Consider the following 71,840-nt stretch of genomic DNA (forward strand, 5'->3'; position numbering starts at 1 on the left):
GACTCTGCCTCAAAGGAAGCTTGTGACAATAAATTCCACAAGCAGTTGTGGTTGTGTTGTAACCCTTATCACCAAAACACCCCTTGTGCTGTCCCCTGTTCTGTCACCGGCACCTATTCGTCCTTTAACCACCTTATTCTACCCCTCTCATGTCTCTTTAAAGTCCTCATTCTCTACTGCCTACTTAGTAACCACAACAAGTTTCTCACTGGGATTTCTTCACTGCTTTCTTTCCTCAGTCTTTGTCCAGAGCAACTTCTAATCCAATTCAACTTATATCTCAACGCTTCTTGTTCTCTCTCCCCTGAGTTCATTGCCCTGCTATCCTCTGATGATCTCACCCTCCATAAAACTCAACAAACCCTATTCACAACCATCCCATGGAATTTTCCAGCTCACAGAGCCTATCTACTTCCATTGTGTCAATCACAGATAAGACCATCTCTCTTGTATTACTTGCTACCTACATTCCGCTTCCCCTACCCAAACCTACATCTTTGTGTCTGCCCGGGAAAAAATTCTCACACAATCCATATACATTGGTACTTTCAAATTCCAAACTGTCCAGCCATTGACCCTCTATGCACCACAATATTTCTACAACTACCGATCTGCTAAATCACACCCTCACATCCACCTTTGATGCCCTTGTCCTTATTAAAACGATTCCTCTGTCTCAAAATGGCCATTCCCCCTGGTACAGCCTCCATTTCTATTCCCTTAAGTCCATAAGACCATAAGACATAGGAGCAGAAATTAGGCCATTCGACCCATCGAGTCTGCTCCGCCATTCAATCATGGCTGATAAGTTTCTCAACCCCATTCTCTTGCCTTCTCCCCGTAATCTTTGATCCCCTTACCAATCAAGAACCTATCTATCTCGGTCTTAAATACAATCAATGATCTGGCCTCCACAGCTTTCTTTGGCAATGAATTCCATAGATTCACCACTCCCTGGCGAAAGAAGTTTCTCCTCATCTCTGTTCTAAAAGGTCTTCCCTTTACTCTGAGGCTGTGCCCTCGGGTCCTAGTCTCTCCTACTAATGGAAACATCTTCCCCACGTCCACTCTATTCAGGCCTTTCAGTATTCTGTAAGTTTCAATCAGATTCCCCCCTCATCCTTCTAAACTCCATCGAGTATAGACCCAAGGGATGATGACTTGAATATTTATGGCAGACAAATGGTTTAGTCATTCTTTGCCAGGACCACATAAGTCGCGATCGAGTCCTGCTTTCTTCTACCAAAGTTGTTAACTATTCCAGGATCATCCTGGCATGCAGAAAGAAAACTTTGATCTCTTCTCCCCAATACAAACCATCTTATTAAACCTCTTTCCCTGCCCCTTACAACAATATGCACAAGGAGTTCATGGACATCTTTGTCACTAAGATTGAGACTATCCTTTCAGCAGCCTCTGCCACTTCCCACCCTTCCCCTCACCCAACAACCCAAACTTTCTCTTTTTTTTATATATACTTATCAATAACAAATATTAGAATACAGAGTAAATTTTCAAATTTTGCCAATGATACCAAACTTGGAGATGTGGCAAATAGTGAGGATGATACCAATCGACACAAAACATATACTATCAGAATGGACAGACAAGTAGCAGATGGAATTTAACGGTGATGGATTTTGGCAGAAGGGATAAGGAGAGACAATGCATATTGAATAGCATAGTTCTAAAGAGGGGCAGAGGTAGTTCATGTGCATAGATCTTCGAAGGTGGCAGGACATATTGAGATAGTGGGTAGCAAAGCATAGCATATGGGATCATGGGCTTCATAAATGGATGTATTGGGTGCAGTGAAGTTATACTGACCCCTTATTTGGTTAGGTCACAACTAGAGTATTGTTTCCAGTTTTGGTCACCACAATTTAGAAAACATGTGAGGATCCTTGAGAGGGTGCAGAGAAGATTAACCAAAATGTATTTTTTTATTAATTTACGGGATGTCAGTGTCATTGACTGGGCTAGCATTTATTGCCCATTCCTAATTATCCTTGAGAAGGTGGTGGTGAGCTGCCTTCTTGAACCGCTGCAGTCCATGTAGGTGTAGGTTGGGTTGGAAAAGCTAGGGTTGTTCTCCCTGGAGCAAAGAAGGTTGACAGAGGTGTGCAGAACAATAACAGGTTTAGGTAAAGAAGACAAAGAAAACCTGCTCCCATTAGTTGATGGCACAAGGACTAGGGGCCACAGATTGAAGGTTTTGGGAAAAAGATACACCTGCCAAAGCACTGAAAATGCACAGTCCATATCAAAGTAATAAGTGACACCCTATATGACTATGACTGTGGTAACAAATCCTTCCTCATCCCCTCAAGTTTTCTACAGCATGGCTGACCTACTCTGCCATTTTCCAGGTAAGACAAGGACTTGCCTTGTCTGGTTCCATTCCTATCTATCCAGTCATAGTCAGTGATCCACCACCTCTCTCAATTCTGCCACTATTTCCGACTTGTCATGCTGTTTGTCAGACATCTAATCCTGAATGAACAGGAATTTCCTGAAATTATATATTGAAAGAACAAAGCTATTGTCTTTGGTCCCTGCCACAAACTTCTTTCTTTAGCCTTTGATTCCATTCCTCTCCGTGTCCACTGTCTAGGCTGAACAAGATCAGTCATAGCTTTGACTTCATATTTGATCCTGAGCTGAGGTTCTGACTCCATAAAATTTTTATTATTACCTATTTTCACCTCTGTAGCATAGCTTGACCATCCCTTCCTCAGCTCCTCTGCTGCTGGAAGCCTCATTTATGCCTTTGTTACATTACTCCTGACTTGGCTGTTCCTGGCCATCCTCTCATTTTGCACCCTCTGGAAACCTGACCTCATGTAAAGCTCTGCTGCCTGTATTCTATTTCACACCAAGTGCAATTCATCCTTATGCTCACTGACTTACATAGGCTCCTGGTTCAATAATGCTGGATTTTAAAATTCTCATCCTTATTTACTGCCTTTTAAGTAGACATTCAATTCTCCAGAAATCAGTCCAAAGCGATTCTTAGCTCCCAAGGGTTTACTTCTATTCTTTTCCTTTCCCAGCCTGATAACTTCTAACCCCAGAGCTATCCTTCATGGTGAGAGCATTACTAGAGATCCTCCCTCTAGCACAAGCTAGGCAAATCTTCCAGCTTCAATTTTTAGTTCAATGTGAGAGCGAGCTTCCACCCGTATTTTGACTCAGTGAATCATAGGCTTTTGGCCTCTGGTCTCTCTCTCTCTCTTCACATTGTCTGCAAGTGTGAATACCTTGCACCTTTTTTCCAATAAAAGGATCTAAGGCTTCCTTTAATCTTTAGCAGACCCATCACTCAGACCTGTTGTCAGGCAGATTCCAACACGGTTCACATGACGCTTTTCATTTTGTTCCAAATTTAAAGACACAGTCCCAAAACGTAATAATCTTATAACTTCATAATTGTAACAATTTTCATTGAAAGTCAATAAATCATCTCACAATGCAGCAGATAACTTTGTTCGTTGAAAGCAAAATGCTACAGGTGTTGGATATCTGAACTAAAAAGAAAAAATGCTGGAAAAACTCAGCAGGTCTGGCAGCATCTGGAAAGAGGAAAACAGAGTTAACATTTCGAGTCCGTATGGCTCTTCTTCAGAGCTAAAGAGCAGAAATGTGATGGATTTTATACTGTTTTGAGAGGGTTTGGAGCATGTGGAGCAAGATAGAAGGTCAGGGACAGGTGGGAGCTAAGGAAAGATTGACAAAGGTGCATGGACGCAAGACAATGGGATTGTTAACGGTTGTCCCGTTAACATCCCATTGTCTTGTGTCCAACTTTGTTGGTTGTCAGGTTGTGCTAATCTGATGTGTAATATACCTTTAAGAAGAATGTTATAATAGAAGGTCACATGATCTTATTACCCAATGACAGAGTAGCACAGGCTACTATAGTCTGTAGTCAGCAGTGAGTAGTCTAGAGTAAGAGTCTGTAACATAGAGACAGGGTTTGAGTTGTAAGCACACAAATGTAGCTGCTGAGTTCCTTTGTAAATAAATAGAATGTGTTCTACATAAGAACTGTCTGCTGATCTGCACTGTCTAAATCGGCCATCCTGAAACAAGCGTGCAACCCAGATCCATTAGTCCATCTAACCTAGTAACAAGGATCCAGCACGATGTGAAAAAAGCAAGAAAAAGCAAGAAAGGAAATCAAGTGAACCAAAATCGGGCTGTACTTCGCACGATAATAGTAAGTAGGATTTCCATCCTAATTTTCGAAGCAGCCCCCTCGAAGCATGCAGCAGTTTGGAAGAGTTAATCCTTTTGATCCAATGGTTGATGATTGGTCTCATTATGTTGAACAACTCACATTCTTTTTCCAAGGTAATGACATTGTGGGGAAGGAGAAGAGGTGCATGATCCTCTCATTCACGTGTGGGAGTAAGGCTTATGAATTGATCCAAAGTTTAATGGCACCCAGTTCCCCAGATTCGAAAATTTTTGATGATTTAGTGAATCTTGTGAAGAATTATTACCAGCCCAAGCCCTCGGTAACAATGCAACAGTTCAAATGTAACTCAAGAAATAGAGCCCCAGGGGAGACATTCACTTGTCATGTGGCAAGTCTAAAATTATTAACAGAATATTGTGAGTTTGGTACATCTATAAATGAAATGTTTAGAAATCATGCTGTATTAATGAAGATGCAATTCAGAAGACGTTATTGTCTGAAACGAATTTGGATTTTCAGAAGGCGCAGGAAATAGCACTGACTAAGGAAGGTGCAGTGAGGGACTCAAGAAGTTATACAGGGAGCGCAAAATGGTGCTGTCATCCACTTTGGGCGGGGAACACCAGCCAAAAAGGGTGTGAAAATGTACAGCTCTGATGAGAAACAGGAAGCAGCCACAACTTTCAGACAAATAAAGAGAAATGACTTAGCAGCAAAACCATGGAATAATGGTAACAGAGTTGGAAGCAAACAACCTTGTAATGAATCGAAGTTTATAAAAAATTGAATGTTTTTACTGTCGTCAAAATGGATACCTCATGAGATATTGCAAGGATAGAATCAGTCAGACTTTCAATCAAAAGAAAAAAACCCATGAAATTCATCACCAGAAGAGCCTGAAGTAACAGATTCAGATATTTATTCATTATATAATTTAAAGCTAGGAAGAACAGAATCAATCTATGTAACAGTGAGGGTGAATAATAGGCCTGTCAGAATGGAGGTGGATAAAGGGGTTTCCTCCACGGTGATAAGTGAGCATACTTTTAAATACCTGAATCATGGGGAATGTAAATTAAATTTGGAAGAAACAGATGCCAAATTCAAAATCAAAGGCATAAGCAGGGTGACTGTGCAGTATGGAAGTCATTCAGTGAAATTAACCTTGATGGTGATAGCAGGTGAGGGGCCAAGTCTCCTTGGATGAAGCTGGCTGAAATAAATTAAATTGGATTGGACTGAGATCTTCCAACTGAGAACCACTGGGTTATTTGAGCTACTACAAAAATATGCCTCAATTTTCCAAGATGAACTCAGGAAGATCCAAGGGCTACAAGCAAAACTTCATGTTGATCCAGACTCTACCCCCAAATTTATGAAGGCAAGACCAGTAACTTATGCAATGTGGGAAAAGGAAGACACCGAATTGAATAGATTAGAGAATCTGTGAGGGATACAACCTGTGCAGTTCTCGGAATGGGCAGCACCAATAGTCCCCATACTTAAGTCTGACCAAAGTGTTCAAATTTATGGAGACTGCAAATTGACTGTCAATTAAGTGGCTAAGTTGGACAGGCAACCTATACCAAAAATTAAAGACTTGTATGCTAAGTAGGCAGGTGAAATCGCCTACATGAAGCTTGAAATGAGCCATGTTTATCAACAATTGGAATTAGATAAGGCCACCCAGAAGTTTGTCACAACTAATACACACAAACGGTTGTACCAATATACCCATTTGTCTTTTGGGGTATCCTCTGCATGCACCATATTCCAGAGGACAATGGAAAATTTACTGCAGGGATCCCTCATATTGTAGTTTACTTAGATGACATTTTAGTGACAGGACTCACTGAAAAGGAGCATTTGGCAAACCTGGAAGAAGTTTTAAAGCGTTTTTCACAGGTAGGAGTGCGTTTAAAAAAAGAAAAATTCATGTTCCAAGCAAAGGAGCTAGTCTATTTAGATCACAGGGTGCATGCACAGGGCCTCCCCACCTGGTTGAAGAAAAAGTGAGAGCCATTAGAAAGGCACCAACACCAAGGAACACTCTGAGCTCAAATCATTCTTGGGGATGATCAATTACTATGGACACTTTTTGCCTAATTTGCCAACAGAACTGGCACCCCTGTATTACCTACTCAAGAAAAGCCAATGTTAGTCTTGGCAATCACCACAGAAAGAAGTTTTCACAAAAGTGAAACAGGTGTTGCATTCATCCATCCTATTCGTAGATTTTGACGAAAGAAAAGAGTTAATTCAGACATGTGACACATCTCCTTATGGAGTGGGAGCAGTACTTTCTTGTTGACCTATTGGGTATGTATAAAAAATGCTCTACACAGTGGAAAAGGGATACTCACAGATAGAAAAAGAAGGTCTGTCAATCATCTTTGGTGTCAAGAAATTTCACCAGTATATACATGGTCGCCGTCTTACTATCGTTTCGGACCATTAGCCTTTGCTAGGATTGTTCAGTGAGGACAAGGCTATACCACTCATAGCCTCAGCAAGAATACAGAGATGGGCTTTGATCCTGGCAGCGTATGAGTATACTTTCATCCATAGGCCTGGAAATCAGATTGCAAACGCTGATGCACTTAGTCATTTGCCTTTGAAAGAAAACAATGAGGATGTTCCAGTTCCTCAAGAACTTGTTTTGTTATTGAACTTTTTAGATTCATCACCAGTATGTGCTAGGCAGATCAGAGATTGGGTAAGTTGAGACCCTGTCTTATCCAAAGTACAAGAACAAGTTCTTCACAGTTGGTCACAAGAACAGGAATCTGACGAAATGAAACTATGTTTTCACAGAAGATATGAGATAACCAGCCAGGATGGTATCTTTTTATGGGGAACTCGAGTTATTGAACCTTCAAAAGGACAAAAGTCTTTGTTAACTGATTAAATAGTGCGCATCCAGGTATTTTCCGAATGAAGACCATAGCACGTAGCATTCTATGGTGGTCTGGAATGGATGGAGAAATAGAGAGTTTAGTGAAAAGTGGTATGCAGTGTCAACAAATGCAAAAGTTACCTCCAGTAGTTCCATTACACCTGTGGGAGTGGCCAAGAAGGCCATGGGTGCGATTGCATATTGACTATGTGCAACCCTTTATGGGAACATTGTTTCTCCTTATTGTTGATGCTCAATCAAAATTGATGGACCGATATGAGGTAAAGTCACCAACATCTTCTGCTACAATTGACAAGCTATGACAAAGTTTCGCCATCAACAGACTACCAGAAGTGGTTGTTTCAGATAACAACATGGCATTTACGAGTGCTGAGTTTCAACGGTTTATCAGCCCCAACGGTATTGCTCATGTAAAAACTTCACCATACCACCCTCCTTCGAATGGACTGGCCAAGTGAGCAGCTCAAACATTCAAAAATGGTATGAAGAAATTAACTGGAGACTGCATAGCGACCAAATTAGCACGTTTTCTTTTCCATTATAGAACCACCCCTCACACGACAACATGTGTCACACCTGTGGAATTGTTGATGAATCGCTGTCTCAGGTTGAGATTGAGCTTAGTAACGCCAAGTTTAGCGGGGGAAGGTGGGAAGATTTGTAAATTGCTTATCTGTGTAAATAATTTGATATTTTGAGAAGAATTGTAAATGTAACAAAATATATTTCTGAGTCATGGGGGAGGAATGTGCTGTGTAATATACCTTTAAGAAGAATGTTATAATAGAAGATAACATGATCTTATTATCCAATGACAGAGTAGTGCAGGCTACCTTAATAGTCAGTAGTCAGTAGTGAGTAGTCTAGACTAGGAGTCTGTAATGTAGAGGCAGAATTTTAGTTGTAAGTACACAAGTGTAGCTGCTGAGTTCTTTTGTAAATAAATAGAATGTGTTCTACATAAGAACCAACCACTGATCTGCTATGTTTATGATACCTATTCCCGAAACAAGCGTGCAACCCGGATCCGTTAGTCCAATTAAGCTTGTGACCAGGATCCAACACAGCTGTAATTGGAAATGCTCCAAATATGAAATTAAAAGCATTCTAGGAAAGTCGAGAAATCCCACACAAGTGCTCTAGATTGCAAATTATGAGCTCTCCAGGAAGGTTTAGCAATCATGGGCAAGCTTTAAAAGGGTTAAGATTTGTGATGGCTGATGATGACATACAATTTATTTCTATATTCTAAAACTACATAAGAGGATCACTCACCTGCTTATTAAAACTATTCTGCATGATGAATTATACATTCATTATGTTTACATTAAACATTCAAAATGCTGTTGGCAGCTCTTAATACTTAGATGAATTATTGTACTGTTTAATGTGTTGCCACATGGTTGGGAAAATTATTATTTAGCATACTATAAGTATCAGTTAGATTCAGAGTCATTTGAAAGGTTTTAGTATCAGTCAGAAAACCAAGATATTAGCTCAGTGATTAAATACACCACCTGGTGTGAAACTGAGGATGATAAAGTTTCATTTAGATTCATTCCACAGTCTGTGCTGGAATGGCTATTCTCATCCAGCACAAGAGTCAGAGCGTTACAAGCTACCTAAGTATTTCCTGACTGAGAGAAATGAAAGTGCACCCTAGGTCCCACTCTTAACCTCTATCCAATGTCTTCTGCTGGAAAATGTACGTATGTAGCTAATGGAGTCATTGATAGGGATATATTTTTTCAACTTAAAAATTGATTTAATGATTAAAGAAATTCTGGAGTGTAGGTTTTGCACAGTTTATGAAGAAAATATTTCTTACTGAACTGTAAAGAATCCATGAAATAAACATGAAAGAATACTTAGAAGCAATGTTAAAATTATGATTTATTCTATCTGCAATTTAATCGTTTGCTTTACTGAGTCGCCTTGACACCAAAAATGGGAGAAAATGTTAAAATTGTCATTCTTATTTAACTTTTGTACTGAACCTAGAATCGAAACACCATAGTTTCTTAAATACTAATAATTGTGCAGTTATTCCATAACAAGTGCCCCAAATGCATAATATTTATGGGAATGATAAACATCACGTGAGAAAGAATTATTTCACTTGTTATTTTCATTTGCAGTAAACTTTTGTTTTGTTTCAAGGAGAAACTGGAGCAGAGACAGTGCCTCTTCTTTCAAAATGTACTGCTTATTGAGTCTGCTGGATAAGAGAAGACTCAGGATGCCACTTGCCCAGTTGATCATTTCCTACTTTGAACTGACAAAGCTGCTTAGGTTTGAGCCCACCCACATAGATGGAAAGCTCAGAGGAGGTTTCAATGCTACAAAAATTGTTTTAATATGATCATTACAAAAGTTGTGCTTAAATATCAGTTTTAGGACGAAATTTTACGATGCCTCCCGCCGGTGGGATTTTCCAGTCCTGCCGAAGTCAATGGATTTTTGAATGGCTCGCAGCATTTTATGGCCCCAGCCCTGCCGCGATGGGGCTGTAAAATTCGATCCTTTCTGCTTTTCATTTCTGGTTAAATTAATGGACGACTGGATAACCTGTAGTGACAGGCAGCATTTTGCTTGAGTGTAAGGGAGAAAGACATTCTCTTTCCATTGCTAGATGCTGCATGTAAATTTTAGATCCTTGTTCTCCCGGCTGGTTCCATCTGCCTCTGTTAACTAAGGCTGCTACCTCCCGGCTTCTCCTGTCATCATGAGAGAAAGAATCAGGGAATGCTATTGGGAATGAGAGATATCCCAGCCCCATAATACTCACTATAAGAGACTCACTGGTTTCAAAGTACAATGAAGACTGGGATATTCATGTTTAACCACATTTCCTCAGCCTCTCTGTAAAAGAGAAGTAGAAATTGATAATATTTTACAAAGTCACTTATTAGAACGAACTAGAGAGCTATGAAACTAGAGGGAAATTAATAGGAAAACCTTGAGGCATAGGAGAATAAGAGACAGCAGAAGTATGATTTATCTAGTTTAAAAAAGGACACATTAGGGAGCAACAATAGCTTTAACCTACTCTGATATTTATTTTGTAAATGTAATGCCATAAAACTGAATTAAATTGGATATTAAATAAGTATTTAATTGAAACATTCACAACACTTTTCATAAATGAAGAGGCAAATACAAGACAAAAGGAGAACTTTGCGCTGGTAGCACGGGGAAAAAATCAGAGGAAAGAAATGGGAAATAAGAATGGGGCTAAAGGGTTAAATTATGAAGACAGTTGTATAGGGTAGGTTTTTATTCCCTTAAATACAAAAGATTAAGGGGTTATCTAACTGATGTGCTTAAAATGATATCAATGGTTTGATATTGAGTGATATTGAGTGGGCGGAAAAGTGGCAAATGGAATTCAATCTGGAAAAGCTTCAGGTAATGCATTTGGGGAGGACAAACAAAGGAAGGGAATACTCAATAAATAGGTGGAAATTGACAGGGGTTGAGGAAGTGAGAAATCTTGGAGTGCATGTCCACACATCTTTGATGGTGGCAGGACGAATGGATAAGATGTTAAAGAAAGCATATGGAATGTTTTCCTTTATTGGGTGAGGTTTGAATACAAAAGCAGGGATGTAATGATGGAACTGTGTAAAACACTAGTTAGGCCACAGCTGGAATTCTGTGTACAGTTCTGATCACCACATTACAGGAAGGACATCATTTCTCTGGAGAGAGTACAGAGGAGATTTACAAGAATGTTGCCAGGGCTTGAAAATTGTTTTTCTTAGAATAGAGGAGGCTTAGGGGGGACCTAATTGAGGTGTATAAAATTATGAGGGGCCTAAATAGGGTGGACAGGAATGACTTGTTTCTCCTAGCTGAGGGACTAATTACATAGATTTAAGGTGATTGGTAGAAGGATTAGAGGGAACTTTTTGACCCAGAGGATAGTGGATGTTTGGAATTCACTGCCTAAATTAGTGGCTGAGGCTGAAGCGCTCAACTCATTTAAAAGGTACCTGAGTCTGCACCTGAAGTGCTGTAGCCTGCAAAGCTATGCACCAGGTGCTGGAAAGTGGGATTAAAAATGAGCAGCTAGTTTCTTTTATCTCTTTTTTGGCTGGCACAGACATGATGGGCTGAATGGCCTCTTTCAGCATTGTAACTTTTCTATAGCTCTAAAATGATCAAGGAGGTTAATAGGATAAATAGGGAGAACCTATTTCCTCTAGTGGGGGAGTCCAGAACAAAGGGTCATACCCTTAAAATTGGAGTTAGGCCATTCAATGGAGCTGTCAGAAAGCACTGCTTCAAACAAAGGGTAGTGGAAATCTGGAACTTTCTCCCCAGAAAACTATTGAGGTTAGGTCAATTGAAAATTTCAAAACTGAAACAGGTAAATTTTTGTTAAGAAAGGGTATAAAAATGTTACAGAACCAAGACAGATAGGAGGGGTTAAGATACACCTAATTCATAATCTAGTTGAATGGCAGAACAGGCTCGAAGGGCTGAATGGCCTACTCCTGTTCTGACCTTCTTATACCAATAGCTATTATTTTTCTCAATTAACATTGCAACCACTTTTATTTACAACCTGCATTTATGTAGCACTTCTAACATAACAAAACATTCCAAGTTGTGTTAAAGTTAAAACTGCCATTGTACCAGCTGGACTTTTAAATCCAATATTCAGGGTTACATTAGAAATTGAAATTGATGTCCACATCAGGTTGCCCAGACAGCTATTATACTTTGTAAGGCTACTGAATGCATATTCCTAGATATTGCCGTAAAGGAAGGTTGCATTTAAATTATGGATACATTTGCTGTTTATGCATCCCTGCCTGATAGCCTCTCACCTGCTGTCAATTCATGTCAGGAAATTATGTATGTGTAGCATTTGAGAACAATTAAAAGTAACAAAGTCAATGGGATAGAAAATGAAGCATGATGTAAAACAGGATGCCAATTTGCTTTGAGCCCTTTTCATGTTACTGGTGAAGACCAATACAACTCCTGGGCAGGAATTTTTCACTCAGCGTGTGGGTGTGCACTCGACATGCTCAAGCATAAAATGATGCACAATGACAGCAGGCAAGTGCCATCATGCACCCACACGATATTTCGATCGGCGGGCATGCGTGGGAGTTGGCAGCATGCCGCTGACAATTAAGCAGCCTATCAAGGCCCTTAATCAATTAATGGAGTACAATTTTTCGCTGCCCATCTAACCGTTCACTTGGCGGGCGGCATTTGCATTTTTGGCGAAACCTCATCCATGGTCGGAATGAGGTTTCCACCAGTGATTTTAAAAAAATAACTTTTTGCACTCCTATTTAGCATGTCCCTGCTCGTGTGACATGGGGGGGCATGTTTTCATTATTTTTCATTTCCTTGAGTGCTGAAAATCTGCAGCTCCCTGAGACAGCTCTGGACCTCAGGGAGCTTTTACTGTGTGCACCTGCACGCATGCACAAACTTCAGCGCTCACACTCCTCCCACCCCAACCCTGGCAGTGCTGCAGCGCATGTTTCACGCTGGTAACCGTTAACTGGCCAGCCTGAGTGAAATCGTGCTTGGATCCTGATCACGGGCAGCGGTCAGCTTCCCTACCACTCCAAGGCCGATCCGTCATGCCGGCCTGCCCGATGAGGGCAAAATTCTGCCCCTGGCATTTTTCAGAAAATGTAATTTTCAGGCTTCTCAATTTTTAACGTAACTCATTCTGAGGCCATAAAAATCTATTCATAGCTACAGGTCCCAGTGAAGAGGAAAATAAATTGTTTCAAATAATCACCATCTGACACGGAGCCCTGCTCTGCCTAAAACTTTATACGTAGATTTACAGCCCATCTAGAACTGACATAATACAGAAAGCTAAAATAAAAATACCTGGAAAAACTCAGCAGGTCTGGCAGCATCTGCGGAGAGGAACACAGTTAACATTTCGAGTCTGCATGACTCTTCAACAGTAGTTCTGTTGAAGAGTCATACAGACTCAAAACGTTAACTGTGTTCCTCTCCGCAGATGCTGCCAGACCTGCTGAGTTTTTTCAGGTATTTTTATTTTTTTTTTTGTTTTAGATTTCCAGCATCTGCAGTTTTTTGCTTTTATAATATAGAAAGCTCCTGTTTCTGGTCTTTTCCAGGGCATGCAGGGTTATGTTTGATTTCACTGAATTGATACAAAAAGTTAAGGAAACAAAAGTGTGTTATAAAGACCAGTGTAACTTACATGCAAATTTTCTCAACCTACTGCATTGGAAGTCAGCATAATGTTATTGTTTCAGCACAAATTGGCTGTAAATTCCAAGACATAGTGTGAATGTAACTGAAAGCTTATTCAGCACAACTCCAATTTATCTGGCCTCAAACGAAAAACTTCAGCACTGCAGCAATGCAGCCCATTGCAACATCAACTCAGTGGCAAAACAGCAAAAGGTGCCAGTTAAAGATCTTACCTCATTGAATTGCTGATATCATTTGCATTGTTGTGGAGACATGTGCCAAGTGCATCCCAATGGAGAAAAGTTACTATAGAGACTGGGGATTGTCTTCCATAATTCTGGCATGTTTTACCTGTTGCTAATGTCAGTGATGGTGATAACAGAACCATTATTGTTGAAGGTGAATAGGAAGATATTAGCTCCCATTGTGATTGTTTCCATTTGGTGCTAAATATAGGTCATGTAGTTAATTTCTTGATGTAATCTCCCACACACACACACCACTGAAAATGCACTGGCTGCCAAATAGACAGTCAGCAAATGCAGAGTGCCAGGATACTCATTCAAAACAGACATTAGACCTCTTGAATACGCTAATCAAGGGTGCCTTCACCCCCAAGCTGAATGTTGAAATGCCTCATTGGTAAGCTGCAGTGGTACACCACATTGGCATCTGCAGTTCACTGATATTATGGAGGCAAGACCCAAGGTTCAATCTGGGGCAAGCCTGGGCCTCTGTCTGTGGTCATGCATTTGAAGCATGGCCCCCTTGCTCTGAAAATCAATTCCTTTCCCAACAGAAGCAATCACCATTTTTCACTGCTCTGCCGGACTGGCTGCTCCGAGCAATACATCATGCTGTGCGTTGCATAAACAGGCTCATCTGCAAGCAAGAGATTTAAGAATGGCACACCCCATTTTCACTGGAACAACTTGATAAATATTGCGAAAAGTTAAAATCCATATATCCATCAATTATAATTCTAATAAAGTGAAGAAGATGCATTTTAAGTTACAGCTTCATTTCCCTGGAGCGTGAACAAACCCATACTCACTGCTCTGCCAGACTGGCTGCTCTGAAACATTGAAATTCAGTTTCTCAGCTAATTGTTTTAATTAAAATAAAGGGCAGGATCATCCCAGATTTGCACTAAGTACAGTAGCGGGCAGGAAAATGGATGTTTTACCCACTGGTCGCAATAGCGAGTTTTCGCACCATATGGCCCCATTCCTGTCTCATTAATAATGCATTCCCAGGAAACACGCCGGGTCGCTAGCGGGGCAGCCTCTGATTTGCCTGCTCCACTGTCACCTCAGGCTTTCAGTAAACTGGGCACGATATTTAAAAGCCACCCCTGCACAGAGCTCGCACTCTTCAAGGAACAGGAAGCTGCTGGGAACTGATGGCTTCCGAAGGTGGGAAACATGCTAGCCCAGATTTAGCCACATTTCCCTGAAACGCCTGCTGGACGCATTGGAGGCCCACTGCAATGTCTTCTAACCCCGCTCTGGGCGAAGGCCAGTGAGCAAGGACACCAATCCAGCATGGGAGGTGGTGGCAGCAGTGGTAAAAGAGAACAGTCACCCAGTGCAGCTACAGGATGAATGGTTTCATCCATTCCACCAGGATAAGTCATTCTTCTCATCATTCTCACACACTCACAAGCCAATCACACATCCACTGGGATCTCACACCTCAAGGGACAACACCACTAACTCTCACACACACCCTCACACCTCCATCAGGTTCATATCCTCTAAAGCTCACATCCTCATCCTGTCTATGTCTCCGCTCACCACACAAACATTCCACACGGTGCCATGCTTCCTGCTCACACTCTCTCGATCTGTTTTCATGCAGGAGAAGCTGGCTCACATCAGCATGGAGAGGCCGCAGGCCTAATGTGGCCCACATTAGGCCCCTCACTCACTTTAAGGAGTGTGACATTGCACTGACTGGTGAGGATGTGGACTGTGCCTGCAGCAACGGTGAGGTCAGCAGCGCACGCCCATCCACATGAGGATCCTGCACCACAGCATCCTTCTCTCAATGCAGCTGTGAGTGCTCTCTCTCCTGCTTTTGACTCTGCTGCCATGTACTAATTATCTTTACTTTGGTTCACAGGGAGCTCTGTCAAGCAACCGACACCCTCAGCCAGCTATGCCATCAGCTCCATCCACACCTCCAGCCAAGAGGGCACCGCCTCCATTGAAGGGCTGGATATAAACAGCCTGGAAGATCTGTCACAGCGCTTACCCATACCCTCCACCAGCACAGAGACAAACACCTCTGTGGGACCTAGATCTATAGCAGGGTCAGGTTCACAATCTGGTGGTCACACACAGACCCATGTCCGCAGTTGGCGGAGGCAGGTTCAGCCGAGCTCCCCGACACTCGGAGGACTGCTGGGGAAGAGGCATCTGTGAGTTCTGAGTCAGATGATGAGCCTCTGGGTTCGGCCTTCAATCGCATTGTGGAAAGTCAGTGGAAGGTGGGGGATTATCATGCAGAGCTGTTGGAAGCCCTGACAGAGTGGCAAGCAAGTCAAAGGAGTGCATCTGCCTGCTTGCTGATGAAGTTATGCCCACATATGTGCATATGGAGGTCTCCATGGGAAAGATAGCAGACACCATGGTGACCCTGGTCCAGTAGATCGTGGAGATGTGCGCAGACCTGAATTCCATCGTGGTAGCCATGGGTGAGTTCCTGCAGCGGCAACATGAGAGGGAAACGGGGCACCTTAACATCCCTCCAGGTGCTCCTTCCCTTCAAGGAGTCAGGCCGGGGTCCCTTGGGCACCCGAAGGAAGGACAAGTGGCAGCTGGACACCCCGAGTCATCCACTCAGGAACATCAGAAGCTGGATGCTCTCTCCAAGCGCGCTTTGCCTGTGACCCCCTGAACCTTATCACTGTCACTGCAGAGGGAACAGCTGGCCCACAGGAGATCAGTCAAAAAAAGCCAGAGCCCTCAAGGCTTTGACACTCCAAAGGACCCAAGCCGAACTCATCAGAGGCAACAGAGTTGACCATTGCACAGGCTGTCTCCACCCCTGCTGTGGATGTCAGGGCAGCACCTAGAAGAAGTGGTAAGTCTAGAAAAGTTAAGAGTTTCTGATTACAAGTGGCTGCACGGGTGAACACATTTTGTCACTTTATAATCTGAAAATATATTCCTTTTCACTGAATAATGTGTTTTTCAGCTTCATTTACAGGCTTCGCAAGTCCTCCCCCTGCATCATCCCCCCACCCCCACTCGCAATTCAGTTGCACACAGCTGGCCCACGAGTGATTCTGGAGGGAGAAGTGTGTGTGTGTGTGTGTGTGGCAGGGCATTTGGGAGCCTCATGCAAACACTCTCCCATTCAGAGCCTTGCTCCATCACACTCACTTCAATGTCCCGAGCAATTTCAATGCTGCCTGCTGGGGTTCTCTTTTGTTTGTCCATCTGAGCTGAGCTGCCTCTTCACCCATCCACTGATCACACTCCCATGCAGCACCTGTGCCCATCCAACCTGAGGTTGTAAAATATGTTTTCAGCCTCCCTGTCCTCTCCCCTCCCCCAGTCACCCATGTCCATTCACCCATCACTGTTGACCCCCTTGGCATGTCCTTTCACATCCCCACCATCACCTACCAGCCAGAATCCTTTTCTTTCTGGGATGTCCAGATGAAAGCCCACATTCCCTATGTGCAATGTGGTTGACTCTTAAATGACTTCTGAAATGGCCTAGTAAGCCACTCAGTTGTAACAAACTGCTACAAATTCACAAAAAAGGGATGAAACCGAACGGACTACCTGTCATCAACCTAGGCACCGGAAACGACAATGGCAATCTCAGCCCTGTCGACCCTGCAAAGTCCTCCTTACTAACATCCGGGGACTAGTGCCAAAATTGGGAGAGTTGTCTCACAGACTAGTTAAGCAACAGCCTGACATAGTCATCCTTATGGAATCATAACTTACAGATAATGTCCTAGACATCACCATCACCATCCCTGCGTACGTCCTGTCCCACCAGCAGGACAGACCCAGCAGAAGTAGCGGCACAGTGATATACAATCAGGAGGGAGTTGCCCTGGGAGTCCTCAACATCAACTCCAAACCCCATGAAGTCTCATGGCAGCAGGTCAAACATGGGCAAGGAAACCTCCTGCTGATTACCACATACCACCCTCCCTGACCTGATGAATCACTGCTCCTCCATGTTGAACACCACTTGAAAGGAGCATGTAAAGAATGTACTCTGGGTGGGGAACTTCAATGTCCATCACCAAGAGTGGCTTGGTAGCACCATTACTGACCGAGCTGGCCAAGCCCTAAAGGACATAGCTACTAGACTGGGTCTGCAGCAGGTGGTGAGGGCAGCAACAAGAGGGAAAAACATAATTGACCTCTTCCCCACCAACCTGCCTGCTGCAGATGCATCTGTCCATGACAGTTTTGGTAGGAATGACCACCGCGCAGTCATTGTGGAGACAAAGTCCCGCCTTCACATTGAGGATAGCCTCCATCATGTTGTTTGGCATGACCACTGTGCTAAATGGAATAGATTTCGAACAGATCTAGCAATTCAAGGTTGGGTATCCATGAGGCGCTGTGGGCCATCAGCAGCAGCAGAATTGTACTCGGGCACAATCTGTAACCTCATGGCCCGGCATATCCCCCACTCTGCCATTACCGTCAAGCCAGGGGATCAATCCTGGTTCAATGAAGAGTGCAGGAGGGCATGCCAGGAGCAGCACTAGGCATATCTAAAAGTGAGGTGTCAACCTGGTGAAGCTATAACACAGGAATACTTGCGTACCAAACAGCATAAGCAGCAAGTGAGAGACAGAGTTAAGCGATCCCACAACCAACGGGTCAGATCTAAGCTCTGCAGTCCTGCCACGTCCAGTCGTGAATGGTGGTGGACAATTAAACAACTCACTGGAGGAGGAGGCTCCACAAATATCCCCATTTGCAATGATGGAGGAGCACAGCACATCAGTGCAAAAGATAAGACTGAAGCATTTGCTACAATCTTCAGCCAGAAGTGCTGAGTGGATGATCCATCTCAGCCTCCTCCAGAGGTCCCCAGCATCACTGATGTCAGTCTTCAGCCAATTCAATTCACTCCACATGATATCAAGAAATAGCTGAAGGCACTGGAGACTTCAAAGGTACTGACAATATTCCGGCAATAGTACTGAAGACTTATGCCAGTCAATCTGTTCCAGCACAGCTACAACACTGGCATCTACCCAGCTGTGTGGAAAATTGCCCAGGTTGGTCCTGTACACAAAAAGCAGGAGAATCCCAACCCAGCCAATTACTGCACCATCAGTCTACTTTCCATCATCAGTAAAGTACTGAAAGGGACCATCAACAATGCTATCATGTGGCACTTGCTTAACAATAACCTGCTCACTGATGCCCAGTTTAGGGCTCGCCAGGGCCGCTCAGCTCCTGACCTTATTACAGCCTTCGTTCAAACATGGACAAAAGAGCTGAACTCCCGAGATGAGGTGAAAGTGACTGCCCTTGACACCAAGGCAGCATTTGACTGAGTGTGACACAAGGAGCCGCAGCAAAACTGGAGTCAATGGGAATCATACCTAGCACAAAGGAAGATGGTTGTGGTTGTTGGAGGTCAATCATCTCATCTCCACGACAACACGGTAGGAGTTCCTCAGGGTAGTGTCCTCAACCCAACCATCTTCAGCTGCTTCATCAATGACCTTCCTTCCATCATAAGGTCAGAAGTGGGAATGTTCGCTGATGATTGCACAATGTTCAGCACCATTTGTGACTTCTCAGATACTGAAGCAGTCCACTTACTAATGCAGCAAGACCTGGACAATACTCAGGCTTCGGCTGACAAGTGGCAAGTAACATTCATGCCACACAAGTGTCAGGCAATGATCATCTCCAACAAGAGAGAATCCAACCATCGCCCCTTGATGTTCAATGGCATTACCATCACTGAATCCCCCACTATTAACATCCTGGGAGTAACCATTGACCAGAAACTGAACTGGACTAGCCATATCAATACAATGGCTACAATACCAGGTCATAGGCTGGGAATAGTGCGACGAGTAACTCACCTCCTGACTCCTCAAAGCGCCTGTCCACCATCTACAAGGCACAAGTCAGGAGTGTGATGGAATGCTCTCCAATGGCCTGGATGAGTGCAGCTCCCACAACACTCAAGAAGCTTGACACCGTCCAGGACAAAGCAGATTCATTGGCACCACATCCACAAACATTCACTCCCTCCACCACTGATGCACAGTAGCAGCAGTGTGTACTATCTACAAGATGCACTGCAGGGATTCACCAAGGCTCCTTTGACAGCACCTTCCAACCCATGACCATTACCACCTAGAAGGACAAGGGCAGCAAGGACATGGGAACACCACCACCTGGAAGTTCCCCTCCAAGTCACTCACCATCCTGACTTGGAAATATATCACCGTTCCTTCACTGGGTCGCTGGTTCAAAATCCTGGAACTCCCTTCCTAACAGCACTGTGGGTGTACCTACCCCACATGGACTGCAGCAGTTCAAGAAGGCAGCTCACCACCAGCTCTCAAGGGCAAATAGGGATGGGCAATAAATGGCCCAGCCAGCAAAGCCCACATCCCATGAATGAATAATAAAAAAAAACCTCTTACCCGTTCCACCCCCCAACTCCCTTCTCTGCCTAAATGCCTTCCCCCCACCCCCACCCCCCAAACCCCTTCCTCCCCCTGGACTCCTTTCCCCCTCCGAATTCCTTCCCCCTCTGAACTCCTTCCTCCTCCTAGATTCTTATCCCCTTCTGAACTCCTCCCTCTCCCTGGACTCCTTCCCCCCTCTGAACTCCCCTTATACCTTCCTCCCCCTTTACGCTTACCTCCTCAGTTGTCACATTCTTCCCCATTGCACATTCCTCCACTCCCAACCTCACCCCACCAGTACACCTTCCTCACCCAGTCAAACCTAGACCTTCCTCTCCACCCTCTTGTTGATCATCCATAGCAGACTATGGCCAAGACACTGATGTCTCGAAGCAGACTCCAGACATCAATGGTGACCTTCCACCTTCCATGAGCTGCTTCGCGGCGGAGCCATGTCTATCAGAATCCACCCAGCATGCAATGCATACATTCCTCCAGGCTCTGGTAGCTGTAGAGCTCCAGCACCTTCGGATCCTCGGATGTCCACGCTGTAAGCAAGACCCTAACCGTAAGTCCCAAATTCTGCATGTCACACTTGTCAAGGCGTGTTTTGGGCCAGCGTGTTTTCCCTCCGACCTGGGTGGTAAATTTGATGTGGGGGACAAGACTTATAATGAGATGCAGACATTCCAGACATGCGGCAGCAAAAAATGCGGCCCGCCATTGACAGGTGGAGCTGACGGTTGCAAACTGGTTTCACGACGGTGTGCAACTGAATTTTGGCCTTCTGCCATATTGTCTGTTCACGCCCAATGCCAATGCAGACGGAAAATTCCGGCCAAACTATTTCATATGTCAGTTCAAACATCCCCTGGCTTGTGACTGTATGCCTGACCAGGACATTAGCTGGTTAATTATAAAATGATAGCACTTATATCCTAAAACTTACATATAAATTGTTAGGAAATACTTTCAGTTTAGTTATTTTGTTCTAGTTTTAAGTTACATAGCTGATGCATATCATGAAGGTTGGTTTTCTCTCAACTCTCCAACATTTAAATCTCTCCTTATTTTTGTACATAAAATTGTTCTAAATGACAAAATATTGTTTGAGTGATGAGTGATTTTGGAATCCATATACAAATATTTTTAACTTTTGATTGCTTCACCTTAAATATGTTCCATCATTAAAATAAACTGTAATTCCAAAGTAGCAGTTACTTTTTCTCTCTACCTTGTAGCCTGTATAGAGGGAGTCTGCAGTTACATGAAAAAATTAGATTTAAAAAATTAGATTAAAAAAAGTTCTGGAAACTGTGTAATGGCTGTTAGAGCCAAGAAGACACATAAAGGAGCTGATAAATATGAAAGTCAGACATTGGGGAGTTTTTTTTATTATTTCAAGGGATGTGCGTGTTTCTGGCTAGGCCAGCATTTATTGCCTATCCAAATGTCACAGGAATAAAGATGTGCAATGGTTAAGTTGCTAGTCCATCATTATCTCTTTTTTCCAGAAAACAAATAATTTTAATGAAAATCTAAGTTTTTTTTGCTTATTATAGAATGGCATAGAGTGTTTTTTTTTGTAACTGTCAGTTCACATGTACTTCTGGCTTCAAATCTTCAAAAATTTGCCTGGTACCCTCTGAGGTTGGATTCACAGGTGCACAACCATGGCCTCCTATTGAATTCTGAGCTGAGTATTTTACTCCAGGTAAGTTCTGGGGTCAACAAGAACAACTTCCTTCCAGGTCCAGCATATTGCTCAGCCTTGAACCTACCTCCATCCCATTAACAAAATCTTAACCTGCACTTTCCTCACATCAAGGATAGATTTCTTAAATGTTATCATTGGTTTCTCATCTTCTTTATAAAAATCTACCACCCCAGAGGTCTGTGACATGTAGCACTCTCACATGAATGGTGGAATTTTATTGCGAGAGAACTGCTCGCAGTGGGGGGAGTTGGCAGTGAGTCAGGAACCCAATCATTAAAGCAGCCGAGATTTGCCTTGGTTGTTTAACCCAATAACGACATTAGCATCCTGCTTCCAGGTTTCCTGAGTACGGTGCGATGATGGCTTGCAACTGACAATGAAAGGCTTTCTATTTGTCAGGATTCAGAATGGCTGCACCCTATATTCTTCTTGAAGGCAAAAGACAGGCTGCCCCACCCACCACCATTCTCTGGCTCTTCTCTGGAGGCGATGCTGGAGCTGGTGAGGGACAGAAAGGAAACGTTATTGCTGAAAAGAGACATGCTGTCGAAGCTTTTTGTCTCGCACTCATCAGGACAGGTGCAAGAATGCCAAATTTCAAAGGGAGCAAAAATTTATTTTGCATGAGAACAGGGTGCTGATTGGTTGGTAAATCAGCTCTCTTAGGTCGAGGAACTGCCATGGTGAATGCACCAGGGAGATATTGCACTCCAGGCTCCATGCTTCTGTTTCATTCAAAGTAGGTGTAATGTCTGGATATATTCCTTTTGCCTGCAGAGGACATGTCCCTGTGTATGAATATATGTAGCTTCTAGCAAGCATAAGTGAGCCAAGTTTCAAGCCCAAATGATAACCTTAAATTGGTTGTTAGCATAATTTCTAGCACACTCGAGGTTTTTCAGAAAGTGCTGCCCAATCGCAGAATCATATCGAACTTTAGACAATGTTTTGAGTTTTACAAGCACAGGATGGTTGAGTACAGTCAGTACTCTGCTTATCACGAACAGCCAAAGGGACATGCTGTTTGGTATGATCCGCCAGTCATTAGGACTACATACCTGGCATCTCACCAGCACTGAAATTCATATATGATATCATTCATTTGTGTGGTAGGCCGATCGTCTTTTAGCCTTGACAGCAGAATCCTCTTAGTGGAAATACCACTCAGTTTGCTACTACATCGTAGCAGCACTAAATGGCTAGCTTCATCTGTTGTTCAAATTTTTGAGACGCTTTACTTTTCCAGTATTATTTGAGGTAGACTGGGAACTTTTCAGGTCCGAAAGTGGCAACCTGAGGCCCATTCATGAATATGTATGATACACAGCGAGCAATGATCTGATCTGATACGTAGATGACATATTTGCTGTACTTGAATGTGCAATGTGATGGGAGTAATTAATGATCTCATAGTGAAGGCTCCCCTAGGTAGCAGCAACCATAATATGATTGAATTCAGTTTGAGGGAGAGAGGAATGGGTCTGCGGCTATGTTTTTAAACTTAAATAAGAGCAATTATGAGGGCATGAAAGCTGAGCTGGCTAAAGTGAATTGGCAAATTAGGTTAAGGGATAGGTCAATAGAGATGCAGTGGCTAATACTTAAGGGGATATTTCAGAATGCACAGAATAGATACATCCCAATGAATAAGAAAAAGTCCAGGGGACAGACACGCCACCCGTGGTTAACTAGGAATGTGAAAGATACTATCAAGCTTAAGGAAAAAGCATCTAATTCTGCAAAGACAGATGGTAGGTCAGAAGACTGGACAGAAAATAAGGAACAGCAAAGAATGGCTAAAAGACTAATAAGGAGGAAAAAATTACAGTATGAGAGAAGGCTAGCCAGAAATATAAAAACAGATAGTAAGAATTTTTATAAATATTTAAAAAAGGAAAGAGTTATCATAGTGAGCATTAGTCCTAAAGAAAGCAAGTCTGGAGAATTGATAATGGAAAACAAGGAGATGTCAGATGAATTGAACAGGTATTTTGCATCAGTTTTCACTACAGAGGATACAAGTAACATCCCAGAAGCAGCTATAAATCAGGAAATAGAAGTGGGGAAGGAAGTCAGGAAATGACAGCCACCAGAGAAGTGGTACTGAGTAAATTGTTGGAGCTGCAGGCTGACAAGAGCCCGGGTCCTGATGGATTTCATCCTAGTGTCTTAAAAGAAGTGGCTAGTGAGCTGGTTGATGCATTGGTTTTAATTTTCCAAAACTCCCTAGATTTGGGGAAGTTCCCATTAGATTGGAAGATAGCAAATGTAACTCCATTATTCAAAAAGGGAGGTAGACAGAAAGCAGGAAACTACAGGCCAATTAGTTTAACATCTGTCATAGGGAAAATGTTAGAAGCTATTATTAAAGAAGTTAGAGCAGGGCACTTGCATAAGCTCAATTTCATCAGGCAGAGTCAACATGGTTTTGTGAAAGGGAAATCATGTTTAACCAACTTATTAGAGTTCTTTGAAGAAGTAAAATGTGCTGTGGATAAAGGTAATGTACTGTACTTAGATTTCCAGAAGACATTTGATAAAATGCCACATCAAAGGTTATTGCGGAAAATAAAAGCTCATGCTATAGGGGAGTAACATATTGGCATGGATAGAAGATTGGCTGGCTGACAGGAAACAGAGAGTAGGCATAAATGAGACTTTTTCAGGTTGGCAGGATCTTACGAGTGGTGTGCCACAGGGAGCGCTGCTGGGACTGCAACTGTTTACAATCTGTACAAATGACTTGGGATAAAGGGATTGAAAGGATGATTGCCAAATTTACTGATCACACAAAGATAGGTAGGAAAGTAAGTTGTGAAGGAGACATAAGGAGGCTACAAAAAGATATAAATAGGCTAAGTGAGTAGGCAAAGATCTGGCAAATGGCGTATAATGTGGGAAAATTTGAAATTGTCCATTTTGGCAGGAGGAATAAAAGAGAAGCATATTATACAAATGGTGAGAGATTGCAGAGCTCTGAGGTGCAGAAGGATCTGGGTGTCACAAATGCAAGTACAGCAAGTAATTAGGGAAGCTAATAGAATGTTATCATTTATTCTGTGGGTAATTAAATACAAAATTTGGGAGGTTGTTTCAGTTGTACAGGGCACTAGTGAGACCACATTTGGAGTACTATGTACAGTATAGGTCACTTTATTTAAGGAAGGATGTAACTGTGTCAGAAGCTGTTCAGAGAAGGTTTACCAGACTAATACCTGGAATGGGTAGGTTGTCTTATGAGGAAAGGTTGGACAGACTAGGTCTTTATCCACTGGAGTTTAGAAGAGTAAGAGGCAACTTGATTGAAACATATAAGATCCTGAGGGGTCTTGACAGGGTAGATGTGGAGAGGATGTTTCCTCTTGTTGAAGAATCTAGAACTAGGGGTCACTGTTTAAAAATTAGGGGTTGCCATTTAAAACAGAGATAAGGCTATTTTTTTTCATTCAGATGGTCATGAGTCTTTGGAACTCTCTTCCTGAAAAGGCGGTGGAAGCAGAGTTTTTGAATATATTTAAGGGTGAGGTGAATAAGCAAGATAAGCACAAGGGTGATAGGATATCAGGGGTATGTGGGATGCAGATTTCAGGTTATTATCAGATCAGCCATGATCTTATTAAATGGCGGAGCAGGCTCTAAGGGCTGAGTGGCCTACTCCTGTTCGTATGTTTTTTTTAATCTGACGCTGTATGTAAGAATATACTTACACAACTTACTGCACTCTATCCTGCTCTCAAATTCACTTTTTCAATGAAGCAGCTAATGAGCTCCCTTTCTTCAAGGTGCTTGTTGAGAAATCCACTAATGAGTTCTGTACTACAAGCCTACCTTCAATGGTCAAAAGATGCATTGAGATTCTTACAGCTCCACACACTATGAGATTGGCCTTATTGGCAATCTCATCAATAGGGCCTGAGCCATTTGCTCACCATGCAAGCTTGAATCTGAAATAGGACGCATCAAAGGTATCCTGCATAATAATGGCTACCCTATCGGATCATCACATGTCTCTTTTTTCAAAAATACTCAAGTCCTATACTACAAAGGAAGCTTTGTTGCTACAGACAAATGGAAGAGACTAGCCACCCAAACCAAACAGGCATGGTTGGAGGTCACAGAAATATTCAGCAGCAGGAGTGTTGGTCCCTCGCAGGTGAAAACAGTGCTACAAGAGGTTAATGATCTAATAAGAGCAGGGAAGGTGTGTGGTTTAATACCTTCTGGTACCAAATGTAGCGCTCTGACTTATCCAGCATTCTCCTGCACAACATTCCTCAGACCAACATATCTTGCAGCTCTTCACATCCCCTGATAAAATTGACAACCCACATCAATTCTTCACAGCCATACCCCAGAAACGTTGCCAGTTCATCCTCTCCACACATTGCAATTTTCCATTTCTCACTCTCAAAAGCTTCCTCTTCCTGCTGCTTCATTTCCTTCTGCAGTGCAATGTTTTGCATGGCACAGCAGATCACAATCATTCACAACACTCTCATTGGTGCACATTGAAGGGTATACCCAGATCTATCCAGGCACCTGAATTGTATCATTAGCATCCTAATAGCTTGCTCAATTATTGCCCTTGTCATCATGTGGCTCTTATTGAAGCTCTCCTCTGCATAAGCGGTAGGGCCCCTCACAGGTGTCATCTGCCAAGTCCTCAGAGGTTAGCCCTTGTCTTCAAGCCACCCGCTCACACTATGTGGAGAAGCGAAAACCTATGGGAAGTGTCCCTGTTGCAGGAGGAACTGTAAGCCAATGTATTATTTACCTTTTTAATGTACAATCACTTATTAACTATGTAACTGTTTCTTGGTTTTTTATTTCTTTTAAATTAATTAATGTAGACTGGTTGTGGTGTAACCCTGTGTGTATGGAATCTGCCTCATAGTGGTAACATGGAACATCAAGGTATAAGAAGAACTCAGACTGAAGATATGTAAAGAACTGTACTGAACTGCACTGTGGGCTCAAAGCACAAAGCATCATGGTTAATTAGTCAAGTGAAAGCCTTGCTAGAATCAGCAAGTTCTGTAAAATGACTTAAACTGTAAGAGGGCTTGTACCAGGGAAGATAAGCAGACTGAGCTTCATTAAGGGGCAGTAAATGTGCAGCCTTCTCCAGCTCTGGAGATTTTTTATGGTGCTGGAGGTAACAAAGCAGAGTCAAGCTGACTATGGTACCTCAAGTGTGACCTTCAAAGGGGGCCTGGCCAGGGTACATCCAGAGAAGGCATTGAGATGGACAATGATGTAAGTGAAAACCAATTAAATGGACTAAAAGCAGGCTTTACCTGATATGGCACAGGGCCATAGCAAAGATAGGTATAAAGAAAGAGTCCACAGAACATCTGAGCTGCAGTGGTTAGAGTGATTTGGTCAGTTGCTCAGAAGACATGCATGGAGGATTCGTCATCGGATTGATCACCAGGATGGACTCCAGCTCGCAGGAAAGCTACGCAACCGGTCTTATCGAGAGTATATACAATTGCTTAGTGGTTCAATAAAGGTGTATCATCTTTGGTGAAATTTCATCCAAATTGTTGTGTGCTATTGATATCTAAGACAAGGACCTTTAGACCAGGGAGGGTCTTACAGAGCTAATCATGGCAGCTTTCAGGATACCTTGCACAGAAATACATCATAATGAGCTGAACATTAAGGGAAAGGAATCCCTTCTGATTGATAAATACTCCAGGCTGATCTGAGGGCACCTGGATTGCCACATATGTGCAATCAATGACTCTGTGGTGGGAATCTAGTTACTGTGGCAAATGTGACAGCCAACGGTGTCTGACTGGCCTCATCATTGTCAAAGTAAATGTAAATGACAGCCTTGGCAAACATGGCCTTGGTCACCTGGGAGATGCATTTGTGGACAACAGATTTTGAAATCCTGCATATTATGACACAGCCATTGGGAAAGGCTGAGTTGCTCAAATCCCAAAGGGAAACTTGAAACAACTGTCATAATCCATTTTTGCAATTTGTATATTTCGAGATGCAGATTTTGAATTCAGTAGTAATAAGAGTCTCAAGAGGCTTTTTAAAATAAAACTAAATTAAACATTTAATACAAGAAAAACTGTAAGCACATACATATGTGTACAAAATTACTACTATAGTAGATATAAAAATCCCCTAATTAATCTGATTCTCAGTTACACTCCCCCCCCCCCCCCCCCCCCCACCACCGCCCCCTTAGTTAAGGCAACAGTAAAACTCATAGATTTAAAGAGGCACCTGGCAGAGCACACCCTGGACAGTCAAATTCAAAATGAGTTTCTTTCATCTCTGGGTGCTTGCAGACAGATTTGAAGTTTACAGGCTGGAGGCTGGAGGCTTCTCACACTTGATGGATCTTAAAATGTCTCTGCCTTACACACAATCTCCTTTCTTGTTTATACATATCTTTCTCTTTGAATATATTTTCCATTGTATTACTAGGTTTTGAATTTTACCTCTTCTAACAATAACATTCTTTGATTCCACCAATTTTATTAGTAAGCTGAAAAAAATAAATACATTGCTTGGTGTCTTCTAGCTTGGTGCAGGATTTCACCCACAGTTTTGAATGGTTTAATCAACAAAAACTTCCCCAAGTTTACCTAACTAGCATTTCAAACCTACTTCTTTCTATACATCAAAGCCTCTAGACAAGCTGGCTTTAATCCAATTTAGACACACACATAGACACAGACACCACTAAACTCCATTTAAAATATAATTTCCAATAACATTATAGGCATTAATCTCTTCATGACATTGCAGATGTCGCCAGATCCCTGGAAGCAGCTGGAGGCGTAGAAATTCAGAAATGTGGTGACCTTGACATTCACTGACAATGCATGCCCACTCTTTGAAGGACGTTTTGTTCCAAAAGGCTGCAGATATCAGCAACAATCTGTTGTGAAAGTCTGAGCCTTCTGAGGTATTGTTGATCTGTCATGTTGAGGAAGTTGAACCTGTGTCTGCATATCCTGTGCTGGAGGGCATTGCTTCCTTCAAGCTGAAGCTCTACATCCATCCCCTTTGTCCTGTGTAGAAGGCAATGGCTGTTGCTGTACTTATTGACCCTTTTCCTGCTGTTAGCTGTTGTTACTCCTGCTGTTGGTGTTGATGTGGCCTGCTGCTCCTCCTCAGAGAACCAGGCTACTGCCGCATAAGGTGTTCCGCTGCTGCCGTGACAGCTGACAGCAGAGAAGACCGGATCAAGGTGAGTGAAAGTCCCATTTGGCAAAATGATTTCCAAAATATTGGAGAACACATGTGAAGCAGTGAAATCAGGTCCTCAGAACAAATGCTGTGAGCACTACTCTTTCTGTTAGACAGTGCAGCAGCTATGTATTTTCGCTGTTTAAATGCTTTCCAGACTTCAGTTTCATTGATCAATGACTCTTCATTGTGCTCTTGCCTTACTGACCCTGGCGAGTTCTACATGGGATGGGAAACCCATGCATTGGCTGTTAAGGCCATAATCCTGAATTAAAGCCACAATTAATTGCTTGCTTGCATACTTACATTACAGATCCGGCAATTTCACAGGAATCTTCTGTTCACCTGAGAATGTGCTCCGGTAAAACACAGAAGTGGACATGATCATATCCACTTCCTGACCTACCAGCCTTTTTCAGTCATTTAACCCCTCCACTCACACCCAAATCCATCACCCATCTTGACAATTAAAATTCTGCCCTGAGCCTCACAAACACACAACTCTGCCATTGTTATCAAGTTTTGTCCTCTATGAATTGATTTCAAGATTCTTTAAATTGCTTCCACAAACTAATTTTAACTTATACAAGTTACCTTCTCCATTCATTTGTCACTGGTCACAATCTCTGCTCTTCTGACTCTGGTTACTGTTTGTGCGCTGGTTGAAAGTCAATATTTCAGTTGATATAATTGATCTCTGATTCTCATTTAAACATTTTCCCATGCTGCCTCTCTTCATGCCTTCAAAAGATTACAAAAAATTCACCCCTTTTCATGGTGAATGAAATAATAGTGGAGGAGAAGCAGAAAGCAATTGTTTTAAATGTTTGCAGGAGTAAGACATACAACCTCGTCTGTAGCCTGAAGGGCCTGACCATGTCCAATTCTAAATCTTTTAAGGAAGTGGTAGACCTCGTGAAGACACATTTTCGGCCAAACTCATGGGTAATTATGCAGAAATTTAAGTTCAACTCCAGGGTAAGGACACCAGGTGAGTCAATCGCAACTTATATCACAAAGTTAAAAAATTTGACTGAGCACCACCACTTCGTTTGTGGCGTACACGACGATGCCATTCAGCGCCATTTACTTGCAGAATTTAATATTGATCTGAAGCGTGCCATGGATATAGTACTAGCAATGGAGACTGCTGAGAGGGACTCGCAGGCTTTACAGAGTGTGCAACATGGCTCTATTCTTCAGTTGGGATTGGAAATCTGCTGCCTGGCGTGGCGCAAAAACCAGAGAGGCAGCCGCAAAGCGGGAGACAGTCTCTAGTGCTCAAAAAATGAAAAGGCATACAGGAAGCATCTCATCAACAATTCTGAAATTCAGAAATTGTTACTGATGTGGGGGTAACCATGTACCGAAAAGCTGCAGATTTGAGGCAGAATGCCACTACTGTCACAAAAAAGGGGATGTAATAAAGTAATGCAGGATGAAACCAAGACAGCAAATCAGACAGCAGACTAAGATGATTGAAGTGCACAATATAACTGAACCAGAAGCTGCTGATCCTGATATCTATATCAAGGCAGTAAAAACTGAACCAATAACTGTCACCCTTCAAGTGAATGGAAAGCCTCTAATCATGGGGATAGACATGGGAGCCTCAACCACAGTGGAGTGAGAGCACATATTTAAATACCTCATTGTCGGTACCCAGCCACTGAATCTGGAGCAAACCACGGCTCAGCTGAAGATGTACACTGGAGAGGCAATACAGGTAAAAGGCATCACCACTGTACCTGTGTACTAAGGACAACAGACAGCCCAGCTTCCAGTGATCATTGTAATGGGTGAAGGACCTGGTCCTCTGGGCTGTGATTGGTTACAAAAAATTAAGCTCAACTGGTCATAAATTTTCAAGTTAGAACAGGAGGAATTCCTGACCTGTTAAAGAAGTACAACAGCATATTTTGTGATGAATTGGGAAAGGTAAAAGGCCTACAAGCAAAAATATATGTGGACCCAGAGACAACACCTGGTTCTTTAAGGCCAGACCTGTGCCTTATGCCCGAAAGGAGAAGGTGGATGCAGAATTGTGCCTCTTAGAGAAGCTAGGCATCATCCAGCCAGTCTAATTTTCAGAATGGGCAGCGCCCATAGTCCCTGTGATGAAACTAGATCAAACTATTCGCATTTGCGGAGACTACAAATTAACTGTGAACAAGGCTGCTAAATTAGATAAATATCCTATCCCAAGGATTGAAGATATGTATGCTAAGCTAGCTGGAGGAAAATCCTACACCAAACTGGACATGAGCCATGCATACCAACAGCTAGAGCTGGACAGCACATCTAGAGGGTATGTAATAATCAACACGCACAAGGGCCTGTACCAATATACTTGCCCATGCTTTGGTGTATCAGCTGCCTGTGTAATCTTCCAAAGGACCATGGAAAGCCTATTGCAAGGACTTCCCTGAGTAATGTACCTGGATGACGTCCTGATCACAGGATCAACGGAAGTCAAACATTTGGCCAACCTAGAAGAGGTTTTAAGGAGATTTATGGAAGCTGGTGTACGATTGAAGAAAGAGAAATATACTTTCCAAGCAACTGAAGACAGTTATTTGGGTCAACAAGTGGATGCCCAGGGGTTGCATCAAGTGGAGGAGAAAATAAGGACAATCAAGGAGGCCCCCCTCTCCTACCAGTCACTGAACTCATGTCTTTTTTGGGCATGATAAATTATTTGTCGCTTCTTGCCAAACTTGTCAACTGTGTTCGCCCCTTTACACTTATTATTGAAAAAGAACCATCGATGGTCATGGAAGGCACAACAAGTAGAAGCCTTCTTAAAAGTCAAAAAGCTATTACACTCATCTTGTCTACTAGTACATTATGACCCACAAAACCTGTGATGCATCTCCTTGTGGTGTGGTGTCACACAAGATGAATGATGGCTTTGAAAGGCCAATAGGCTAACACTGCAGCTGAGAAGGGTTTATCCGTAATATTTGGAGTGAAGAAATTCCATCAATATCTGCATGATCGACATTTCACCATAATGTCAGATCACAAGCCATTAATGGGTTTATTTAGTGAAGATAAAGCAATTCCGCTGATAGCCTCTGCCAGAATTCAATGGTGGGCTTTGATTTTGTCAGCATATGAGTACTCTTTTATGCAACATCCGGGTTTGCATATTACAAATCCAAACACCCTCAATCATCTTCTGTTGACAGATAGCATTGTACAATTGTACATGCTCCAGTACCACAAGACGTTGTACTTGTATTGAATTTCCTGGACTCCTTGCCGGCCTGTGTGAAGCATATAAAGAATTGGACAAACCCAGGATCCAATTTTATCAAAAGTCCAAGACCAAGTACTGCAAGGATGGTCGAATGTGCCAGTCTCTGAAGAGATAAGGCTGTTCTATGCCCGTAAAACTGAGTTAAGTTGTCAAGGTGGAATCTTGTTGTGGGGGTCAAGAGTCGTTGTCCCTTCGTTGGGAAGAGAACAGAGCTTCATAATGCATATCCAGGCATTCAGAGATGAAGATGCTTGAGCGAAGCTATGTCTGGTGGCTAGGTATAGACAGTGATATAGAAAAAAATGGTTAAACACTGTCTCCAGTGTCAGCAACAACCGAAGTTGTCCATTTCAGCTCCATTGCATCTGTGGGATTGGCATGGTTGGCCCTGGATTAGACTGCATACAAACTATGTAGGTCCATTTTTAGGTACCATGTTTTTATTGATCATTGATGCACATTCTAAGTGGACGGATGTGTATGAAGTTAGATCACTGACATTGTGTGCAACTATTGAAAAGCTGCGCCAATATTTTAGTATACATGGTTGTTATGGATAGCAGTACTGCACTCTACTACAGAGATTTATGAGTTTAAATGGAATTAAACATATTAAAACAGCACCCTATCATCCCTCATCTGATGGGTTAGCAGAAAAAGCAGTGCAAAATTTCAAATCAGGAATGAAGAATTTGTCCGGAGGAATGTTAGAAAATCGAATCTTAGGTTTTCCTCTCAATTATCGTATGAATCCTCATGCAACTATGGGTTCAACACCATCTGAATTAGTGATGAAACGCTGCCTTTGTACAAGGTTAAGTCGGTGTTTTAAATCTTAGAGGGGAAGGCAGAGAAGAACCATAGTCGCAAAGTGAATCATGATATTCATAGCAAAGCTCAAAAATTTACTGTGGAAGAGGCAGTTTTCATGTGAAATATTGGAAATGGTCCTAGTCGTGTTCCTGGTATCTGTGAGACTGGACCCTTGACATTCCAAGTGGAAGTGGAAGACCAGATTGTTCGAAAACATGTGGAGTAGAGAGACATTCCAACAACCAATTATTCCATCTGTAATTGATTTTGAACCATCAATCCTTGAGGTGCCAGATCAACCTAGAGTAGATATACTAGATGTCTCTGTTGAATTAAATAATTCTGAACTGCCATTGTCTAAGGATGTCCCTGATGCTACAGTTCCTAAACATGTCAATCCAGTGGGAGAATCTCAAGTTATAGAGCTATGTCCCTTTAACCAAATTAGAAAACCAGCTCAGAGGCTTAATCTATAATCACATGACCTGTACATATATATGTATTATGTTGTGGATTGAGGTATTCTTGTAATAAGAAGTGTAAAAAAAAAAATTAAAGGGAGAGGAATTTAGTGATTGTGGATAAAACCTTTCCTACTGTTTTAGGGGTCACATGATTGTACTGACGAATCAGTCCTAAGAGCGGGTAATCTTAGGCATGGAGCTATTCTAGTTGTAGACCTGATTCAAGCATGTGGCTTCTTTAAGAGCTCTGTAAATAAAGTTATCTGTTTCAAGTAAGAAACCTGTCCGGTCCGCCAAGTTTATTGGTTCCTCCTTGAAACCAACTTCTTTAATTAAAAAGGTAGATTTCTAATTACACCATGAGGAAAAGGGAACCAGGTTTAGAAATGTAAATATGTGGAAGTGAATGGTGTCTGTCTCCCACCATCTGAACCATAGAAGCAGTCAATGTAAAAACACTGAAATTAACCCTGGAAAATTTAAGGATTACAGTGGGAAATCCCAGTTGCAAGCAGTAAAGGAAAAATAAAACAACTTTTCTTGTGAGGTCAGATATATTTTAAATGGATGTTAGGTGAGATGAAGGTACTATATATGGAGCAGCTGCATCTCACATTTGGATCAATTCAAGAATTTCACAATCACAATATAGAGGAACGAATTTGCAAGGAAATTACAGAAAGGTGTAAACACCATAGAGTAGCTATATTGGGGGACTTTAGTTATCCGTATATAGACTGGGATAGTGGTAGTGTAAGAGGCAGTGAGGGACAAACATTCCTGGGTTGTGTTCAGGAGAATTTCCTACAGCAGTATGTGTCCAGCCCAACAAGAAAGGAAGCACGGCTAGACCTGGTTCTTGGGAATGAGGTGGACCAAGTAGATCAAGTGACAGTAGAGAACATTTAGGAGACAGTGATCATTGTATCATAAGATCTAGTTGGAAAAGGATATTGGTCAATCCAGAGTAAGAGTAATCAACTGGCACAGAGCAGACTTCAATGGGGCAAGAACGGAACTGGGCCGGATAGACTGGAACCAAAGGTTGCAGGGAAAAACAGTATCTGAATAATGGAGGAGATGATTTGGACACAGTCAAGGTATGTTCCCTCAAAACAGAAGGGTAGGACAAACAAATCCAGAGCTCCCTGGATGACAAAGGAGATAGAAATTAAGTTAAAGAAGAAAAAGTGTGCTTACAGCAGGTGTCAGGTAGCAAATTCAATTGAGAACCAAGCTGAATACAAAAGATTCAGAAGGGATGTGAAAAAGCAAATGCAAGAAGCAAAGAGGGATTATGAAAAAGACTGGCAGCTAACATAAAAGGAAATCCCAAAGTATTCTATAGCGGATCATTAGTAAAAGGATGGAAAAGGAGGAGTAGGACCGATCTGGGACCAAAAAGGGGATTTACACATAGAGTCAAGAGGCATGACTGAGGTGTTAAATGTATACTTTGCACCTGTTTTTACCTACAAGGTAGATGCTGCCCAGGCCATGGTGAAAAAGAAAGAAACTCAGTCACTAGAAGGATTCAAAATTGATAAGGAGGAGGCATTGGATAGGCTGTCAGTACTTAAAGTTAATAAGGCGCAGGGACTGGATGAGATGCATCCAAGAATATTGAAGGAAATAAGAGTGGAAATTGCAGAGGCACTGGCAATAATCTTTCAAAGTTTCCTGGATTCAGGAGAGGTGCCAGAGGACTGGCGAAGTGCAAACATTATGCCCTTGTTCAAAAAAGGTTGTAAAGATCTGTCCTGCAATTACAGACCAGTCAGTTTAACTTTGGTGGTGGGGAAACATCTAGAAACAATTATTTGGGATAGAATTAATAGTCACATGGAAAAATTTGGATTGATTTGGAAGAGTCAGCATGGATTTGTTAAAGGAAAATCCCATCTAATTAATCCGCTGGAGTTTTTTGAAGAGGTAACAGAGGTAGTTGATGAGGGCAAGGCCATTGATGTGGTGTATTTGGACTTACATTGCCACACAACAGACTTGTGAGGAAAGTTATCAGTCAGGGAATAAAAGGGACAATAGCAACGTGAATACAAAATCGGCTGAGCAATAGGAAACAGAGAGTAATGGTTAATAGATATTTTTCAAGCAGGAAGAAGGTTTGTAGTGAAGTTCCCCAGGGGTCGGTATTGGGACCCTTGCTCTTCCTGATATATATAAATGATCTCGATCTTGGTGTGCAGGGGACAATTTCAAAGCTTGCAGATGACACCAAACTTGGGAGAATTGTAAACTGTGAGGAGGACAGTGTAGAACTTCAAGAGGACATTGACACATTGGTGGAGTGGGCAAATGAGGTTCAATGGGGAGAAGTGTGAGATGATACACTTCGGCACAATGAACATGGAGTGACAATATAAAATAAAGGATACTACTCTAAAGGGTGTGCAGGAGCAGAGACACCTGGGTGTATATGTACATAAGTCATTAAAGGTGTCAGGACAGGTAGAGAGAGCTGTTTCTAAAGCATACAGTATTCGAGGCTTCATTATTAGGGCATAGAGCACAAGAGCAGGGAGGTTATGATGAACTTATATAAGACACTGGTTAGACGTCAGCTGGAGTATTGTGTACAGTTCTGGATGCCACAATATAGGAAGGACATGGACGCATTGGAGAGAGAGCAGAAGAGGTTTACGAGAATGGTTCCAGGGATGAGACACTTCAGGTATGAACAAAGATTGGAGGAATTGGAGAACTGACCTGTAACTCGCAGAGGCTGAGCGTCAACTCACAGACACTTCCTCTTACCTCTCCCTGGACCATGACCCCACCACTGAACATCAAGCCATTGTTTCCAGGACTGTCACTGACCTCATCGCTGCTGGGGATCTTCCTTCCACAGCTTCCAACCTGATAGTCGCCCAACCTCGGACGGCCCGCTTCTACCTCCTACCCAAAATCCACAAACAGAACTGTCCCGGTAGACCGATCGTTTCAGCTTGCTCCTGCCCCACAGAACTCATTTCTCGTTATCTTGACTCCCTTCTCTCTCCCCTTGTCCAGTCCCTTCCCACCTACATCCGTGATTCCTCTAACACCTTACATCACATCAACAGTTTCCAGTTCCCTGGCCCCAACTGCTTCCTCTTCACCATGGACGTCCAATCCCTCTACACCTCCATCACCCACCAGGATGGTCTGAGGGCCCTTAGCTTCTTCCTCGAACAGAGGCCTGAACAATCCCCATCCACCACTATTCTCCTCCGTCTGGCTGAACTTGTTCTCACACTGAACAATTTCTCCTTCAACTCCTCTCACTTCCTCCAAATAAAAGGTGTGGCTATGGGTACCCGCATGGGCCCCAGCTATGCCTATCTCTTTATGGGGTATGTGGAACGTTCCTTGTCCCAGTCCTACTCCGGCCCCCTTCTACAACTCTTTCTCCGGTACATCGATGATTACTTCGGTGCTGCTTCGTGCTCTCGTCGGGACTTGGAAAAATTTATTAATTTTGCTTCCAATCTCCACCCCTCCATCATTTTCACGTGGTCCATCTCTGACACTTCCCTTCCCTTCCTTGACCTCTCTGTCTCAATCTCTGGTGATAGACTGTCCACCAATATCCATTACAAGCCTACTGACTCCAACAGCTACCTTGACTACAGCTCCTCACACCCCGCTTCCTGTAAGGACTCCATCCCATTCTCTCAGTTCCTTCACCTCCGTCGCATCTGTTCTGATGATGCTACCTTCAAAAACAGTTCCTCTGACATGTCCTCCTTCTTCCTTAACCGAGGTTTTCCACCCACGGTCGTTGACAGGGCCCTCAACCGTGTCTGGCCCATCTCCCGCGCATCCGCCCTCACGCCTTCTCCTTCAACTCCTCTCACTTCCTCCAAATAAAAGGTGTGGCTATGGGTACCCGCATGGGCCCCAGCTATGCCTATCTCTTTATGGGGTATGTGGAACGTTCCTTGTCCCAGTCCTACTCCGGCCCCCTTCTACAACTCTTTCTCCGGTACATCGATGATTACTTCGGTGCTGCTTCGTGCTCTCGTCGGGACTTGGAAAAATTTATTAATTTTGCTTCCAATCTCCACCCCTCCATCATTTTCACGTGGTCCATCTCTGACACTTCCCTTCCCTTCCTTGACCTCTCTGTCTCAATCTCTGGTGATAGACTGTCCACCAATATCCATTACAAGCCTACTGACTCCAACAGCTACCTTGACTACAGCTCCTCACACCCCGCTTCCTGTAAGGACTCCATCCCATTCTCTCAGTTCCTTCACCTCCGTCGCATCTGTTCTGATGATGCTACCTTCAAAAACAGTTCCTCTGACATGTCCTCCTTCTTCCTTAACCGAGGTTTTCCACCCACGGTCGTTGACAGGGCCCTCAACCGTGTCTGGCCCATCTCCCGCGCATCCGCCCTCACGCCTTCTCCTCCCTCCCAGAAACATGATAGGGTCCCCCTTGTCCTCACTTATCACCCCACCAGCCTCCGCATTCAAAGAATCATCCTTCGCCATTTCCGCCAACTCCAGCATGATGCCACTACCAAACACATATTCCCTTCAGCCCCACTGTCGGCATTCCATAGGGATCGTTCCCTCTGGGTCACCCTGGTCCACTCCTCCATCACCCCCTACTCCTCAACCCCCACCTATGGCACCACCCCATACCCATGCAAAAGATGTAACACCTGCCCCTTCACTTCCTCTCTCCTCACTGTCCAAGGGCCCAAACATTCCTTTCAAGTGAAGCAACATTTCACTTGCATTTCCCCCAACTTAGTCTACTGCATTCGTTGCTCCCAATGTGGTCTCCTCTACATTGGAGAGACCAAACGTAAACTGGGCGACCGCTTTGCAGAACACCTGTGGTCTGTCCGCACGAATGACCCAAACCTCCCTGTCGCTTGCCATTTCAACACTCCACCCTGCTCTCTTGCCCACATGTTTGTCCTTGGCTTGCTGCATTGTTCCAGTGAAGCCCAACGCAAACTGGAGGAACAACACCTCATCTTCCGACTAGGCACTTTACAGCCTTCCGGACTGAATATTGAATTCAACAACTTTAGGTCTTGACCTCCCTCCTCCATCCCCACCCCCCTTCTGTTTCTTACCCCTTCCTTTTGCTTTTTTCCAATAAATTATATAGATTTTTCTTTTTCCCTCCTATTTCCATTATTTTTAAATATTTTTAAATCTTTTATGCTCCCCCCGACCCCACTAGAGCTATACCTTGAATGCCCTACCATCCATTCTTAATTAGCACATTTGTTTAGATAATATCACCAACTTTGACACCTATGTGTTCTTTTGTTCTGCCGTCTGTGACATCTTTTGATGATCTGCTTCTATCACTGCTTTTGCCTACAACAACACCAACCCCCTCCACTTCTCTACCCCCCCACAACTACCGCCTCCCCCACCCCCACCCCCCCAAACCCCCCCCCCCCCCCACCGCCGGCACCCCCCCCCCCCCCCCCCCTCCCCCACCCCCCACCACCACCACCACCTTAAACCAGCTTATATTTCAACCCTTCCTGGGATTCACCTAGTTCTGTCGAAGGGTCATGAGGACTCGAAACGTCAACTGTTTTCTTCTCCGCCGATGCTGCCAGACCTGCTGAGTTTTTCCAGGTAATTCTGTTTTTGTTTTGGAGAAGTTGGGACTGTTTTCCTTAGAGAGGAGAAGGCTGAGAGGACTTGATAGAAGTTTTCAAAATAATGAGGGGCCTGGGCAGAGCAGATAGGGAGAAATGGCCACGTTTGTAAACGGATAGAGAACCAGAGGACAGAGTTTTAAAGTGCTTTGCAAAAGGAGCAGGTGAGAAAAAACCTTTTCACATAGTGAGTAGTTAGGGATTGGAATGCACTACCTGAAAGTGTGGTGGAGGCAGGTTCAGTTGAAGAATTCAAGAGGATATTGGATGGTTATCCGAATAGAAACAATGTGCAGGATTATGGGGAAAAGGCAGGAGATTGGTACTAAATTAGAATGCTCAGAGAGCCAATGCAGACATGATAGGCCAAATGGCCTCCTTCTACACCATAACAATTCCGTGATTCTGTAATTCACTGCCAAAAGTGAAGCTTAAATAAAGCTTTTCCTGCCTGTGTAACTCTCTTCCAGACAAGTTGATTGCCAAAATGTTTGTTCCTTTAAACTCAGTTCTCTGTTACTCATTGAACCAAGGCTCTTGGATTATATGTACAGCTCATGGCTTTCCAACACAAATTTTGCAGATTTTTTTTACCCTCAGCAATTCCCGAGATTAATTTAATCAAACATCGGTCCGTATTATGACTGCATCCAGCAGTATCTTGTTGTTAAACCACTATATGTGGAGATATATATTTAGATATAAATAGATATCTGTATAATATATAGTTTATATACAAATCACAAGAGAGTCACAGGAATCACAATGGAATAGATGAATCAACTATCCAAATTTCCATCATATCCTTTGATGCCTTTATTTCTCTAGAAGCACATTTAATTGCCTCTGGAATTCATACTATTGACTTGAATGGATTCTCCTTTGTAACTTATGCTATCCTATTACCATTTTGGGTGAAAACTTTCCTGAGAGACCTTTATATTTGCTAATCCCCTAATTTTATGCTTTTGTTCCCAGTATTTGAATCCTTTATTTTAGTGAACAATTTACCTGAATCAGTTTTGTTAATTCCCTTCAACAGCCATCACAGTATGCATTTATATAGTGCCTTTAACATTTGTCACAGGAGGCTAATTAGACACAAATGAACAGTGAAACAAAAAATGGATATTCAGAGGGGTGATTAAATATATTGTCAAAGAGATGGGTCTTAAAGGAGAAGAAGGAGATAGAGAGGCAGAGACATTTAGCGAGAGAATTTCTGAGTTTACAGCTAGCTCCCTTAAAGGAAAGCTGCCATTTGGCTGAATTTTATGTCCTACAGGCCGACGGGCACCCGACCTGATCGGGCGTAAAATCACGCGAGAAGACGTCAGACGAGCATCCTGACGTCATCATGCACTTGCGCAATATTTCGCTCAGCGGGCACACACGAAAGTCCGAGGCTCACCCGCCGACAATTAAGAGGACAGTTAAGCCATTAACAGTCAATTGTCTATGATTTTTTTGTGGCCCATCCAACCTTACAGTTGGCGGACGGGCGAATTGGTCAGGTGCACTTTGCATTTTTCATCGAACCTCATTCAAAGGTGGGATGAAATTTCCGTTATGAAATAAAATAAAAATAAATATCTGTGGGCAGCATTTTCATCAGCTACACTTTGGGTGATTGATTGGATTTTTTTTTCAGCTTTTAAACCTTTATTTGATGATTTTCAGGTCTGCAGCTCCCCAGGGCAGCTGTCTGCCTTCAGGGAGCTTTCTCACACTGCACACCAATGCCCATGTTGACGTCATTGCCTGCCCACGCCCGGATTCTTTGGAGGGGTGGCTACTAGGTGATAAGGGCTATCCACTGATAAGATAGCTAATGGTCCCGAGACCTGATGCAGAGAGAAAGTACTATGCCTGGACAAATCTAGAGGTGCATTACAGTACTCCCCCCTCCTGTGTGCCCCTGATGGTCACGGTTAGCCGTGCACGCCATAACATCGCCATCAAAAGAGAGGATGCCCTGGATGATAAGGACACGCCAGATGTGAGTAAATCCTCTGAGGACAAGGACAATGGTGAGTTGAGGGACCAGCGCGATGCTCTTGTTGATGGCCCTGACCATGGTCAAGTAGATGGCAGTGACATCAGGGATGCCTTAATACAGCAAAGATTTCGAAAGTATGTCTTGCCACTGCTTCCAGAAGGGGTTTGTTGAAATCTTGCCCCCCCCCCCCCCCCCCCACTTTTCCAGCACTCAGCACCAGCTGGTCACGTCGATCATATACCACACGTAGGAGGGCACCAAGGGCGGTCTCACTGAATCTGGGGACAGCTTTTCCCCTTCCAGAATGCCACTGCCCTACTCCAATGGTGCAGACATCTATGTATGGAAGTATGTAATAAATGTACAACTCCTCAATGCCAAAAGGTGGGAGACCTGAGGATTTTTAAAATTTCTGCCACCTATGAAGATTGACATGGTTGGCAGAGATTAGATAAAACTAGCCAGCCTGGAAATTGCATAAATTTTCACTATGTATAGTATATGCACTGGATTAATCATCGGATGGGTCACCTGACACTATCCCATGCGAGGGGACCCTTTAAAGTACTGGCCTTCACCTTGTTCCAGGTCATGGCCTGCAGCCTCAGAGACTGGACATCCCGCCCTCCAGCACTCACTGGGCAGTGGCGGTAATCACCGTATTATCAGACATGCACAGATGGCAGAAATTCTTAACAGCTCATCGAACCTGACTTTTAAAAATGGCCACCCACAGGTGGAATTTTCAGTCCAGGGTGTGGGGAAGGGGTTGGTGGTGATGCTGAAACCAGGAGTTGGGATGGGCAACCTCAGAACGATTCCATAAGCTGCCAGGTGCAGAAGTGGGCTGAGTGCAAGGCCTGCCTCCATGCCCCAGCACAGAAATAAATAAAAAATTATAATAAAACAAAAACAGCCCTCCAATCCTCACCCCTCACCTCCCTCATTCCCTACACACTCCCTCCATGCTAACCTTTGCCAACCCATTTCCATCCACCCCCATGACTCCCACACCACTATGCCAACTTAGTGCCCCTCTACCCAACCAATTGCCCCCATATCCCATATTCACATCAACTCATACCAACCCATGCCCCCACCACCCTTTCCCCTTACCCTCTCCATGCCAATTCACCTTATTAAGACAGTTGGATAGCTCCTTGACAGCTTTGACACTTGTTGGGTGGCTTTGATAGCTCTGTTAATTCTGGATAACTTTGATGGGTTTGACAGCTGGACCACTCCTTAACATGTCTTTGACAGATGGCCAATCCCTTGCTGGCTAGACAGTCCCTATTCAGCTGGACAGTTCCTGGACAGCTGCTTGACAGCTGGACAGCTCCTTGGCATTTATTTGATGGCTGGACAACTGCTTGACAGTTCATTGACAGCTGGACACTTTCTGAACAGCTACTTGACATTTCCTTGACAGATGGACAGCTCTTTTCCAGCTTACCAGTTCAAATGAGTTTGTACGTAGAAAGTGTACAATCATGTTCACTTTTAACAATCCCAAAGGGTGTCTTACCTCTCCCAAAGGCATTCTGGGACCCTATCAAAGGGGTACCTTACAGCTCCAAAGGGATACCCTGGCTATCCATAAGAATCCACCAAGTTCAGACCTGCTCTTACCTGTACTAATCTGCACACTCCAGATTCCACACTACTGTTCTTCCAAATCCCACTTCAGTGGAGGCAGCTGCTGATTTAAATGGCCAGCTGCCTCCACAAATTGCATTTGCGCAAACCCCAGCCTAACTCCGGTCCCACCTCCACGAAGATTGGAATTGCTGGGTTCGGGGGTGGGCCTTAGAATTTTCAGCCATTTCCGGGATTTTCGTAATGACAGAGAGGCTCTCCGTTGTGGCAAAAATCTGGGCCCATGTCTTTGGAGGAAGTTGCCAAGGGACAGAGTGCAAATGGGAAATAGAATTTGCCATGGATGGGTTCGCTGCCGGATTCCAGAGCTTACGCTGCAAGGTGGGGAGAGAAGTAAAGGTTGGAGATGTCCTGGCTGCGATTTGATAGATCAGAGTGGAATTGAGAACAGTCCGACTTTGCTGGACATACAGAGAAGTGTTAGAAGAGGATGGTATGGCTGTAAAGAGGTCAAGAAGGATAATTAGGAATACTAGATGACCATCAAAGAGAACAGGATTTCTTGCTTTGATTAGGACCATTTCAGTTCTGTGGTTTGGGTTTAACCCCAATTTAAACAATCAAACATGGAGTTGTATGAAAGATTGGCACAGACTTGGAAGGCAGCAATGGCCCAAATCTTCAGGTATCCAAATCATTGAAATCAAAGCTTAAGTGGGAGGAACACGTCAGGACCTGTAGTAAAATCAATAGGCTGATTTCCGCTGCTGAGGGCCATCTGCGATTGGCTCCGACACTGAGCTCAGCATCAGAGACACGGACCAGATACATGGGGCTTACCTGGATATGAAATGTTACGCTTGTTAATATCTGGCTTAACTCAGGGATTGCCACAATGGACACCCCCAAACATACCTTTCCCACCCGACTACTCCTCCTGACCCGACTACCCACCCAGGACCGAACCCAACTATCCCACATCATTTCCCTGACCTGACCAACCCACCCACCCCCACATACCCAACACAATCCCACATTGTCTCCCACCACCACACATCCAACCCAACCCAACTACCCTCTCCAACCTGATTCGACTTGGCCCAACTCTCCAAGCCATCACCACACCCCTGACCCAATTACCCCTCCAACTTGACCTGACTGTTCACTCACTCGCCCCCATTCACCCATCCACCCACTCGCTCACCCACTCACTCATCCACTGACCCACCCACCCACTCGCGCACCCGTTCACTCACCAATTCACCCACCACCCATTCACTCATTCACTACTCACCCATTTATCTACTCACTCACCCATTGAAAGACTTGGGACTTTTAAAAATGCACCTGAGTATGGCAGCTAATATTGTAAAAAGGGGCTGTGTCCTCTCTACGACCATCTTGTCAAGTTGGTCTTCTGTGGGGAGGGCTGTGCTGACCCATCATTGCTGTAGCCGGGATCAGAAATCCCAGCTAAAATCTTCAATATGGTCAGGACACGGAAATCTTCACAGACAGCGGCAATGCATGCAGCATCCCTCTGACTGGAAGATTTAAGCCAATGTGTTCAAGGACTTTAGAGGGGAAATGAAGGTTGGAGATGAAGTGATAGTTTACAAGGTCAGACAAGTTGAGGTTCATAATGTGAATACTTCAATTACAGAATCTCAAAGCCTCTTGCTTTTAATATAACATGGCATTTTTTGGTAAAGTATATATGCATTGCCATATACTCATATTTAGGAATGGTTGGTACTGAAAAGAAAACAGAAAATTCCCAAGGAGATTGTTTACTTGTAAAGCTACTGGCTCTGTCGGTGGCCTCATTCCCTCCATACATGCAAAATGTTTTGAATTGTTCTTCTTTCTTTACTCAAGCAAACAGACACAATGGCTGAATGACCTCCAACTGTGCAGAAAACGTCTAAGGTTTTGTGGGGTTTCCTTTATTTATTTCTTGTTATTTATGTCATGCTCCTGAACTACATTAGAACATTTTGCAGTTTTTTCTTCAAATACATTGATCATACAACACTGCTGCCTGTTATATCTGTGGCACCTAAATAACACAAGTTCAGAATTTTCTAAACTAAATCTGCATTTTTTTTTAATTAGAAGATCCAGCATATAAATTTCTCAAGTTTTCAAACAAGAATCATTCAATTGTACTATTAAAACTAAGACCAAGCGTGTGGGTGATTTTCTTATTAGATTCCTTTTATTTAATAAATTCATTTCTCCTGTGACTTTTATTTAATTTGGATTTGGTGCTTTTCCTGTGTGTGAAATAGGGATCACTGCAATCATTTATTTTTATCAATTAACTCTTGTATTGTCTTGTTCCTCTCATTCATGAACATTGCTTTTTTTTATTCCTTTATGGGATGGGGGAGGTGTGTCACTGGCTCGGCCAGCATTTATTACCCACCCCTAATTGCCCTTGAGAACTGAGTGGCTTGCTAGGCCATTGCAGAGGGCATTTAAGAATCCAGCACCTGTGTGGGTCTGGAGTCATATGTAGGCCAGACCAGGTAAGGACAGTAGATTTCCTTCCCTAAAGGACATTAGAGAACCAGATGGGTTTTTACGACAATCAGCAATGGCTTCTTGGTCATCATCAGACTTTTAATTCCAGATTTTTTATTAAATTCAAATTTCACAATCTGCCATGGTGAGATTCAAACCCGAGTTAGAGACCATTAGCCTGGGTCTCTGAATTACTAGTCCACTACATCACTGCCTCCTGAATTATGTTTATTTTGTTTTCCATGTGCTTGTTTTCAAGTGTGGTCCAACGCCTGTCCCAGTGGACATATTGTTAGAGCTGTGCATTGGGCATGTGTCTCCAAGGCTTTTCCTTCTCTGTCATGTTATTTCTTTCTTCAATCCAATGTTAATCCTGAGCGTTACTAGCAGCTTTATGTGAACCATTTTACCGGCTTTACTATATATAAATAAGTTTATTGTAATATATTCGGCTCACAGGGCTGGATTTTACAGCCCCCTGGGGGTGGGTTGGCAGGCAGGGCAATGCCATAAGATTGATTGTGATGCCTTGAGCACCAGTTCCAGTTTAGGGCAAGGAGTGTTAGTCTAAGACTAGCATTTTAAACTTAAATAAAGGCAATTACAAGGGTATGAAGACAGAGCTGGCTAAAGTGAACTGGGAAATTAAGTTAAAGGATAGGGCAGTAAAGATACAGTGGCCTTTAATCAGTTAATTAAAACCTATTTTTCACAGCCCGTCCAACCTTACTGCTGGCGGACAGGTGAATCGGCCAGGCGGCCTTCTGATTTTTTAGCAAACCTCATCCACAGGCTGGATGAGGTTTCCACAATTACATAAAAAATAAATTTAAATTTTTGGGCAGAGTTTTTATGCTATTAATGCTACCGTGAGCGAGTCCCGGGACATTTTTTTCAGATTTTTAAGCTGTTTATTTTTGATTTTAAAATCGTTCAGCTCCCTTAGGCTGCTCCCTGGCTTCAGTGAGTTTTGAGTGCGTGCTCCCCCACGCATGCACAGACTTCTGCACTCGCACTCTTCCCGCCCCCAACCCAGCAGCACTGAGGTTCTCATTGTGTGTTTCACGCCGGCTGTACGTTAATTGGCCAACCAGTGTGAAATCGCGGTCAGGGGCCGATTGTGGGTGGCAGACTGTTTCCCAGCCACTCCCGGGCCCACCCACCGCGCCCACTCAACCCCAAAATTCCTGCCCTATTAAAAGGATGCACCATCTGTGGCTAACCAAGGGAGTTTAGAATAGTATCAAACTGAAAGGAAAAACATGCAATTCTACAAATATTAATGGTAGGTCAGAAGATTGGACAGAATTTAAAAAGCAGCAAAGTATGCCAAAAAAAAGGGAGAAATTAGAGCATAAGCGAAAGTTAGCGAGAATTATAAAAACAGATATTAAGAGTTTCTGCAAGAATTTAGGAAGGAAAAAGAATAACGAAAGTGAGTGTTTGTCCTCCAGAAAGTGAGTATGGGGAATTAATAAAGGGAAATAAGAAAATGGTGAAAGTGTTGAACAGATATTTTGTGTCTGTCTTCACTGTGGAAGACATAAATAACACCCCAGAAATACTTGTAAATCAAGAGATGAAAGGGAGAGAGGAACTTAAAACAATTAATCACAATGGAAAATGTACTGAGAAAACTAAAGGCTGACAAGTTCCCAGGACATAATGGCCCGTATCCTAGGGTCTTGGAAGAAGTGGCTGCTGAGATGGTATATGCATCAGTTATAATTTTCCAAAATTCCCTAGGTTCTGTAAAAGTACCATCAGATTGGAAAAAAACAAATGTAACTTCTCTATTTCAGAAAGGAGGGAGACAGAAAGCAGGAAACAACAAGCCGGTGAGCCTTTCATCTGTCATAGGGAAAATGCTAAAATCCATTATTAAGGAGGTTATAGCAGGGCACTTAAACTTTACGCGACCAAGCAGAATCAACATGGTTTTGTGGAAGGTAAATCATGTTTGGCTAATTTACTAAAGGTGTTTGAGGAAGTTGCAAGCAACATGGATGAAGGGGAACCTGTGGATATGGTATATTTGGATTTCCGAAAGGCATTTAATAAGGTTTCACATCAAAGGTTACTACACAAAATAAGAGTTCATAGTGTAGTGAGTAACATATTAGCATGGGGGATTGATTAGCTGACAGGAAGCTGAAAATGGGGATAAATGGGTCATTTTGGGGCTAGTTGTAACTGGTGAAGTGCCACACGGTGCATTGTTGGGGCCTCAGCTATTTATAATATATACCAATGACTTGGATAAAAGGACTACATGTATGGTTGCTAAATTTCGCTGATAATATAGGAGAGTGAGTTCTGAAGAGGACATAAGGAATCCACAATGGGACATAGATAGGTTAAGTGAGTGGGCAAAAGATTGGCAGGTGAAGCATGAGGTACAGATTGATCTGGGTTTCCTGATATGTGAATTAAAAAAAGTTAGTGTGCAGGTACAGCAAGTGATTAGGAAAGCAAATGGAATGTTGCTGTTTATTGCAATGGAAATGGAATATAAAAGTAGGGATGTTCTGCTACAGTTGTTGAGACCACATTTTAAAATATTCATTCATGGGTTGTCGGCTTCACTGGCTGGACCAGCATTTATTGCCCATCCCTAGTTGCCCTTGAGAAGGCGGTGGTGAGATGTCTTCTTGAACTGCTGCAGTCCATGTGGTGTAGGTGCACCCACAGTGCTGTTAGAGAGGGAGTTCCAGGATTTTGACCTCGCAACAGTGAAGGATCGAAGATATAATTCCAAGTCAGGATGATGAGTGACTTGAAGGGGATCTTCCTAGTGGTAGTGTTCCCATCTATCTGCTATCCTTGTCCTTCTAGATGGTAGTGGTCATGGGTTTGGAAGGTGCTGTCGAAGGAGCTTCAGTGAAATCCTGCAGTGCATCTTGTAGATGGTACACACTGCTGCTACTGTGCATTGGTGATGGAGTGGATGAATGTTTGTGGATGTGGTGCCAATTAAGTAGGCTGCTTTGTCCTGGACGGTGTCAAGCTTCTTGAGAATTGTGGGAGCTTCACTCATCCAAGCAAGTGGGGAGTATTCCATCACACTTCTGACTTGTGCCTTGTAGATGGTGCACAGGCTTGGGGAGTCAGGAGGTGAGTTACTCATTACACAACTCCTAGCCTCTGACCTGCTCTTGTAGCCATAGTATTGATATGACTATTTCAGTTCAGTTTTTGGTCAATGGTAACCCCCAGGATGTTGATAGTGGGGGATTCAGTGATAGTAATGCCATTGAACATCAATGGGTGATGTTTAGGTTCTCTTGTGTTGGGAATGGTCATTGCCTGGCACTTACGTGGCGTGAGTGTTACTTGCCACTTATCAGCCCAGGTTTGGATATTGTCCAGGTCTTGCTGCATTTGGTTATGGACTGCTACAGTATCTGAGGAGTCGCAAATGGTGCTGAACATTGTGCAATCATCAGCAAACATTCCCACTTCTGACCTTATGATGGAAGGAAGGTCGTTGATGAAGCAGCTGAAGATGGTTGGGCTGAGGACACTACCCTGAGGAACTCCTGCAATGATGTCCTGGAGCTGAGATGATTGACCTCCAACAACCACAACCATCTTCCTTTGTGCAAGGTATGACTCCAACCAGCTGAGAGTTTTCCCCTGATTCCCATTGACTCCAGTTTTGCTGGGGCTCCTTGATGCCACACTCGGTCAAACATAGCCTCGATGTCAAGGACAGTCACTCTCATCTAACCTCGGTAGTTCAGTTCTATTGTCCATGTTTGAACCAAGGCTGTAATAAGTCAAACATGTTAGACTTATCATCTTCAAAAATTTCAAGTTAATGAGATTTGACTTTCCCTTAATAGATCCACACTGAGTGTCCTTGGTTGACTTGAGCCTTTCTAAATGATTAATACTATCCCTCAGAAATGTTTCCAAAAATTTTCCCAACCATCAATATAAGTATGACTAGCCTCCATTTTTAAACAGCAGTACAATGTTAGCAGTCCTTCAGTCATCTAGCACCATGCCTGTGGCCAGAGAGAATTGGAAAATGATGATCAAAGCCTTTGCTATTTCCTCCATTGCTTCTCTTAGCACCCTGGGGTATATTTCATCCAGGCCTGGTGATTCATCCACTTCCAAGGATGTTAAACTCCTTAATCTTTCCTCTCCCACTATGTTCATTCTATCCAATATCATGCACACCTCCTCCTTAACTACAAGGTCTGCATCATCCTCCTCTGTTGTGAAAAGACTTGCAAAGTATTCCTTAAGAACAATGCCACTTCTTCCACCTTCACATACAGGTTATCTTTTTGGTCTCTGATCAGCCCTGCTCTTTCCTTAGGTATCCTCTTGCACATTATCTATATTTAGAATACATCTTTGTGTTTTGCTTGATGTCAATATTTTTTCAGGCCCTCTCTTTGCTTTTCAAAATTCCTTCTTAATTATAGCGCTGCACTTACTTCACCCCACTAGGCTTTCTGCAAAATTGAGTTCTCCGTATCTGATGTAAGTTTCCCTTTCTTGTTTTACCTATCCTGTATGCTCCCTGACATCCAATGAGCTCTAGATTTGGGGGTCCCATCCTTTTTCTTGTGACAACAGAATTTTCTGAACCATCTCTATCTAGTACTTGAATGCCTCCCACTGATTTATTTTCAAGTCTACTTTCGGTAAATCACAGTGAAGCGCCCCAATCGACCCTTTCTTGCTGGTCTATTGTTGTCCATTTCCAGAATTACATTCGATCTAACTGAATTATGATCACTACCACTAAAATGTTTTCCCATTGATTCCACTGCCAACTGCCCCGTTTCATTCCCAAAAAATAAGTCCACAACTGTCCTTCTTTTGTTGGACTTGCTATGTCCTGGCAAAAATGTTCTCCTCAATACATTTTAAAAATCCTGCACCCTCTATATATTTTAAACTGATTCTAACCCAGTTAAAATTACGGTAGTCAATCAAGGCAGCATTTGACCGAGTGTGGCATCAAGGAGCCTTAGCAAAATTGGAGTCAATGGAAATCGGGAAAAATTCTCCACTGGTTGGAATCATACCTAGCACAAAGGAAGATGGTTGTGGTTGTTGGAGGTCAGTCATCTCAACTCCAGGACATCACTGCAGAGTTCCCCAGGGTAGTGTCCTAGGATCAACCATCTTCATCTTCCTTCCATCATAAGGTCAGAAGTGGGGATGTTCGCTGATGATTGCACAATGTTCAGCACCATTCGTGACTTCTCAAATACTGAAGAAGTCCATGTCCAAATGCAGCAAGACCTGGACAATATCCAGGCTTGGGCTGACAAGTGGCAAGTAACATTCGTGCCACACAAGTGCCAGGCAATGATCATCTCCAACAAGAGAGAATCTAACCATTGCCTCTTGACATTCAAAGGTATTACCATCATTGAACCCCTCCTTATCAACATCCTGGGAGTTACCATTGTTTAGTAGGTGGATATCCATTTAGCAAATAAGGCAGCAGAAAACATTCTGTGAATCACAACTCTTTTATTGTTAAACTATAGTTCAGTGCAAATACCAGCTTCCACTCTTCCCTGCTGGATCCTCTCCCTGTCCAGAAGCAAAACCAACCATGGAAAAACCCAGCTCTTAAGTACAGGCTTCAATAAGCATCACTTGCTCTCAATTTACTCTGAAGCTTGTCCTGGTTTACTCTTAAAGGGACCTGCATTTCTAACATTATCAACCATTAACCAGAAACTGAACTGGACCAGCCATATAAATTCTGTGGCTATAAGAGCAGGTCAGAGGCTAGAAATCCTGCGGCGAGTAACACATCTCCTGACTCCCCAAAGCCTGTCCATCATCTACAAGGCACAAGTCAAGAATGTGATGGAACACTCTCCTCTTGCCTGGATGAGTGCAGCTCCCACAACACTCAAGGAAGTTGACACCGTCCAGGACAAAGCAGCCTGCTTGATTGGCACCACATCCACAAACATTCACTCCCTCCACCACCAATGCACAGTGGCAGATGCACTGCAGGAACTCACCAAAATCCTTAGACAGAAACTTCCAAACCAAACTGCTACCACCTAGAAGGACAAGGTCAGCAAACACATGGGAACACCACCACCTGAAAATTCCCCTGCAAGCCACACACCATCCTAGCTTGGAAATATATTGCCGTTCCTTCACTGCTGCTGAGTCAAAATCCTGGAACTCCCTCCCTAACAGCACCATGTGTGTATCTATACAACATGGACTGCAGCAGTTCAAGGTAGCAGCTCAACACCATCTTCTAAAGAGCAATTAGGAATGGGCAATAAATGCTGGCCTCACCAGCGACGCCCGCATCCCGTGGATAAATTTTTAAAATTTGATGTCCCCTACTATTACCGCCTGTTGCTTTTGCATTTCTCAGAAGTTTGTCTCCATCTTTGTTCTTCCATCTCCTTCTTACTGTTTGTGGGTCTATAGTGCACTTTCAAAAGTGTAATTGTCACTTTTTGCTCTTCCGTTCAATACCTATGGCCTAATTTGATGAGCCTTCTCACATATCATCCTTCCTTACAGTTGTAATTGTCTCTTAAATTAATATTGCGACCTGCCTGTTTTTATTCCACTCTCTATCTCATCTGAAATCTCTGTAACAAGGGATGTTGAGCTGCCATTCCTGTCCTTCATTACACCATGATTCAGTATTAGCTATGATATCATACTTCCAAATGTTTATCTGTGCCCTCAACTCACCTGCTTAATTCACTAGACAACTTGCATTGAAGTATTTATAGTACAATTAAGTACTGCCAAACTCCTTTGTTGTCTATTTTCTAGCCTTTTTTTCCTTTGACTTCCACACTTGCTTACCAATTTTCAGCTTTCCATTTTCAGCTTTTCTTCTTTCCCTTCTGAATCGATGGTCAAGCTCCCTTTCCCCACCAAGCTAGTTTAAAACATCCCAAGTAGTAGCAGCAACCCTCCCCACCAACATATTGATCCCAGCCCTGTTGAGGTGCAACCCATCCAGCTTGTACAGACCCCACTTCCCCCAAAACTGATCCCAATGCCCCAGGAATCTGAAGTCCAGCCCTTCTGCATCACCTCTCCATAGATTTTGCTGCACTACGCATATCTTTCCATCCTCACTAGCGGATGGCACTGGGAGTAACCCAAAGATCACTCTCTTTTATGCCCTGCTTATTTATTCCCTTCCTAGCTGCTTAAAGTTTGTTTGCAGAACCTCATCCCTCTTTCTACTAATCTCATTGGTACCAATATGGGCCAGGGTCTATGGCTGCTCATTTTCCCCTCTCAGAATGTTCTTCAGCCACTCAGTGACATCCTTGATATATCACCAGAGAGACAATATTACAATCCTGAAAGGACGGTCGCAGGAACGTCTGTTCCCCAAACTGTCAAATCCCTATCCTGACCTTTCCTGTCCTTCCTCCTTGACCTCTGTACAGCTAAGCCATAGTGCTATGGATTTGGCTATGGCTGTACTCCCCAGAGGAAGAATCATCCTCATCAGTAATCAGAACTGATTACAGGTTAGGGAGCATGATGCACTCAGGGGACTCCTGCACTACCTGCCTGGTCCTCCTTGTCTGTCTAAAGATCACCCATTTTCTCTTTGCCTGCATACTCAGCTGCTGTGTGACCATCCCCTGAAATGTGCTATCCACAAAGCTTTCAGCATCGCAATTGCACCACAGTGATGCCAGCTGCTGCTCAAGCTCCGAAAACCAGAGTTCGATCTCCTCTGGTTGATGAAATTTCCTACTTGTGGTTATAACCAGATCATCTTAACTGTGGGAGTTGGTGTGATCCACAACATCCCATTTGACAATGTTAGTATGAATAGCAATATATCACTTGAAGGAGTTAGTGTGAGTCATAACATCCCAACTAAATGAGGATGTGTGGGTTACAGTGTTGGCTTCACTGTTGTAACAAAAACATGTTTATTGAGTTGAGGGCTTAATTGCATACATTTGCATTACAGATTAATGCGTTTAACATATTTAACATCATGCATTATTCTTTATTCACTGATGAATAGCTGTAAACTGATAATTTACAAAACAATACAGAATAAATACTGTATAAAAACAGAAAATGCTGGGATACACTCAGCCATCAGGCAGCACCTGTGGAGAGAGAAGCAGAGTTCATTTTTCAGGTCAATGACAATTCCACACTACTGCACTAAATACCAAAATGCAATATCACTTTGTTATAATCCCCATAAAGGCTGCTAACATTTTTTTAAAAATCTTAACTTCCACTTAATAACTGAAAGAATGACAGGATCAGCTTTCATGTTTCAAGCTTTCGCTGTAACAAAAGACTAAAAATTCTACTGACTAAACAATATATCTGTAGATAACTTGTGCTTTAAGCCACAGAACAGAAGTCCCCCCTTTTATTTTCATCACAGCCAAAAAAACACACTTCATATGTGTACATTACTGTCCTTTAAATGGATGTTCAATTTCCTGAAGTCAGTCCACAATGATTCTTAGCTCCTAAAGGTTCACTTCTGTTCTTTTCCTTTCTCAGCCTGGTAGCTTCTATCCCTAGAACTGTCCTTCAAGGTGAAAGTATTACTGGAGAACCTCCCTCTAGGGCAAGCTAGGCAAATTTTTCAACTTTCTTTAACACCTCGTAAATTTGGTCTTTTCAATCCAAGCATGAGTTTCCACCTGCTAGGCCAGCATTTACTGCCCATCCCTAATTGCCCTTGAGAAGGTGATGGTGAGTTGCCTTCTTGAACTGCTGCAATCCATGCGGTGTAGGCACAGCAACAGTGCTGTTAATGAGGGAAGGCTGATTAGCTATCCTTGAGAGCCCAACTCTCTTTCATCTTGGAACTAAATGGACCACTTAAAGCACAACTGCTTACAGCTGACATTCTCAACATTTTTCCAGGACTTTTGAGTCTTACAGTCCATCAACTATTGGCACGCTGCCATTGAGTGCTGCCATTGTCTCCAAGCGTAAACACCTTGCATCTTCTTCCCAGTAAAACAATCTGGGGCCCCATTTAATCTCAAACAATCAAACAACCCAGCTGTCAGGCAGACTCCAGAACAGGTCACACGGCCCTCTTCATTTTACCTTAAAGTATAGACACAGTCCCAAAATAACAATCTTATACACCTCATAATTGTAACAACTTAGCTTTCATTGGCTCACCTCCCCAACCAATTTTGATTGCTTTGTACTTGGCTCACCTGTTTCAGAACCTGAACCTGGCCTACAAGTTTGGCATCATCGGTAAACTTAAACAGATTTATTTCTGTCCTCAACTTCAAATCATTTATAAATACATTGTCAAAGCAACAACTCCAGACTGATCCCTGTGGCACTCGGCTCGTGGTTCTCATCACATTGACACAGTTCTATTCATAACTTTGTCAGGATTAGTTGATTTTCCATTGACTTCAGAAACTTGCCTCCTATTTGATGCTTTCCTACTTTGCAACTCACTACAAAAAGTCTTGCTGAAATCTAAATATATTTAATTCACAGAATTACCATTGACAACAAAGTCCATACTTTCCTCAGAAATGATATCACTTCCATAAATCTGTGCTGGCTCTCTCACCATACCAAACCAAATCATTACCTCCCCTTCCAGGATGCCTTCTAACAGATACACACAATAAATGTTAGGCTCTCTATCATGTAGTTTCCTTGAGTATTAGAGTCCCTTGGCTCTTCTTAAGAATTAGCATTATGCTAACTGCTTTCCAATTCTTATGCATTACTCTGGTCTCTAATGATTCTCAAAAGATACTGAGAAAAACGTAACTTAAAAATATTAGAATTTCCCTGTATGCTCTCCTCAGGGAAACTGATAGACTGCTAGATGTCTGTGGCAGCAAACCTGCCAGTAAGGTCAGTTGTGCCTCCTGGAAGGAAGTGATAGCAGCACTGAACACAAACTTTCTTACTCCTAAGGCTGCAAACCAGTTTCTCAAAAAGTTCAATGACCTCACCAGAGTTGGCAAGTTAACAAGCTTCTTTTTTTCCCTTGGGCACACTTAACGCTCTTCACCTTCTAAATTAATAAGTTGTGCAACTCACCCTAAACAAATCACTCTGGTTAAGAGGGCATTGATTTAAGATCTTACACCACAGAAAAATTGAGAGCAAAATTGTGACAGAAAGCTAGCCTGCTGTGATTACACACCAGAATCACACTGAAAAAGAATGAGGAACTTTACCCATAGAAGCCACAAGGAAGAATTTGAAGGAAGAACTACTGAAGGAAGAACCAATGATCTGGAAATTCACTCACTTTATCCAGTGTACCTGCTATTCTTTAGTTACCCAAGTCATGAATCTTTCAATGGCCCAAACTTTTTTTATATAACTATTTGCTGAAACTGTATTTATATAAATACTTGATATTGTTTAGCACCTACCACAATCCTAACCTTGTTTTCTTACTGATAGTTAAGTATCTTTTTAACCCAAGATAATTTTTAAATATTATTTCTTATTATACATACGTCAGAGAGTTACATGGCCTTAGAATTTTCATTGAGGTACAGGACTTCTTTGAAGAAAGCACAATATGGTTTGAAGTATTTACAGGAATAATGATTAATATCCCAAAAGACATTTACTGCAGACACAATCTGTAAGAGAGCTGCCTGGATGAGTTCCTAAACAAAGTCCACATGTAAATTGTGACTCCTGGAACATAGTCTAATGAGTTAGGTAGAATTCTAAATTTTTAAGGACAAGTATGAAATAAATGGAGCTACAAGAGTCACTGAGTGTACAGAAGACCAAGGCAAACTAAGTTCCTTTGCCTTGAAGTTCTGCACAGAGTAGACAAACCCAGAATTTGACTCTGTTACTATTCCCATGGGGGAGCAATAAAGCAAATTTACTAAATCACCCCCAAATGAAGAAATTACCAACAAGATCCATTTGTGTAGCTTTTACTTTAACACAAATCAGAATCCACAGAAATTAAACTTGAATTAACAGGCAAATAACAGTCAGTGCAAACTATAAATTACACTTAGGATAGAAGATACAACAAAGACTATCCCATGAGATTACAAGCATTTGTATCACTTCTTGCTGAAATGTAGCACCATGTGCAATCTTACAGTCTTTCCAACTTGGCCTCTGGAAGGTAGGATCTCTCACATTCCTCACTTAATGGATTTGGTCCTTGATTCACCTGTAACAGCAGCTCCACTCCATCTCAGTTCTTTGGAAATAGCTGTCACCCAAACTGCATACTCCTCCAGAACCTCCCTGCAAAAGTTTTGAGAGCACAGAGAGGCTCTTTTATTCGAGTCCTTTAAAAAACCTCATTAAACAGTCTGGTCGGCTCTGGCAAAACTAAAGCATAGCCATAGAATTGTCCAATTCACAATCTCTTACGCTGTCTTCAGCTTTCTCTCTCCTTTTACTATGTTAAACACACACACACACACACACACACACACCTTGTAAATGTGTCTTCTCTATTCTCTCCTGTGCTGCAGCTCTCCTTTGTTCTTTGTTTATTCATTTATAGGATGTGGGTGTTGCTGGCTGGACCAGCATTTATTGGCCATCCCTAACTGTCCTCGGGAATTTGATAGTGAGCTTCCTTCTTGAACCACTGCAGTCCATGCGGTATAGGTACACCCATATTGCTGTTAGGGAGGGAGTTCCAGGATTTTGACCCAACGACAGTGGAGGAATGGCAATATATTTCCAAGTCAGGATGGTGAGTGGCCTGAAGGGGAAATTCCAGGTTGCGGTGTTCCCATGTATCTGTCTGGTGAGTTTCTGTAGTGCATCCTGTAGATGGTACACATTGCTGCCACTGTTCGTTGGTGATGGAAGGAGTAAATGTTTGTGGGTTGGGTGCCAATCAAGCGGACTGCTTTGTCCTGGACAGTGTCAAGCTTCTTGTATGTTTGTTGTAGCTGCACTCATCCAGGCAAGCAGATAGTATTCTAACACATCACAGGGAGAGGCGATGGCGTAGTAGTAATGTCACTGGACTAGTAATTCAGAGACTCAGGGTAATGCTCTGGGGACCTGGTTTTGAATCCTGCCATGGCAGATGGTGGAATTTGAATTCAATAAAAATCTGGAATTAAAAGTCTAATGATGACCATGGAACCATTGTTGATTGTTGTAAAAACTCATCTGGTTCACTAATGTCCCTCTGTTGTCCTTACCAGGTCTGCCTACGTGTGACTCCAGACCCACAGCAATGTGGTTGACTCTTATATGCCCTCTGAAATGGCTTAGTAAGCCATTCAGTTATATCAAACTGCTACAAAGTCACAAAAAGGGAATGAAACTGGACAGGCTACCTGGTGTCGACCAAGGCAACAGAAACAATAATGGCAAACTCCTTACTAACATCTGGGGGCTAAATTATGCCAAAATTGGGAGAGCAACAGCCTGACATAGTCATCCTCATAGAATCATAACTTATAGACAACGTTCCAGATATCACCGTCACCATCCCTGTGTCTGTCCTGTCCCAGCAACAGGACAGACCCAACATAGGGGGGCACAGTGGTATACAGTTGGGAGGGAGTTGCTTTGGGAGTCCTGAATATCAACTCTGGACTCCATGAAGTCTCATTAGGCCAAACATGGGCAAGCAAACCTCCTGCTGATTACCACATACTGCCCTCCCTCAGCTGATGAATCAGTTCTCCTTCATGTTGAACACCACTTGGAGGAAGCACCGAGGGTGGCAAGGGTGCAGAGTGTACTTTGGGTGGGCGACCACAATGTCCAGCACCAAGAGCGGCTTGATAGCACTACCACTGACCCAGCTGACCAAGTCCTAAAGGACCTAGCTGCTAGATTGGGTCTGCGGCAGGTGGTGAGGGAAAAACATACTTGACCTCATCCTCACCAATCTGTCTGCCGCAAGTGCATCTGTCCATGACAGTATAGGTAGGAGTGACCAAGAGAGTTCTTGTGGAGACAAAGTCCTGCCTTCACCTTGAGGATACCCTCCATTTTGTTATGTGGTGCTACCACTGTGCTAAATGGGATAGGTTTCAAACAGATCTAGCAACTCAAGACTGAGCATCCATGAGGCGCCATGGGCCATCAGCAGCAGCAGAATTGTACTCGAATATAATCTATAACCTCATGGTCTCGCATACCTACCACTCTACTGGAGTCAATGGGAATCAGGGGGGAAACCCTCCGCTGGTTAGAGTCATACCTAGCACAAAGGAAGATGGTTGTGGTTGCTAGAGGTCAGTCATCTGAGCTCCAGACATCATTGCAGGAGTTCCTCAGGGTAGTGTCCTCAGCCCAACCATCTTCAGCTGCTTCATCAACGACCTTCCTTCCATCATAAGGTCAGGAGTGGGGATGTTTGCTGATGATTGCACAATGTTCAGCACCATTTGCGACTCCTCAGATACTGAAGCAGTCCATGTCCAAATATAGCAAGACCTGGACAATATCCAGGCTTGGACTGACAAGTAGCAAGTAACATTTGTGCCACACAAGTGTCAGGCAATGACTATCTCCAACAAGAGAGAATCCAACTATTGCCCATTGATGTTCAATGGCATTACCTTCACTGAATCCCCCACTATCAACATCCTGGGGGTTACCATTGACCAGAAACTGAACTGGACTAGCCATATAAATACTGTGGCAACAAGAGTAGGTCTGAGGCTAAGAAACGTGCAATGAGTAACTCACCTCCTGACTCCCCAAAGTCTGTCCACCATCTACAAGGCACAAGTCAAGACTGTGATCAAATACTCCCCACTTGCCTGGATGAGTGCAGCTCCCACATCATTCAAGAAGCTTGACACCATCCAGGACAAATCAGCCCCACTTGATTGGCACCCCTTCCACAAACATTCACTCCCTCCACCACCGACACAGTAGCAGCAGTGTGTACCACCTACAAGATGCACTGCAGGAATTCACCAAGGCTCCTTCGAGAGCACCTTCCAAACCCACAACCACTACCATCTAGAAGGTTAAGGGAAGGGGATAGATGGGAGCATCACCACCTGGACGTTTCCCTCCAAGTTACTCACCATCCTGACTTGGAAATATATTGCCGTTCCTTCAAAGTTGCTGGGTCAAAATCCTGGAACTCGCTCCCTAACAGCACTATGCATGTACCTACACCACATGGACTGCAGCGGTTCAAGAAGGCAGCTCACCACCACCTTCTCAAGGACAACTAGGGATGGCCAATAAAAGCTGGCCAAGCCAGCGAAGCCCACATCCCGTGAATAAATTTTTTTAAACTCCTGATTTGTGTCTTGTAGATGGTGGACGGATTTTGAGGAGCCAGGAGGTGAGTTACTTGCTGCAGGATTCTTAGCCTCTGACCTCCTCTCGTAGCCACACTACTTATATGGCTAAGATAAAAGCAAAAAACTGCGGATGTTGGAAATCCAAAACAAAAGCAAAAATACCTGGAAAATCTCAGCAGGTCTGGCAGCATCTGTGGAGAGGAGCAAAGTTAACGTTTCGAGTCCACATGACTCTTCAACAGAACTAAGGAAAAATAGAAAAGGGGTGAAATATAAGCTGGTTTGGGGGGGGGGCGGTGGGACAAGAAGAGCTGGATAGAGGGCCAGTGATAGGTGGAGATAACCAAAAGATGTCACAGACAAAAGGACAAAGAGGTGTTGAAGGTGGTGATATTATCTAAGGAATGTGCTAATTAAGGGTAGAAAGCAGGATGAGCAAGATACAAAAAGCCCTAGTGGGGGTGGAGTGGGGCGAAGGAATCGAAAAAGGCTGAAAGGTAGAGATAAAACAATGGATGGAAATACATTTAAAAATAATGGAAATAGGTGGGAAAAGAAAAATCTATATAAATTATTGGAAAAAACAAAAAGGAGAGAGAAAATCGGAAAGGGGGTGGGGATGGAGGAGAGAGTTCAAGATCTAAAATTGTTGAACTCAATATTCAGTCCAGAAGGCTGTAAAATGCCTAGTCGGAAGATGAGGTGCTGTTCCTCCAGTTTGTGTTGAGCTTCACTGGAACAATGCAGCAAGCCAAGGACAGACATGTGGGCATGAAAGCAGGGTGCAGTATTGAAATGGCAAGCAACAGGGAGGTCTGGGTAATGCTTGCAGACAGACCAAAGGTGTTCTGCAAAGCGCTCACCCAGTCTGCGTTTGGTCTCTCCAATGTAGAGGAAACCGCATTGGGAGCAACGAATGCAGTAGACTAAGTTGAGGGAAGTGCAAGTGAAATGCTGCTTTACTTGAAAGGAGTTTTTGGGCCCTTAGACGGTGAGGAGAGAGGAAGTGAAGGGGCAGGTGTTGCATCTTTTGCATGGGCATGGGGAGGTGCCATAGGTGGGTTGAGGAGTAGGGGGTGATGGAGGAGTGGACCAGGGTGTCCCAGAGGGAACGATCCCTACGGAATGTCGCCGGGGGGGTGAAGGGAAGATGTGTTTGGTGGTGGCATCATGCTGGAGTTGGCGGAAATGGCGGAGGATGATCCTTTGAATGCGGAGGCTGGTGGGGTGATAAGTGAGGACAAGGGGGACCCTATCATGTTTCTGGGAGGGAGAAGAAGGTGTGAGGGTGGATGCACGGGAGATGGGCCGGACACAGTTGAGGGCCCTGTCAACCACCTCAGTTAAGGAAGAAAGAGGACATGTCAGAGGAACTTGCTCAAAAAGGTTTATATAGCTAATCCAGTTCAGTTTCTGGTCAATGGTAACCCCCAGGATATTGATCTTTACAGCAGTAGCTTCTTTGTCTGCCAGCCACATGGCTTTCAAATGTTAATTTCCTCCCTGTTGGTACTGCTTATAGGTCAAGGGCTGCCAGGTCACATGGACTAGTATTTCTTATTATTCAAGAAAATTACAGTTGATCTCTTTACAATTGATGCAAACTCTCAAAAGTCCTTTTGCAAACATTCTTAAAACAATTAAAGATTCCCTAGACATTTTAAAGAAATTACAAATTCTCATTACTGCTTCAAGGTCAAATGTTGTCACAGTTCATATTTTTTCTCTGCTGCATTATCTGCTGCTGATTCATAATATTAACATCTAATGTCAGTTATGTAACTTTAACCTAGCAACTGTTTACAGTAGAATATTGGGGAAAGAAGAAACAACAAAAACCTTCATTCATGAAATCTCAGTTTCATGCTAAAATCTAATAATTTGTGCCAACAGTGACCTCTAGAGGACAGTTTTAGTAAATGCCATTTTCCCCAAAAATATGTTCAACTTCAGCACCTTTTTGAGCAAGTTGACTAAGCAATAATGTGAGATGTCCATTATTTGAAACTGATTACTTCCACGTTAGAATTTAAATTTGCAATATTAACTGACAAATACATCAGAGCTGTAATATTATGCTGCTTTTATTGAAAGGATAGAGGGTGGCAGAGATTAAATGAAGAAATAAAAACAAAGAACTGTGGACGCTGGAAATCCAAAACAAAAACAGAACTACCTGGAAAAACTCAGCAGGTCTGGCAGTATCGGTGGAGAAGAAAAGAGTTGACGTTTTGAGTCCTCATGACCCTTCAACAGAACTGAGTGAATCTAAGGAGAGGGGTGAAATATAAGCTGGTTTAAGGTGGGGGGAGGGGGGTGTTTGGTGGGATAGAGAAGTGGAGGGGGTTGGTGTGGTTGTAGGGACAAGCAAGCAGTGATAGGAGCAGATAATCAAAAGATGTCACAGACAAAAGAACAAAAGAACACAGGCGTTGAAGATGATGATATTATCTAAAAGAATGTGCTAATTAAGAATGGATGGTAGGGCACTCAAGTTACAGCTCTAGTGGGGGTGGGGTGGAAAGGCTAGCAGGGCATAAAAGATTTAAAAATAATGGAAATAGATGGGAAAAGAAAAATCTATATAACTTATTGGAAAAAACAAAAGGAAGGGGGAAACAGAAAGGGGGTGGGGATGGAGGAGGGAGTTCAAGATCTAAAGTTGTTGAATTCAGTATTCAGTCCGGAAGGCTGTAAAGTGCCTAGTCGGAAGAATGACCCAAACCTCCCTGTCGCTTGCCATTTTAACACTCCACCCTGCTCTCTTGCCCACATATCTGTCCTTGGCTTGCTGCATTGTTCCAGTGAAGCCCAACGCAAACTGGAGGAACAGCATCTCATCTTCCAACTAGGCACTTTACAGCTTTCCGGACTGAATACTGAATTCAACAACTTTAGATCTTGACCTCCCTCCTCCATCCCCACCCCCTTTCTGTTTCTTCCCCCTTCCTTTGGTTTTTTCCAATAATTTATATAGATTTTTCTTTTCCCACCTATTTCCATTATTTTTAAATCTTTTATGCCCTGCTAGCCTTTCCACCCCAGCCCAACTAGAGCTGTACCTTGAGTGCCCTACCATCCATTCTTAATTAGCACATTCTTTTAGATAATATCATCACCTTCAACGCCTCTGTGTTCTTTTGTCTGTGACATCTTTTGATTATCTGCTCTTATCACTGCTTGCTTGTCCCTACAACAACACCACACCCCCAACTTCTCTCCCCTCACCCAACCCCCACCCTACCGCCCCCACCCCCCAACCTTAAACCAGCTTATACTTCACCCCTCTCCTTAGATTCACTCAGTTCTGTTGATGGGTCATGAGGACTCGAAACGTCAACTCTTTTCTTCTCCGCCGATGCTGCCAGACCTGCTGAGTTTTTCCAGGTAATTCTGTTTTTGTTTTAGAGATTAAATGACCTGTATAGAAGGGTGTGAAGTGGCTCGAATACCACTCTGCATGGCAATGGGGATTTGGATGGCGGGTGGGGATAGGAGTTGAGCTGCAAAGCCTGTTAGTAGGCAGGGAGCATTAAGAAACGTTGACTGCCCACAAGGTACATGTTGGCCATGAAAGCATGATTGTAGCAGAGCTTAATCATTTAAATTATTCTTTTTATTTGCAGCAGAAGAGGGTGCATTATGCCTAAAACAGAGAGGGCCAGGAAAGTGGTGGATTTGCCAGCTGACCATTCTAGCTCTCATAGGAGATGAGGTCTTGGATCTGGAAGCCAAATAAGTGAGATGGTGACATAGTGGTAATGTCACTGGACGAGTAATCCAGGATAATACTCTGGGAAAAATAAAAGCAAAATACTGCAGATGCTGGAAATCTAGAACAAAAACAAAAATACCTGGAAAAACTCAGCAGGTTTGACAGCATCTGCGGAGAGTGATACAATTGACATTTCGAGTTCGTGTGACCCTTCACCAGAACTAAAAAATATAGAAATGAGATGAAATATAAGCTGGTAGAGGGGAGTGGGTGGGACAGGTAGAGCTTGATAGAGGGCTAGTGATAGGTGGAGGCCAAGAAGAGACTGCCAAAGATGTCATAGACAAAAGGACAAAGGGGTGTTGACGGTGATGATATTATCTAAATGGTGTGCTAATGGGGACATTAAGGGTAGCAAGCAGGACAAGCTAGAGGCAGATGGCCCTAGTGGGGGTGGGGTGGGAAATACTCTAGGAACATGGGTTCATATGGCCCCCATGGCAGCTGGTGGAATGTGAAAGCTGGTCTCAATAATGGTGACCGTGACTCCAGCCCCACAGCAAAATGGTTGTCTCTTAACTACCCCCTGAAATGACCTAGCAAGCCACTCAGTACAAGGGCCATTAGAGATGGGCAACAAATGCTGACATTGTCAGTGACACCTGCATCCCGTGACAGAATAAAGATAAAAAATGAAGGTCAACATACCATTTGCCTTCCTAATCACTTGCTGCAACTGCATGCTAGTGTAGGGGTTAAATGGAAAAAGCAACTCGGCATAACACATAGGAATTAGGGCGGTTCAGCGAAACAGCAGATGTATGCCCCAGCCAGAATAAGGGAGTGTGCTGCAAGCACAACAAGATCAGATAACAACATGGTTACAGTGATTAATGTAGTAACAAGAAATAAGAACCTACAATTAAAGACATCAATTGACCACTGATAGTTATAAAGTGATTAGAGGGGCTAACTGTCTCTGTGTAACTTTGTTACTAGTGTAGATGAGGAATCAGATATTATTATGAAAACCACAGTGAGTATTGATCTTGGTACACATGCTGAAAAGAAGCAAAATAAAAACAAAGTTCTTTGAGTTCTGATGAAGAGTCACACGGACTCGAAACATTAACTCTGTCTTTCTCTCCACAGATGCTGTCAGACCTACTAAGTCTTTCCAGCAATTTTTGTTTTTGTTTCTGAAAAAAAAGCAGATGTAATAAAGAGATGATTATTGAAGTTGTATCTTGAGCATCAAAAGATTGAATTCGTTGTAATAAAATCGTGTGATGTGTAACCATAAAGCTATGTGACTGCAAGTGTATTTATGCTGGCGATTTGTTTGCAGCAGTAAAGATCACTTTGAACCACCCAAGGTGACTCTCTCTGCATCACTTGTACAATAAACAACTGTAAACCTACCTGAATCTCCAATGTGTTTGGATTTACAACATCAACTACAATACTAGGGGCAGGATTTTCCCCTTGTCAGGCAGGCTCAGCGGGCGGGCCCAAGAGTGGCCGCGAAATAGACCACCCACCACAGCTGGGTCCCGACCGCGATTTCACATTGGAAGGCCAATTAAGGCCCACCCAGTGTGAAACATGCCTCCCCACTGGCTGGGAAGGTCCAAGCGGGGGCGGGGGAGCCTGTCAGATGCCAGGGCTAATCAATGCTCCTCTGTTGTTTCAAGAAAAGATGGCCCACAACAACATAGAAAGGTTGTGGATCAGCGGGGGCCCGCTAGCCTCCTAATCCTCTCAAGGTGTAAGCAAGACACCCTAGAGCTCAAGAGCCAGCATGCCCCATGTGCAACCAGGCGCGGAGAGGTGGGGGTGCCAGACGAAGGTAAGATTGCAGTGCACAAAGGTGACAATTTCAGCTTGTGCAACCATTCTAGTATAGTCTGCTCATTGATGGGAGCCTCAAACCTGGAGTCCCCGATTATCATTGGAAGATGAGGGCATCATGATGGAGATCTCCATTGTCTCGCCAGGGTACCTGGCATGCACAGTGACAGTCTGATAACTTTAACTAATCCTTCTTCTCCCTTTTAGGTTTGCCAGCAGGAGTTTGATCTCTGGACCCCAAAGGGTGACCCTTGACACCGTAGGACACTGAGTATCATTTGCACCTGCATCACACCCACTCTCTGAAGCAGGCACCAGCACAGATACCAGGACCTTGGTGGGAATTAGAGTGGCGGCTAGTATCTTGGTGCACATTGGTGAGGGCACTTCACAATCGCTTGAGGTGCAGCTGGAGGCAGAGAGTGCCCAAGGCGCCGGCAGTTGGAGGACTGATGATGAGCGTCTGGAGTCATCCATTAGGTAGCAGGTGCTGGATGTCCAGCAAGATGTGCAGGAGGATCTGGCAGAGATCCATGAGGGTATGCATGCCATGGTCTCTTTGATGGAGGAGTCCATGCGGAATGTGAGCACTGCATTGACCGTCACTTCCAGTCACACTGCCACCTCCATTGAGAGAGTGGTGACTGTCATGGAGAAGCAGCTCCAGGGACAGAATCAGACGTTCCTGGGGTTGCACTCAGAACTACAAACCCTCACACAGGCACTGAGCTCAGATTGCCAGTGTCAGTATGGGAGATGGATGAGGGACCCAGTATCCCAGCTAGGTGCCCGTCCAGAAATGGTGTGTAGGGAGGTCCAGAGCAACCTCACATTGGTGCATGAGCTGCCTGTCATCTCTTCGGTCTCCTCTAAGGGCGCTCTGGAAGATGGCAGCAGCTCTTCCACCACACTGCCAGTGACCGTGGCATCTAATGAGACTGCAGCAGCTGCAGAGATGTCAGCCATGGCACTGGCTGCTTCCTCCCAGGCGGGGCCAGCACAGGCTCCACTGTCCAGAGGACGACTGCCAAGGTCATCAAGGCCAACAAGACAGCAGAGTCAGCAGGCTGGCTCCAATGCCGGTGCCAGTGAGCGGGGAGGAGGCACTCAGACATAGCACTCACAAACATAAGTTAAAGGCACCATGAGCACAAGAAGGACAGGTCACAAGTGATTTTTATGTTCATTTTTGTTTACTGTATGTATATTGATCTGATGTTGAATATCAGAAATGTTTCTTTTAAGATTATTGAACTATCAGAATTACATAAATTGTGCTTTTGGCCTCATAGCCTGAGTACGCTTCATCTTTTTGTTTCATTGGTGCGGGGACCATCTGTATGTAATGTTGGATGTAGGTGGCTCTGAACTTTATTGCACAGACACTGAGTGTTCTTTGGATTCAAATGAAAGTGTCCTTTCAGACATCCGGAATGGAGGCGGCAGCCCTGCATGCGTTTGAAATTGATCTTTGGTAGCCTAGCTGAAGGAACGTTAGATCAAGATGTCCCTGGTGTACCTGCCTCCCTGCAGGTACCGAGGTCAGGCTCCACATCCTCAGCATTCTCCTCACCGTACTCCTCTTCGGACTCACTACTGGACTCATCATCTGTGGCCTGTGGATCTCCACCAAGATCCTCTTCCTCCAGTGGGTCCCCCTTGCCATTGCCAGATTTGTAGAGAGCGCAGGATGCAACCACGATCAGTGACACCCCCTCTGGGGGGTATTATAGTGATACCCCTGAATGGTCCAGGCATTGGAAGCGCATCTTGAGAAGACCTATTGTCCTCTCTCTCTACCACCATACTTGTAGAGCCATGACTTGTATTGTAACACTTCTCTGCCTCTGTTCTCAGTGGCAGAGAGGCGTCATGAGCCACCTCTTCAATGGATAGCCCTTGTCACTCAGCAGCCATCCATCCAATCGGTCTGGAGCACTGAAGAGCCTTGGCATCTGGGAGTGTATCAGGAGAAACGCATCATGGGAGCTGCCAGGGTAGCTTGAACAGACTTGTAGAATCTGCATCGTGTGATCACACACCAACTGCATGTTCATGGAGTGGAATCCCTTCCTGTTGACGAAGGCACCCAGCTGATACACCGGCGCCTTGATGGCCACGTGTGTGCAATCGATGGCACCCTGGACGCAAAGGAACTCAGGAATCAATGCAGAGCCTCTGGCTTGCTCAGCCTGGCTGGCCTCATCCAAACGGTAAAGAATAAATGTCGATACCCGCCTGAACAGAGCTTCTGTCACCAGCTTGACACAACAGTGTGTTCAGCTGATTGGGAGACTCCACACAGATCCCCCACTGACCCCGGGAAAGAGCCAGAGACATAGAAGTTGAGGGCCGCTGTGACCTTCAGAGCCACTGACCTGGGGTATCCACCCATACAGTCAGAGCTGATCTCAAGCCCAATCATCTGGCAAATGGAGGTCATACTCTCCCTTAAGAGGCGGAGTCTCCTTCGGCATTGCACCTCGGACATATTGAGATAGCTGCATCGCCACCTGTAAACCCTGGCAGCAGGATAATGGCGTCTTCTGCGGCCCCTTCCGCCTTGTACTACCAGCTGGCCCTGTGCCCCTTGTGCCTCTGCGTCTCCTCCCACAGCCCTGGAAGCTGCACAGGGACTGGTAGCCTTCTCTCCCTTCTGCCCCTATCTTCCCCCTCAGAGGAGATGCCGCCAGCAGAGACCACAATCCCCATTACCAGGGTAACGGAAGGCTGTCTAATACCTGGAAGGGTCCACATGGTCTGAATCCTCTGGGGGACTGGCAGATACCAAGAAGCCCTGAAATGAAACCTGGAAATGCTAAGAATGAAGCCCCGGAACAGAAGTGAAGCTGCCAAGTACCAATAAGCAACCAGCTGCAAACTATCTCCAAGACTCCTCACTACTCACACTGGCAATGCTGCTGACCCTATTTATCCCACCCTTGGATGAGGTTTGTGAGAATGTCGGCTGGCTACCTGCTCATTTTGCCCATGCAACAAGCAGAAAATCACACGGGCAAGGTAAAATCACAGACAGTTGGACTGTTAAGGGCCTTAAGTGGCCACTTAATTAATGGTGGGCGCTGCTCCAGCACCTGCGCACGCCCACCGAGCAAAATATCGCACACAATTTTACTCCCATTCGGTCGGGCACACACCTGCCTGCAGGCTGAAAAATTCTGCCCTAGCTTTAGTGACTCATGAACAAAGACACCCAGGCATTACTGTATTACCCATGTTACATGCAGCTCTAATTTTCTGATTTATACCATGCCCAACATTACCACTACAGTTTGGTGGCCAAAAACAACTCCCACCAATGTTTTTTTTTATCTATTTACAGGAGGTGGGCATTGCTGATTAGGCCAGCATTTATTACCCATCCCTAATTGCCCATGAGAAGGTGGTAGTGAGCTGCCATCCTTAACCACTGCAGTCCCTGTTGTGCAGCTACACCCACAATGTTATTAGGGAGGGAGTGCCAGGATTTTGACCCAGCGACAGTGAAGGAACGGTGATAAATTTCCAAGTCAGGATGATGAGTGACTTGGTGGGGAATTTCCAGGTGGTGGTGTTCCCATCTATCTGCTGCTCTTGTCCCTCTAGATGGCAGTGGTCGTTGTTTTGGAAGGAGCCTTGGTGAATTCCTGCAGTCACCTTATAGATGGTACACACCGCTGCTACTGTTCGTCAGTGGTGGAGGCAGTGAATGTTTGTGGATGTGATGCCAATCATGCAAGCTGCTTTGTCCTGGATAGTGTCGAGCTTCTTGAGTGTTGTGGGAGCTGCACTCATCCAGGCAAGTGGATAGTATCCCATCACACACCTTGTGCCTTGTAGATGATGGACAGACTTTGGTGAGTCAGGAGGTGAGTTACTTGTCGCAGGATTCATAGCCTCTCACCTACTCTTGTAGCCACAGTATTTATATGGCTGGTCCAGTTCAGTTTCTAGTCAATGAAAATGCCCAGGATGTTGATAGTGGGGGATTCAGCGATGCTAATGCAATTGAATGTCTTGGGATGACAGTTAGATTCTACCTTGTTGGAGATGATCATTGCCTGACACTTGTGTGGCATGAATGTCAATTGCCACTTGTCAGCCAAAGTCTGGATATTGTCCAGATCTTGCTACATTTGGACATGGACTGCTTTTGTCTCTGAGGAGTCGCTAATGGTGCTGAGTTGTGCAATCATCAGCGAAAATCCCCACTTCTGACCTTATGATGAAAGGAGGGTCATTGATGAAGCAACTGAAAATGCTTGGGCCTAGGACACTACTCTGAGGAGCTCCTGCAGTGAAGTCCTGAAGTTGATTGACCTCCAGTAACCTCGACCATCTTCCTTTCTGCTAGGTATGACTCCAACCAGTGGAGAGTTTTCCCCCAATTCCAACTGTCTCCAGTTTTGCACAGGCTCCTTGATGCCACACTTGGTCAATGCTGCCTTGATGTCAAGGGCAGTCACTCTCACCTCACCTCTGGAGTTCAGCTCTTTTGTCCATGTTTGAACAAAGGCTGTAATTAGGTCAGTGGCTGAGTGGCCCTGGCAGAACCCAAACTGAGCATCAGTGAGCAGGTTATTGCTAAGCAAGTGCCCCTTGATAGCACTGTTGATGATCCCTTCCATCACTTTACTGATGATTGAGAGTAGATTGATGGGGCAGTAATTAGCTAGGTTGGATTTGTCCTGCTTTTTGTGTACAGAACGTACCTAGGCAATTTTCCACATAGCCGGGAAGATACCTGTGTTGTAGTTGTACTGGAATGGCTTCACTAGGGTCGTGGCATGTTCTGGAGCACAAGGTACTATTGCTGGGATACTGTCAGGGCCCATAGCCTTTGCAGTATCCAGTGCCTTCAGCTGTTTCTTGATATCATGTGGAGTGAATCGAATTGGCTGAAGACCGGCATCTATGATGCTGGGGACCTCCAGAGGAGGCTGAGGTGATCATCCACACGGCACTTCTAGCTGAAGATTGTTGCACATGTTTCAGCCTTAACTTTTGCACTGATGTGCTGGGCTCCCCCATCATTGAGGATGGCGATATTTGTGGAGCCTCCTCCTCCAGTGAGTTGTTAATTATCCACCACCATTCAAGACTAGATATGGCAAGACTGCAGAGCTTAGATCTAATCCATTGGTTGTAGAATCGCTTATCTCTGTCTATCACTTGCTGCTTATGCTGTTTGGCACGCACGTAGCCCTGTATTGTAACTTCATCAGGTTGACATCTCATTTTCATGTATGCCTGGTTCTGCTCCTGGCATGCCCTCCTGCACTCTCCATTGAACCAGGGTTGATCACCAGCCTTGGTGGTAATTGTAGAGTTGGGGATATGCCGGGCCATGAGGTTACAGATTGTGATTCAGTATAATTCTGCTGCTTCTGATAGCCCACTCTGCTTCATGGTTGCCTAGTCTTGTGTTGCTAGATCTGGTCGAAATATATTCTATTTAGCATGGTGGTAGTGCCACACAACACGATGGAGGGTATCCCCAATGTGAAGATGAGACTTCACCTCCACAAGGGCTGTGCAGTGGTCACTCCTACCGATACTATCATGGACAGATGCATTTGTGGCAAGCAGGTTGGAAAGGATGAGGTCAAGTATGTTTTTCCCTTTTGTTGGTTCCCTCACCACTGCCACAGACACAGTCTAGCAGCTATGTCCTTTAGGAGTCAGACAACTCGGTCTGTGGTGTTGCTACCGAGCCACTCCTGGTGATGGACATTGAAGTCCCCCACCCAGAGAACATTCTGCGCCCTTGCCACTCTTAATGCTTCCTGCAAGTGCTGCTCAACACGGAGGAACACTGATTCATCAGTTTGGGTTCCTCCAGGGCCACTCAGCCACTGACCTAATGATAGCCTTGGTTCAAACATGGACAAAAGAGCTGAACTCCAGAGGTGAGGTGAGAGTGACTGCCCTTGACATCAAGGCAGCATTGACCAAGTGTGGCATCAAGGAGCCTGTGCAAAACTGGAGACAGTTGGAATTGGGGGAAAACTCTCCACTGGTTGGAGTCATACCTAGCAGAAAGGAAGATGGTCATGGTTACTGGAGGGGGTCAGTACATAGTAATCAGCAGGAGTTCTCCTTGCTCATGTTTGATCAGATGTCTTAAGACTTCATGGGGTCTGGAGTCGAAGGTGACGACCATGCAGGACAACTCCCTCCCAACTGTATAACACTGTGCCGCCACCTCCATTGGATCTGTCCTCCGGTGGGACCTGACATACCCAGGGACGGTGACAGTGGTCTGGGACATTATCTGTAAGGTATGATCCTGTGAGTATGACTATGTTGCTTGACTAGTCTGTGAGACAGCTCTCCCAACTTTGGCACAAGCCCCAAGATGTTAGTAAGGAGGGCTGTGCAAAGTTGACAGGGCTGGGTGAGTCATTGTCATTTCTGGAGCCTAGGTCAATGCTGGGTGGTCCATCTGGTTTCATTCCTTTTTATTGACTTTGTAGCAATTTGATGAGCAGTTTGCTAAGTCATTTCAGAGGGCATTTAAGAGTCAACCACATTACTGCAGATCTGGAGCCACATGTAGACTAGAGGATGGCAGATTTCCTTCCCTAAAGGCCATTACCCAACCAGATAGGTTTTGACAACAATTAACAATGGTTTCATCATCCTTCATCTCATACGATGGTTTCATGGTTATCATTAGACTTTTAATTCCAGATTTTTATTAAATTCAAATTCCACCATCTGCCATGGTGGGATTTGAACCCAGGTCCCCAGAACATTACCCTGGGTCCCTGGATTACCAGTGATAATACCAGTACAATATCACTATACTACCACCTACCCCCTTGCTGTTTCTT

The 71,840-nt window shown here is 43.8% G+C and overlaps 1 long non-coding RNA gene across 1 annotated transcript; it reads left to right on the top strand.

Moving 5' to 3' along the window:
* Positions 1 to 28,806: 28,806 nt before the first annotated feature.
* Positions 28,807 to 59,470, top strand: LOC121275909. Its single transcript, XR_005942593.1, has 3 exons — positions 28,807 to 28,901; positions 47,004 to 47,039; positions 59,451 to 59,470. It is a non-coding gene; the product is annotated as an uncharacterized LOC121275909 (long non-coding RNA).
* The last annotated feature ends 12,370 nt before the right edge of the window (positions 59,471 to 71,840 follow it).

This window comes from Carcharodon carcharias, chromosome 3 (assembly GCF_017639515.1).
Source record: "Carcharodon carcharias isolate sCarCar2 chromosome 3, sCarCar2.pri, whole genome shotgun sequence".
NCBI lineage: Eukaryota > Metazoa > Chordata > Chondrichthyes > Lamniformes > Lamnidae > Carcharodon > Carcharodon carcharias.